The sequence below is a fragment of the Paramisgurnus dabryanus genome, chromosome 15 (genome assembly GCF_030506205.2).
Source record: "Paramisgurnus dabryanus chromosome 15, PD_genome_1.1, whole genome shotgun sequence".
Taxonomy (NCBI): Eukaryota; Metazoa; Chordata; class Actinopteri; order Cypriniformes; family Cobitidae; genus Paramisgurnus; species Paramisgurnus dabryanus.
Window position 1 is genome coordinate 26,109,096 of NC_133351.1, and position 72,089 is coordinate 26,181,184.

Below are 72,089 nucleotides of genomic sequence, written 5' to 3' on the forward strand. Positions count from 1 at the left end.
AGATTGGTCTAATTTAAAGGTAAAAAGTAATACTGTTTAGTCCCAACCAATTGTTGTCAGATTAGTTCCTAAGACACAGTCAACTTAGTGGCTATGTTTATGCAACTGGCCACATATCATAAGTTTGCATTTAATCATTTGTAAACAGTAAAGATTGTCAACATCAGCATGAAGTGATTGCAAAATATGCAACACATTTATTTGCATTACAATAGTTTTACAACAAATATCATGGTTAAGCTATGGTACTTCCTGCACTGAGACAATGGTGAATTTGTGGATAAGCCTACTATGGTATTAATACAAATAGTAGGCTACAGACAGTATACAACCCCAATTCAGTTGGGACACTGTAGAAATTGTGAGTAAAAAAGGAATGGAATAATTTACAAATCTCATAAAATTATATTTTATTCACAACAGAATAAAGATAACATATCAAATGTAGAAAGTGAGACATATTGAAATGTCACGCCAAATATTGGCTCATTTTGGATTTCATGAGAGCTACACATTCCAAAAAAAGTTGGGACAGGTAGCAATAAGAGGCCGGAAAAGTTAAATGTACATAAAAGGAACAGCTGGAGGAGGACCAATATTTAGGAATAGGAATGTTGTCCCAATCTTGTCTAAAACAGGCTTCTAGTTGCTCAACTGTCTTAGGTCTTCTTTGTCGCATCTTCCTCTTTATTATGCGCCAAATGTTTTCTGCGGATGAAAGATCTGGACTGCAGGCTGGCCATTTCAGTACTCAGATCCGTCTTCTACGCAGTCTTAATGTTTTAATTGATGCAGTATGTGGTCTGGCATTGTCATGTTGGAAAATGCAAGGTCTTCCCCGAAAGAAACGACGGCGGAATGGGAGCATATGTTGCTCTAAAACTTGGATAAACCTTTCAGCATTGATGGTGCCTTTCCAGATGTGTAAGCTGGCCATGCCACACGCACTCATGCAACCCCCAAACCATCAGAGATGCAGGTTTCTGAAATGAGCGCTAATAACAACTTGGATGTCCTTGTCCTCTTTAGGCTGGATGAAATGGTGTCCCAGTTTTCCAAAAAGAACTTCAAATTTTACAAATTTTCCACTTTGCCAAAGTCCATTTTAAATGAGCCATGGCCCAGAGAAAACGCCTGCACTTCTGGGTCATGTTTAGATATGGCTTCTTGTTTGACCTATAAAGTTTTATCCGGCAACGGAGCATGGCACGTGGATTGTGTTCACGGCAATGTTTTCTGGAAGTATTCCTGAGCCCATGTGGTGATTTCCATTACAGTAGCATTCCTGTATGTGATGCAGTGCCGTCTAAGGGCCCGAAGATCACGGGCATCCAGTATGGTTTTCCAGCCTTGACCCTTACGCACAGAGGTTGTTCCAGATTCTCTGAATCTTTGAATGATATTATGAACTGTAGATGATGATAACTTCAAACTCTTTGCAATTTTCCTCTGAGAAACTCAGAAAACTATTTTTCGCTGCAGCATTGGGGGAATTGGTGATTCTCTGCCCATTGTGACTTCTGACAGACACTGCCACTCTGACAGGCTTTTTTTATACCCAATCATGTTGCCAATTGACCTAATCAGTTGCAAATTAGTCCTTAAGCTGTTCCTTATATGTACATTTAAATTTTCCGGCCTCTTATTGCTACCTGTCCCAACCTTTTTTGGAATGTGTAGCTCTCATGAAATCCAAAATGAGCCAATATTTAGCATGACATTTCAAAATGTCTCACTTTCAACATTTGATATGTTATTTATATTCTATTGTTAATAAAATATAAGTTTATTATGAGATTAGTAAATTATTCTATTCCTTTATTACTCACAATTTCTACAGTCTCCCAACTTTTACTGATTTGGGGTTGTATTACAGAATAAGTTTTTACAATATTTAAACAATACATTTTAAAATCATTTTGTGGCCTACATAATTTCAGAGTTTTCTTGTCATATAAAAAACTGTCTGAAGCTCTGATTGCATAATACATTTTGTACAATGTTATGACGATCAATACAATTCATGTAAAAATAGTCCATGATCTCATTGTGTTTCTTAAAAAACATTCTGAAGGAAGTGAAACTATCATATTTCAATAACAACTTTACAAAGAAAATCAAGTGCGACATCGCTCCACCCCCCACCCCCCCTCCATCTGACATACACCTGCTGCAGGTACAGAGTGGAGCCAAACTCTGACAGTGGATCTACATAACCAGTGGGTTTAAAGTGTGTGTTACTATACTATTTGTACAAAAGTCATGATATGAATGGAGTTAATAGCAACTGTAAAGTAAGAAGTATTTATTCTGGTTAGATTTTTTTATTTCTACGATTATTTTTTTCAGCTATATTGTGCTTTTACATGTCAACACCTTTTGGCATATTTATTCTCATAAAACAGTAACCAGTTTCAATGGGCTATATTTTATATTTGGCGATTTTTAAAGTTTTAATATTGTGTGATATTATGTTCACACCTGGATATGGAGACAACCTGGAAATTTCTCTTAAACCTCCTGGTACTTCATCGGATCTTTCTACTTGGATCCCGAAGGAACATGATGCTGACCCGGACAAATCCAGACTACCTATTTTTTCCGTGAACTACCCTCGCATTCAAATACCCTTTGAAATTACTTTATGGGTGCTGCTTGCTTCCTTTGCCAAGATAGGTAAGCAAAAACTATTATTTCTAACAGCTGAATAGCAAGGTGTTCTCTATATAATACATGGGTTTACCTTACCATCTATTTGGGTGGATTCACATTTTACAGCTTTGGTTATAACGGAGCAAAATAAAAAAATTGATAAATATACATTTTTTAAACATGTCTCAATAGGTTTTCATGTCTACCATAAGATCACAGTCTGGGTACCAGAGTCCTGTTTGCTGATCTCCATTGGTTTAATTGTGGGGGGCATCATGCACTCAGTGCACGAGGAGCCACCGGCTGTGCTCACCTCCAACGTGTTTTTCCTCTACATGTTGCCATCCATTGTGTTTGATTCAGGCTACTTTATGCCCACTCGTCCCTTCTTTGAGAATTGTGGCACAGTGCTTTGGTTCGCTGTTGTTGGCACCTTATGGAACTCTATTGGCATTGGCATCTCTCTGTTTGCCATATGCCAGATTGAAGTGTTTGGTGTGCAGGACATTAACCTGCAGGAGAACCTCCTCTACGCCTCCATCATCTCAGCCGTGGAACCGGTGGCGGTGCTCACTGTGTTTGAGGACATCAGCATCCACGAGCAGCTCTATATTGTGGTCTTCGGAGAGTGCCTGTTTAATGATGCTGTTACTGTGGTGAGTGACTTTGATAAAGTGTTTGAATTTCCAATTTTTGTATATTTCTTAGTCTAATTCTCAATCTTAAATGCATTGTGTATGTAGTGGTTTATCAAACTATGGGCAGGGATCCAAAAATTTTTCCAACAAATAGTAATTTGTATACTTCAATAGAAATCTACTCCCACACCTGCGGTGGCAGTGTGGCAGATCTTTAAATTCATGTCCTGGTAACAAATTAGTTTGAAATCCAAAACTAAACACATACTTAACTGCTGGTTATTTGATACAGGCTTAAACACTATGTCAGATACAAAATGTTTTACTATATTTGAACTACAAAAGTAATAGAAAAAATAGAAGTAAAAGACTAAACTCTGGCAAAAGTGTAAGTTTTGTACAAAATGTCAGTGGAGCTTTGCTCTTTATTACACATTGTTTAAATAATAGGTTTGTACATGGCAAATAATCTTAGTGTTCATGTTTGTCTGTATGTGAATGTGATTTAACTATCACCAAAAATGCTGACTTTGTACTTTGTGTGTTGTACTGTATTTGTGTTTCTGTTGCTCAACTGGGAGAGCATTGCGTTAGTAGCGTAAAGGTTGTGGATTTATTCTCAGGCAACACACAAAGAAAAAAATGCATAGCTTGAATGCAGTAAATTTGAAGAAAAGCAAGAATGCATAAGTATTTGTGCATCAATTTGTGTAATACTTGTGTAGTGGTTTTGCAATTGATTAATGTCTCACTGTCTTTTGTTTCAGGTATTGTATAATCTCTTTAACCATGTAGCAGAGCTGCGTGTAGTTGAAGCTGGAGATGTTTTTCTGGGCATAGCTAGTTTTTTTGTGGTGGGTTTAGGTGGTTTGCTTTTCGGTTTGCTGTTTGGTTTTGTGGCGTCCTTCACCACACGCTTTACTGGAAAGGTGAAAGAGATTGAGCCGCTAATCATCTTCCTGTACAGCTTCCTGTCCTACCTCATAGCTGAACTCTTTGCCATATCGAGCATCATGGCGTAAGTATAGGGTGCCAGCAGTGGCGGCCAATGACTTCTGTTTTCGAGGGTGCACGATGCGAAGTTCATCACAACATGTAGGCCGTCATGTGTGTGGTTTGTCATTTCAAAATATGTGTTCGGCGCGTCGAGTGAACCTATGTGCATTATGTGTTTTGTAAAAATAAGTGCCTGCTGCAGAGGCGTCTAAAGGGTTTATGATAAAAGAGACCCTTGCGTTTTTGCCGCATAATCTCATTTACTGTTAAGGCAGTGTCTTGCGTGTATTTTGTGAACGTGAATGTCTCTTTTATCATAAACGGTTTTGACGGGTGTGCAGCAGACACTTATTTTGACAAAACAAGTAAAGCACATTGTTCACATGACGCAACAAACACTTGTTTTGAAAACACGAGCAACACACATGACGCTCATATTTTGAATTTGCGCCCCTCAGAAGAGCATTCACCAGCCGCCACTGGGTGCTAGCACACACAAATACTTTAAAATATTGCTGTCAAGATATTAAAGAAGCACTATTTTGCTCACTATTTCTGAAATATATTATTCTGTTTCTTTAGTATTGTAACCTGTGCTCTGACCATGAAGTATTACGTTGAGGAGAATGTATCACAGCGATCCTGCACCACTATTCGCCATGTCATTAAAATGGTCGGAAGTGTGTCGGAAACTCTAATCTTCTTCTTTTTGGGCGTTGTTACCATAACAACAGAACATGAGTGGAACTGGGCCTACATCCTCTTTTCAATATTGTTTGCGTTGCTTTGGAGAGGACTAGGTATGGGATTGGAAATGAGTTTGGGAATTTTAAATTAATGTGCTATTATTGGGTCAAAAAGGGACGAGAGCAGCCCGTTGGGTTGTAATTTAACACATGCAGGGTTGTTTTAACCCATTGTTGGGTCAAATTCAAACATTTTGTCTAATTTTAACCCACCTGCTGGCCTCATCCCTTTTTGACCCAATGCTGGAATGAAAATAACCCAGAGTGTACAGTAAAGCAGAGGATCTGAACTGATGGGTCATGGCCCAAAATCTGGTTACAGATCTGATTTAAAGGTGACATAGAATGATTGAACGGGGTATTTATCCTTGTTCTGTGATGTGACATGTAGAAAAAAATTTTTTTTTGGGTCTGTTATGCCTTAGAAGCTTCCTAAAAACCTCTCTCAGATAGCTCTATTAGGGTGGGGGATTTTAAACAAGTGGTTTTGCACCTATTTGGCTCCCCCTACTGGCTTAACTTGCAATCTCATTGCTGATTGGCTGACTTTGCTGCCACTCAAAAAATGTAGCCAATTATTTTAAAGTGGAGGGGCAGTGAGATGCCTGTGATATCATAAGCATCAGTTTTTCAGATTGGGCCGTTTTCTGGCTGACATTTCTAAAAGAGGAATTTCTATGAGACTGAGATGTTTAGCATGTTTAGCACTTTTTGTATGTTCGTGAATGCGGGTAGACTACCATTATTCAACAAAGACAAGGTAAAAATGGTTTTTCATTCTCTGTCCCCTAGGGTCTAGGGTAACAGGAAAATAAAATACTAAATTCATATATAATTCATATAAATTCAATGCAACTGACTTATGGCTTAATTCGCAGTATAACAGACCGTTTGTACAAACCACAAGGATTAATTAATTTAAGAAAACCAAACAATATTTTTGGATTCTTTTACTGTATAATTATCCATAATGCTAGCCTCATGCAATTTATAGTAAAAGTACAGCATTGATTTTAAAGAAATTTTTGTTTCCAAAACAATTGTGTTTTGTTTTAGATATAATAACATAACTGCTCTAAATTCGTGTAATTAGCATTTAAATACTTTTTTAAATTAATATTATTGGTTACTATTGCTCCCACTAATATTTATATGCATATAATTTTATTTTAGGAATTCTGGTCCTGACACAGATTATTAACCCCTTCCGCACCATTCCCTTCAACTATAAAGATCAGTTTTGTCTGGCCTATGGTGGGTTAAGAGGAGCTGTGTCCTTTGCTTTGGCCTTCACACTACCAGACAGCATCGGCCCTAAGAATTTATTCATCACAGGCACGATTGTAATCATCATCTTTACTGTGTTTATTCAGGTAGCTTATAACACACTTTTATGCTTGTTTATGCTTATGCTGTAAATGCATGAACTTAGTACCAACATCTTTTGTCAAGATATTTGCACAGATACTGTATATACTGTATGAGAAAAGAGAGTCAGTGGGTTGAAATTGGGGTCTGAACTGTATAGTACTTTATATTGTGGTAAAAAAGTGACAATTAAAGTGATTTCCATGTATATAACTATGGTTTCTCTTTGCAGGGAATAACTATAAGGCCCCTTCTTAAATTAATGAATGTCCGTAAGACAAATCGAAACTTAGAGACCATTAATGTTGAGATTCACAAAAGGGTAGGTTTTTATTTGATGTTATATATGTACGCATACTTAATTACGGCTTGATTCTTACCTTTTTGTCCCAACACTGGGTTGAAAATTATAATACTGAACTATAATAATTGTCGCTTGTTTCAGTTAATGGAACATACTGTTGCAGGCATAGAAGACTTATGTGGACAATGGAGTCACTACTATTGGAAAGACAAGTAGGAAATAAACCTTCTACTAAACACATTTTAAAATAATAAAGTTTGTTATTTTTTACTATTAAACAGATTTTATGAATGGTAAAGTTTAATTCTCTGTTGATAGCCGTAGAAGTTTATTAATCCTCAGCTCTTATGAGTTAAATAGAGAATTGAAATTTTAACTTACTGCCAAGGCGTATCTATAACAGGTTAGACTGGTCTGAGGACATTTTTATGCCTTGTCATTCATCACCGCAACTATCCTCAGGCATCTGTAAATGTATTTATATTATTATTTATTGTTTCCTGTTAGCTGCTATACTGCAGCTATTGTGGTTCTCCTCTTAATCTTCTTTTTAACACAGAAAAATATTTACTAAAATATTTGAATATGGCTAGAGTTAAGTTTCTATACTGTAAAATGCTCTGTTTACATTTTTATGTGTCAGTGAAACATCAAAGTATAAATTCTCTATCTATAAGATAAGGAAAGTGTTAACATTTCTTCATCTGTAACAGAGAGAAGAGGCACAGATTTTGTGACATGTGCCTTAAACTTTAACATTATAATGTTCTTGATACAAATGTAACTTTAATTTAGATTAACTGATATATAACACTCCAGTGCAATATTTTTAGATTATTTATTTTGAACATATTTAATAATTTCTATCTATGGTTAACAGGTTCATGAAGTTTAATAACCAGATCATCCGCAAGATTTTAATCCGTGATAATCGTCCCGAGTCGAGCATTGTGGCTCTTTATAAGAAGCTGGAGCTTCAGAATGCCATGGAGATACTGGACTCAATGTCTGGTGACATCAGTGCTGCTCCCTCTCCAAATACATTACAGTATGTTTCAATCCCTGTCAGTTTCACAGCCAGACAATTTATTCCTGCTATGATGCAGGTTGAACTAAAGATGTATTTCCATTTACACAGAACCAATGCAGCATCAGAACAACCTTAAACTTAATTTTTTGTAGCCTATATAGACCCCAGACCAAAACTCCAGTCATAAGGTTACATTTTTTAAACAAAAGCTGAATACATTAGCTATACATTGATGTATAGTTTGTTAGGATAGGAGATACAACACTCTAAAAATGTCTGGGTTATTTTTGACCCATAATGGGTAAAAATTGGACAGAACACGTGTTGGGTTAAAAATTGACCCAACTGCTGGGTTATTATTGCATAACAACAACCCAACACTGGGTCATTTTTAACCCAGCATGTGTTCTGTCCAGTATTTACCCAATATTGGGCAAAAATAATCCAGACATTTTTAGAGTGAACTATTTGAAAGTCTGGGTTGCAAAAATATAAAATAAGAATATTGAGATGATTACATTTTAAGTTGTCCAAATGAAGTCATTAGAAAAACACATTACTAATGATAAATGCATTTTTTAATATGAAAAAAATCGCTAATTTTGACCCATATAGTGTATTGTTGTTTTGTGGTCTATGGTCACAGTTTTATAATTTCACACTATAAAGCACAAAAATATAAATTAAGGGGGCCCGGTTTTTAATTAAAATACCACATGAATTTAAATTATTGTGCTGCGCTGCCACTTTGCAATACTTTCCATTATTTATCCCTATTTTGCAATAAAATGATCCAAAAGATTTCTGTCACGACCGGGAACATGAAATCAGGACACATACGCAGGGTTTACATAAAAGGATAACATTTAATATAAATAACATAGAAAACAAACACGGGAACTAAACAACGGGCAGAATAAATAAACAGGAACAGACAGGATGGAGACAAATGCCGACAATCAGAACAGAAACAAGACATGACACGGATCAACCATGACATTACCCCCCCCCCCCAAAAAAAAGCAGGGCAGGGAGCCAGATGTAGCCAGCAGGGCAGGAAGCCGGGGTGAACCCGGCAGCGCAGGGAGCCGGAGTGAAACCAGCAGGGCAGAAATCCGGTACAAAGCCGAAAAGACCGGAGCAGCCATCTCGGGAACCGAGGCAGACGACTCGACCCTCCTGGGAACCGACGGGGATCCGATCCCCCAAGAAGTCGACTACCACCATCTTGGGGAAATGGGCTCACACACGGTGGCTACCACCCTGGGGAAATAATCGAGCATGGCGATGGACCTCCCAGGAACCAGACCAGACAACTCGACCAGCAGGGGAACCAACTGCACTGATTCGACACTCGCAGGAACAGGCCTGTGTGTCGTGGCAACCACCCCGGGGAATGAATCGGGGGTGGCGACCGCACGCTTGAGCCCGTCCTGAAGTTCTGAGCGTTCCCTCACGGTCAGCTCTAAGGGGCATCGGGACCTCGAAGAACGCAGATCCTGATGTCCACTACTCCCCCTCGAAAAACATTCAGGGGAAGCTCTCCTCCTCGAACTCGTTGCGTCCTTGAATGGCCGGATCATTCTGTCATGACTGGGAACATGAAATCAGGACACATACGCAGGGTTCACATAAAAGGATAACATTTAATATAAATAACATAGAAAACAAACACGGGAACCAAACAACGAGCAGAATAAATAAACAGGAACAGACAGGATGGAGACAAATGGCGACAATCAGAACAGAAACAAGACATGACATGGATCAACCGTGACACTTTCTGTCTGAAATTTTTTTAAACTCTTAAGTACGCCTCATGCTGTTTTCTGGAGGAACTGACAGTTTGTTAGATTTAGGATTGGGTTAGGGCTTTTCAAAGTTCTTCTCAAACTATGATTTCACACCAATTTGAGGGGGTAAAATGGTTAGGTTTTGAGGTAAGGGTAATATGGGTTTCTTTGATTGAAATGTTGATCTAGGATCAAAAAAAGAAAGTTTATTCATGACCACATCGCACTTTGTGAAATTACAGCGACCCTATAATTATTAGCTAGGAGACCCCACATAATATTTGACATAATTTGAACACTGGTCTTTAGTACTTCTTCATAAAAAGAACAACTGTGGTATTTTAAGACATCATTCCAATACACTAAAAATGTAAAGTATTACTGCTATTTAGTATACTTTTCAAGTGCACTTAAATGAGTATATTTGAAGTGTATAATTTTTACACTATTATTTAGCACTGGTATTTAAGTCTTTTTTTAATACATTCAAGTAAACTTTTTTTACTGTGGATCATAATAATTATTGTTCTCTGATTTTTACCATAAGTGCCTCTAAGTCCAAGAAGATTTTGGCATCTGATGTGAAAAATATGCATGAACTCCTATCAAAGAACATGTACAAGAGCAGACAGAGGGTGAGTTATGACGGGAACACACATTACAAATTACACATTTTTTTCCCCCTATTTTCTAACTATTTTCAAATTACACTAATCTGCTCTATTTCAGATCTTGTAATGCTTTCAATTGAAATTTCACATTTTGTAATTTTTATTATGCCTTACAGACAATGTCTCACACCAGTAAGCATTCATTACCCAATGATGCGACAGCAAAAGAAATCCTAATAAGACGGCACGCAAGCCTACGACGCAGCCTCAGGGCAGGAGGCTTTCACGGCCCTGTAGGTATCACCACACCGAGACCATTTACTTAAAAAGCAGTTAAACCAGTTAGTATCAGGCTGATTAATGATAAGATGCACAACAAACACACTACTTTATTGTTCTAGATAATAACATAGTGTTTCCTGTACAAGGCTAAAATACAAACAGATACTATATTAACCCTATCACTGCTTCTATTCTGCATTTTACCAGAAAACATCCCAGAAGTTTTTCTCTCTACCCACTGGCCATAGCTTGAACTCCAGACTCCCTCCAGTGAGATTTGCTCCTGCTGGTAAGAGTATACGAGTATCTGATTGTTTTAGTACAGTACACTGTAAAAAATTATGTTAAATTAACTTACTTTTTTATGTTACTTGAACTTAATAAATTAAGTTAAACAGTTTCAAGTTATGTCAAAAGTCAAAAATAATAGGTTGAATATAGGCTTTATGCCCAGCTGCACTACTTCCTGAACTTTAGCCAGCTCCTTGTTTCCTGTCTGCCATTATTGTACAAACTGATTAATCCAGGTGTGCCTGACCCCAGTAGTCACAACAACAATAATCAGACACACCTGAATTAATCAGTTTGTCCAATAATGGAAGACAGGAAACAAGGAGCTGGCTGAAGTTCAGGAAGTAGTGCTGCTGGGCATAATGCCTCACAAAACTCATTTCATTTTCTTTTAGGGAATGATGATGCTGAATCAGAAATGGATTATGCATCAATCAGGCCTACGTTTAGGCACCCACAGAGATCAATGATACCTCTGAGACGACTGGGTAATCTGAAGGAAGTTCATTCCTCTGTGAACGTAGTTGATGAAGAGAATGAGAAGCAGAGGATCTACAGGTCTTCACGTTCTGGGTCCAGCTTCCCTAGTTCTGCACATCAGATCACACATCAACCTTATAGTTTTTCAAGAAACACCAACAAAGGTCATGGCTCTGACTGTAAAGAGCAGAAATCACTGTCTCTGCCCTTTGCATTGAAACATGAGCCACAAAACAACAGTGATGTTCAATATCCTTTGCTTAGGAGACCCCAGTGACTGCCAGAAAACCACAGGGAAACACCCATATGCACCAGCAGTGTACATTTAACACTAGTGATTTTGCTGTGCAATGAGATGTGCAGGGTGGACACTGTAAATGGAGCTGGACTGCTGTTACTCAGTAAATACACGGATACGAGGGAAGACTTGTTATAATATTAAACACACTTATGAATCATTTAAAACTACATACCGATACACCGGAATTCTATGAAGAAAGGTACATTGGAATGTATCTGCATAGTCACTTGATATTAATAAGATGTTATTCATCACAATTTTTATTTCTTTTTTTGGTAATTTACAGTTATGAGTTAACTTTAGAAACCTTGAATTGATACAAAAATGTGAAAAAGGTAACTATTGGTGGTGTAATATATAAAAGTAAAATTTCTACACAAAACAGTTGCACTTTATTTTACAGTACGTGCACCATTGTATTCACCCAACAAAATACTGGTAAATTCATGCAATTAATATGGGTTAGGATTAGTTTCAGGGCTGGCAACTAGTAATTTCACAGGTAGACAATGAGTATGGTATGTATATGTGGAACTGAAGTTTAAAATAAAGTGCTACTAAAATGTTTAGCCCCAAACATGTTTATATCTTACGGTATATATTCCTTTTAAAATACAGTAGTCATCTCATTTATGATATAACAGGATACAGCACATGTAATGACAGAGAGCACAATGACTTGGTGTAGGCTTAGATTTTTATTTTTACCCGTGTATCAGTAAAGTGTATGTTTTTACACAAAATTTGACAACACATGTTGATAACATAGAGATGCACATTGTATTTTGTGTCCTAGCATTCAAAGGTTCTTGTTCAGTTTTATCAACAACATTATTGTTAGCATTCGGGGCAATGTAAATAAATAATAAAGGGAATGAGTTTTCTGTAGTGCAATTTAAATAGTGGTTAAATGAGTCTCATTGACACAGCGAGATGTTAAGTATCATTCTGTTAATATCAGAAAATTAATTTCTTGGGAGCTGCTGTGAGAATTTAATAAAAACAATATAAAGTTATCATTTTATTTAGTGGAGAACCAGTGGCGGTTCTAGACAAATTTCACTAGGGGGGCCAAGGAGGGGCCAGTGTTTTACCAGAGGGGCACATAAAAAAATGACAAGAAATTATATTTAAAGATTATGGGGCGGTTTCCCGGACAGGGATTAGACTGGTCCTAGACTTAAACACTTTTAAGAGCTCTCCAAACTGAAAACAACTTGCACTGACATATCTTAAAATACATCAGTGCCCTTTGTTTCTCAAAATGCACATGCATGTAATGCTTTTAGTAAGGCATATTTGTTAAAACTAGTTATATTTCCTAATTAAACTAAGGCCTAGTCCTGGATTAAGCTAATCCTGGTCCGGGAAACCACCCCTATAGGGCTGGTTACACGAATTAGTTTAAGACAGGACTAGGCCTTAGTTTAATTAGGAAATATAACTAGTTTTAACAAACATGCCTTACTAAAAACATTACTTGTGTGCATTTTGAAGCAAAACAAAGGGCACTGGTGTAAGATATGTCAGTGCAAGTTGTTTTCAGTTTGGACAGCTCTTACATTAATTTTAGTCTAGGACTAGTCTAACCCCTTTCCGGGAAACTGCCCCGTAAACTTTATTTTACTTTGCAATTATATAAATATTTATTTAATACAAGAGTGAGTACAGGTGCAAAAGGGAAGCTTGGCTCTTTTCTAAAGCCCCTCAACCGAAAATCATGCAAGCCTACTCAATAAACTTTATAAAATGCAAACTTTTATAAAGACAAACATTTGTTTTAGTTTACATATAAATATACATTGCTAGACATTTAGGGACCACAATCTAATCAGTATTTAAAATAATATTAATAATATTAATATTAAATAATATTTAATAATATTAAATTGTAAACATTTTTATATGTAACATTTAATTATATTCCTACAATTTTATGCACGTATAAGTAAGAGCATAATTACAGCGCTTTTTACAATGTGTAAACTTTAAAAAGTTTAGCGAGATGTTGGTTTTGCCGGTTGTTGATGAATAACAGCTGTGAATGATCACAACGCGCTTAAGCAGCTACGTCACAGGAGAACAAGTGAACAGTGTCCCAATGTCAAGTGAGCTAGAGTCCCTACCAGTGCCCAGACCTGCATACACATTCTCAACATCAGGAGATTGGGAATGAATTGAGACACTCGCCGAGCAGCACTCGCAGCAAACGCAGGCGGCTACAGTGACTGGGTGCGCCGCTCTAATTTGCCCGTGTAGAACGTTGCGTCGCATTAGTTCCGCTTTTGGCGCTCGCGTGTAAAATCAAAATACATTTATACTTTTTTATTTGGTCAGCACGGGGTGGCCACAGGGGTGGCCAGGGACATGTCTACAGAGGCACGGGCCACCCTTGGCCTCCGTGTAGAACCGCCACTGTGGAGAACACTTTAGCTTAATACGTCAGCAATTTCAAGCCATTTCTTTCAATTTTATTTACATGACTTTAACTCTGTGCTCGCTTGGGAGCATGTACTTTACTACACTGTAAAAGGTTGGATCAACTTAAAAAGTAACTTCAATTAGTAACGCCAACTTTAAGTAAAAAATTCAAGATATTTTAGGTATTGAACATCTGTCGGGGCAAGTTATTTTCAGTTGAGACAGCTAAAACATGTGTTTTAGTCTAGGACTAGCCTTAAGCCTTGTCTGTGAAATCAGGGATACAGTATATCTTTCATATTGGTAGCTGAAATTTAGACAGAAAGTTTTGAGTTTGCCAAGGAAACACATAAGTATTTAAATGAATAAAGGTCCCATTTATGGTTATTTGTAAATTTTTGCTGCCTTAAATTTTTGGTAGAATGAAACTGGCTTTACAGTCTGTTTTACTTAGGGGTGGTTTCCTGGACAGGGCTTTTCCTAGTCCCAGACTAAAATGCATTGTTTTGTCTCAAGATGCACACTAGTAGTGTTATTTGTAAGGTTTATTTGTAAAAACTACTTAAATGTCCTAATATAACAAAGGCCTGGTTCTGGATTAATCTAAACCTTGTCCGAGAAACTGACCCTTAGTGGTTAAAATATTAAAAAGTGGTAAGTTGCTGTAACATTTAAAAATGTTGTAACTTACTGTAAAATAATTTACTGTATACTGTAACTTATTTAATGAGAATATAAAGACATTCAAAAATGTAAAATAGTACGTTAAAATGACTTTTGATGTGCAAAAATGTATTTCTGACACTATCAAAATAATTTGGTGTTTCATCTATCAGCTCTGCATTCACTCTTGCTTTCTGTCATCATGGCAGCTCCGGAAGCATCCTTACAGAAAATGTCCCACATTAATGCCATGACTCCAAGACATCCCGGAAGTCCTACAACACTGATCACATGACCTGAGAGGAAAAAAGACAGCTGCCATTACAGTCCTTTATCTTTTCTTCACTTTAAACGCGTTTCACCAACAGTAGATTTCTTCTTTCTCTTATAGTTAATGTCCCTTCACTTTTGTCTTGTTATCCCATTTAGGAGTCCTTACAAGCAGCAAACCCACAGCTGCCAGTGCAAGCACAACCCCCAAACTTGGAGGTCCACAGGGGCTGAATTCTTGAGCCAGACCGGACAGCAGCGGTGCTAGTACCCTTCCCACAGCTGTGACCGACTGCCCCGCCCCTATTAACGTCCCACTGGCGTGTGCCGCACCGCGCTGCAGCTCCAAATCAGTGATGCAAGTGCGTCCAATGTTGGTCGAGATGGCAAAGAACGTGGAGGTGAGCAAGACCTGCCAGATATTGGGTGCTGTGGCGTACAGGAAGATCAATGTACAGGTGAGCATGGTAGAGTGAAGCAATAAAGCGGAAATGTTGTTGTCATAGAGGTGGGTGACGGGCCCCACCAAACAGCCAGCAAGGGCCCCAAGTGTACTGCTGTAACTTATCAGGTACCCGGTCACCTTTGGCTTGAGCTGAAAGCGTTCCTCCATGGCTAAGGAGAAGTTACTGTAGTACAGCATGATAGCTAGAGCCATTAAAAGACGGAGCAGGAATACATCCCACATGTCGGACGACGCCACCATGCAGATCTGTATCCATACTGAGGTCAGCTGTCTCCAGACCTGCTGGAACAGAGACGTGGCCCAGCAGCTCCAGTCTTGATTTGATTGACGGCAGTCTGCAGATGCACTAAGGTGCTGAATGTGGTTTTTATCAGAGGAGTTCTGCTGGGCTAATTTGTTTAACCCATTATTGGATTTGTTAGTTTTTGAATTGCTATTAGCATTAGCATCTATACAGTGATTTAGTGTCTCATTCCATGGTAACAACCAGACCAAACCTGAGAAGACAACATATGGATAAGCAGACTGTATTTTAGGTGTACCTGTAGCATTTACTTCATATTTACATATGCAAAAAGATAAACTGGAAAAAGCAAACAAATAAAAACCAGACGTGTGTATAACAGTGTTAAAATAGTTTTTGCTATACCACCTTAAAAGGATAGTTTACTCAAAAATGAACTAGAACTTAGAGACCCCAGTTTTATGACATTTTTGTTTGATTTATTTAATTATATTTTTATTGAAAGGGATGCAGCCTACACCAGAGGGGTCACACGCCAAAAAGTTTGGAAAACAATTATTATTTTTTCATGATGCAAAAGGCACAGAAATGCGACATCAGTATGTGTGCTCTCTGGATTTAAACCTTTTGCTCACCTGCATTTAAAATAAAAATGGATGCACAGACGAACGAGGACAGGTAGAAACCTCCTTCATATTCGGTGAGGTAGCCGCCCACCACTGGACCCAGGATGAATCCCACACTTGAAGCAGCATTAAAGTGGCCCATCACTAGAGGGCGCTCTTTCTCTGACACGAGATCAGACAACAACGCTCGACAGATCGACAAGGAGTGTTTAAAAAGCCCTTTAGACAAAAGGATAATCACATTAGGGTTTGACTCTCCATAGTCTTAATACCAAGCAATATAAACTTAAGTACTCACCCACTGGGATCCTGGCCAGCACAAAAAGTGCAATACTCGTAGACAGACCCAGCAGGCCATAACCAAAGGCACTGAGCAAAAGGCAAGTCAGTAGTGAATAGCGCCTTCCTACCACATCACTCCAACCTCCCTGAAAACCAGAGATTATGTAACAACACAAAAGACAGGTAGGCACATAAATACGATCACCAAAAATATTTACACTTATGCTTTTATCCAAAGGAACTTACAGTGCATTCAAGGTAGAGCCCGACCACAATGTTAGTTGGTTTTAAAATCAGATATTCCGATATATCGGCCGATATTTTTTCTCAGAAACGCACAACAAAACATTAACAGATTTCCCTAATATTAGTTATTTGTAGTTATTTATGAGTTTTAACTAAAATAATATGATAATGCACTTTAAAAAGATACTTGTTTCTTTTATTGTCTCATGACCAACTCACCATGAACTCACTTAACCGTTGTTCTCTCTGCCCGTTTCTGGCTGGGAGACAGAGGGAGGTTGTAGAGTGCCCTCTGGTGGACAAACTATACAACGGCAACACTCATGACATGGTTGAAGGCTGTTTCATCTGTTTTTTTAAATATTCATTTATCGGCCATTATGAATGCCGATACCGATAGTTTGGAAAATGCCTAATATCGGCCTGCCGGTATATCGGTTGGGCTCTAATTCAAGGTATATATTTTATCAGTATGTGTACCATGGGAATCAAACCCATGACCTTTTAGGTCTCGACCCATATGGAAAGGCAAATGGCCCATGCCCAGCGAGAACAATCGGGCCAGTGCACCATCACGAAAGTTTATCATTTGCGTGTGTTTTAAGGCCTTGCCAGTTTTAATATTCAATCAGAAAAGACACAAAACAGATGTTAATAAGCTACTGTTTTGTGTATGTGCACATCCGAAGTGCGTGCCTGGAAAGCCCGCATCTCAAGGCTTCAGACAGCGCACAAATACTGAATTCACGTCATTTTACACAAAATTATCTCAAAGTGCCATGATTATCCTCGTAGCTCCATACAGCCACTGAGATTGACTCAGAGTCCTCTGATTGGCTAAACAATTATAGCATCATGTGGTCAGATTCACAGTTTAATCTGTCAATTAGAAATGTCAGGGTTCCCAGAGCCCTATTTCTGTGATATGTATAAGGTAAATTAGACATTTTCTTTATGGTTTTCCAAAAAAAAAATCCCTTCCACATCTTTAAGTCAGAGTTTTATAGTCTCAATCTTTTATTATAGGAAACATAGGTAACATCTCGGCTCCTGATGAGTCTCCATACCAGTACTCAATGAGAACAACACACACAAACACAGACACTGCATAATACAATAAAAGCCTAAATTGAATTGATTATGTTCTTCCTGTTTCTGGCATACAAGCATGTCATAGAGACTCAGTGTTCCTGCCAGCAGAAGACAAACATCTCCTTCTTAACAACCCGCATGACCCTCAAATCTGTAACCAATTGAAATATGTGTGCGTGTGTCAGTTGGTGATCTGCTAGCTTGATGGCTCATTTTATAGTAACCCACCCCTAACGTAATCTGGAGTTTAAGACACCCCGGAAACGCAGATCAGCTGAAGTAAACATGGAGCATTTAATTGAAAGCACACATTGATGTTCACATTACAACATTGCTACTTACAACCACAGTGCTGGAGAAGAGTTGCAACACTCCATAAGTAGATCCTGCAAGGATGACAATAAAACAGGGGCTTTAGGTAACCAATAAGATGTGAGAGGCTGAGCTATATCGTGGAATAAGTCATGGCTGAAGGGCACGACGCAAAGCACGAGTCAATGCAACACCTTAAGCCCATCAGACTTGATCATGAAACAGCACTAGCACTGAATATAATTATAACACAGGTAAACATAGCTAAACAAATTAAACAAATATTTTAGTTGAATCACCAGAGACCTTCTGATTCAAGTCAATCTAAGTCACCAGACTTTCTTTGAGATTATATAACGAGGGTTTGCTTGTCTAATGTGAATAGGGACTGGAGCTGCCAAGCTCTGAAATGACTGAAGCATCTTTAAAGTAATAAAGAATATTTTTATTTCTATTTTTTGTCATTTTACAGCTTGGCACCCCTATTTACATTCATTCTTTCACAAAGAGTAAAGAGTAAACCAAAAAATGAAAATTCTGTCATCATTTTCTCATCCTCATGTTGTTCTAAACTTGTATGAATTTATTTTTTTCTGATGAACACAAAATAATATGTTTTGATAAAGCACACAGCTACTTATAACCATTGACATAGTAGTAGGAATAGTAGGAAAACAAATATTATGGAAAGATTGTGATAAATGATAATTGATGGTAAGCACACAATTGATGGTAAGCACACAGTTGATGGTACCCATTAAACCCATTATATTTATTTTTCCTACTATGGAAGTTAAAATTTTTCCTACTATGGAAGCTTATTATAAAAAAGTTATAATAAGCTGTGCGTTTACCATCACTTACCAAAATATCTTCTTTTGTGATGATCAGAAAAAAACAAATCCATACGGGTTTAGAACCAGTGTTTGGCAATTTACTGAAAATAGTTACAATTACTGCTTTTAAAAGTCATTGAATTACTCTACCAGTTACTGTGTATCAAAAGTAATTAGTTACTAGTGAAAGTAACTTTTAAGTTACTTTTATGTCTGCTTTTTAAATATAAATTAAATATGAACAGTACTGAACAGTCAAACAATTAAATGATGGGCTGTAGGCTACTGTGGGCGTCACTTAGATTGGTTATGTACTGCATTATTTTAGTGAAGTTTCTTATATGGATGGGCTATTTTACATGTAAGACTTTCATATATATCACATACTTTAGGAGCCTATTTTGCTTTAGATTCAGCCTTTGAATATTTTTGTTAGAAATTATCTTAATATGTAAGCTCAGTTTATTTATGTATATCATTTAGACAAATATTCTGTATGTTTACATTGAAAATATATAATGTGTTAAAATTGTGTACTGTCTCTTTAAGAATTTGATGAAGCATGCGGCTGGTAGTGCGCAGGACTACAGTGGAATACAGTGGAGTTGCACAGTTCTCTTTACCGCATCCGTGATACTTAAAGGGGACAGAGAATGAAAAACCATTTTTACCTTGTCTTTGTTGAATAATGGTAGTCTACCCGCATTCAGGAACATACAAAAAGTTCTAGACATGCTAAACATCTCAGTCTCATAGAAATTCCTCTTTTAGAAATGTCAGCCAGAAAACGGCCCAATCTGAAAAACTGATGCTTATGACATCACAGGCATCTCACTTTAAAATAATTGGCTACATTTTTTGAGTGGCAGCAAAGTCAGCCAATCAGTAATGAGATTGCAAGTTAAGCCAGTAGGGGGAGCCAAATAGGTGCAAAACCACTTGTTTAAAATTAGAGCCCGACCGATTTATCGTTTTGCCGATTTTATCGGCCGATATGAGCCTGTCGCAGATATATCTGTATCGGCGTATAAGCCGCAGATATGAAGCCGATATGAACGTTCCTTACAGAAGACATTAAATGCTTTTGAAAGATGTAAGTTCTTGTTTGTCCAGCAGAGTGCGCCCTACTGGTTGCTAATGGTGACCCAGGTCACTCACTGTAGTGACACCAGCCAACCCCCCTTCACTTCAGTCAGTCCCTCAGTTCAGGTGGTGGCAGTTACGCGGTTTCTTCACAACATTTTACACCTGGTATTAAGACGCGCTTTGGTCGATTGGATTATAACTGGGCGAGAAAGACACATTCCGGTTTACATTTGGGGTCTCTTTTGTCCACTTGCGAGTTGTTTAAAACGCAAGCGGAAGAAATGACGCGAGGCAGAGAAAGGACGCGCTTTAACTGCCGCGCAGTCTGTGGGAGTACAGCTGCTTGTGCTGTTACTGAACATGCTCATTTCAAAGCAATTGATTAAATAAGTTCGCGCAACTTTACACCCTCGCTAAATAAAAGAGGCGGAGAGAAGACGCTTTAGTTTTATAAAAGTTTAAAGTCCCGGCAGAACACTGTGGGTTCGCGTCATAAAAACGTTGTGCAGTACATTAAACATAAGCCTACATCAGTATGTTGCCAGTAAAGCATTGTCGTCTTAACAGTAAGTTTCTAATTAATTTGTGAAGTACATAACGTATTGTAAAGCAAATAAACAATGACTTTATAAGTTTCCATTTTCAAAATAAGCCCAATATAACATTATTCTCGTCAAAACTGACAATGAGTTAAGTTATATGTATTTTGTTTCCTTTGTGTTTTAAAGTTATTTATAATTAGTCAAGTTTACTGTTTTGTGCACTTATATCAGAATCATTTTGGATAATAAAGTTTATTGTTAACTTGTAAAACACACCTGCCTATATTACATATCTTTGTCACGTCATTTTAAGTGTTTGATCACCACATTTGTGAGTGATCATTGCAAAAAAAGTATTTATATATAGTATATTCTGTTAATGTATATAGTGTATTATATGTACAGTAGCCTGCTGTAGTATAATATACTGTAGTATATGTGTACTGTACTATAATATACACATAAAGAATATCGGCCGATATATCGTTATCAGTGTTTTTTTTACTCCCTAATATCTGCATCGGCCCCAAAAAATGCATATCGGTCGGGCTCTATTTAAAACCCCCACCCTAAAAGAGCTATCTGAGAGAGGTTTTTAGGAAGCTTCTAAGGCATTACAGACCCAAACAATTTTTTTTTGTCTACATGTCACATCACAGAACAAGAATAAATACCCCGTTCAATCATTCTATGTCAGCTTTAAGATTTAAGATCATATATTGTTTGTATATTTTTTATGTTTGATTTAAATTATAATCAAGATTAAAGGAAGATATTTAATCAGAAAACGGAGTACGTGGATTGTTTTGTCGGACGGACACAGAGTGAGTGGATTGTTTTGTCGGATACGGAGCGACTGAAACCAAAACTGAAACTAAATGCGCACTCACACATACTATGGAGTTTTACATCTAAGGCCAATACATCTAAGAATATATTAAAGCAAAACCTAAAAGTTTTTTTTTTTACCTTAAAATAACGTTTCCAAAAAAGTTTCAGTGGTTCATCCACTCAAAACAGGGTGAATGGCACTTTTAGATTTGCTTTGCAGCCCTCTATCGGCCAAAACGGCACTAGAAGTTTCCAACCGTCGGGTAGTGGTCCTGTAGTTCGAGTGAAAAGTACAAAAACTTGCTTTACGGCAGACCTACAATCCAATCAGAGCCAGCTATGCTGCAGTATTTACGACAGTGCTAATGAACAATTACGCTTCTAACCTGTAGGGGGAGCAAAGAGCAATAACTCTTTAGTGTTGCTTTAACATTTCTCAGATTTATTACTTTTGTGGACTACAAATGCAAGTTGAGGTCATACTGGGATTGCTTGGCAAAGATAATTTGCAAACATGAGACCGGATGGATTATGACTTGCGCACAATTTTTATGTTGTCCCATTTAGATTTATGTTCATTCTTTAAGCACTGTCGGCCATGATGAAGTTTATTAATTCATTGCGCCGCCCACCACGGCCCTGCGACGTTAGATCAGAAATGTTTTGACTGCAACTTTTATTTTTTACAAAATAGATTAACGCGAGTTACGAACTCATTTCAATTTCAGTAATTGGAATTGCGTTACTTGATTTAAAAAAACATACTTTGTTACATGCTTGTTACTGCTAAAAGTAGTGGAATAACAGTAACATGTTACTTTGTAACGCGTTACATCACTGTTTAGAACAACATAAGGATGAGAAAATGATTACAGAATTTTCATTTTTTGGGGTGAACTATCCCTTTAACATCAGCATCAGAGAGACTTACCTACAATCCCAGCCACTGTTGGGCTGGCTCCTAGAGACTTGACATGATGACTCAACAAAGGAATGATCATACTGACCCCAAAAAGGTCCTGATAAAAAAAATCACACAAATTTGTTACCTGTCACAAAAAAAATATCACAAAGTATTTGTGGATGCAAATACAAAAGAAATGAATTTGAAGAATTTCTATAGTAAGAAAAGAAACTCTGATTGGCTCATATAGGCTAAAGTCCATATTGAAATATGATTATAATGTCTGAATTCAAAACTCAATAGCTCACTGGTTATAGAAGGCACAATACACACAACTTTATACTGGGATGTTCAGTTGCTGTAACAGCTCACGTGTGATCAATAAGATATTCTTTGCTTAACATCTAATAATACATATAGTACTGTACTGTGCCAAAACCTTACACAACTGAGCCTGTTTACAGTTTTAAACGAACTGCTAAGGACTTGATTGAAGTCATACTGTATCCAATCCCAGTGTCACGGAACTTTCTATTAAACTAAAAATCTAAACTGGGTAAAGTGTGTGTGTTTCTCTAGGGAGTTGTCTCCAGACAACCATGGCAGCATACTGCTTATATACAAAATATCTAATTTGTCATGACATCTCTTTGTATATGAGAAGATAGCAGGACATATCAAATGTGGAAAATAAAAACTGTGTGAAAGCATGCTTTATATATTGTGAATAATATTCTATCAATGAATCCAGCAAACTCAACTAGGCATTAAGACAAAATAACATCGCGATCTCTTTAACTTAATGAGTTATTAAGAATATAAAAGTCAGACAATATTATAATATTAACTATTATACTATTAAAAACCAGGTAATATTAGCGTTACATAGGTTCACCGATGTAAACTTGACAGATTGACAGCAGCTACATATGATGTGTCTATTGAGAAGACCCCATCACAAATACAAATCACTCACCATGAATCCGACCACGTATATGCATCGTATAATGCGTGTTGGGCTCCTTCGTTTGTAACTAATATCACATTTGGAGTTATTCATTCTCCCGCATTGACATTCAGCAGCGCAGTCAATGCGGAAGCAGGATCTGCCGCATCGCTATGCCGCTGTGTAGTGTGTACAAATTACCTGCGTGGCGTGTTCGACTGCATGCGAGGCTGCGAAGACGGATGGCGTCATAGTACCGCGAGGGCAATTAGAAATGGCAGCTTTCGAATTGCTCTCGCGGTACTCTGATGTCATTTGATTTCGCAGCGCCTCGTGAAGTCGAACACACCTATTGGACGAGAGAGGGTTAGACCATCCGTCTTTTAAAAGCGGTGTGCGAGTTGTTGTTACAGTCATATCCTTCCCGAAAATAATATTTATTAAGATTACTTTGTTTGAGGATAAGTATGATTTGTTTGTCATTTCATGTGTGCGAATATGCAGGGTGTCACATTGTGACATGTTAACTAGTCGTTAACTTAATTTAATATAGACCCTTTTATGGTACAGTCCGGTAAACTTGTAGAGGAGCGATAGCGCTGTATTTGAATTTAATTGCGAGATGCGAATAGCAACTATCATAACAAGCCAAGAACGTGATTTACCATGTTTTGGTGATTGCAAAATGTTGGTCAAGTAATGTTATTCATACTTTTATCACACAAGCGTTAAAGCGATAAAAGCGTGAAAAGTGGACGTCGTCCAATTTAAGATTATCGTCTTCTGTTAAGGTAATGTATTTTATTGAACTTATTTATATTTTTAATAATATTTTTAAATTTTTATCTTTTCTTTATATTACATATAGCCTATTTGTTTAGTTTATTAGCACCTTTAGCTACAGTTGTAGACAATGGGAAAATATAACTAGGCTACAATACATTTAATTATGTAGTACAATATGACATAATTTTTATTGTGTATAAATGTATGTATAAATTAAATTATAATTATCCATATAGAGTCATGGGTTGGATATATAATTAAGATGATAATTATCCGTACTTTATCTATTATGTTAAAGTGAGAAGAATAAAAATTTGTATTAGTTCATTTATACATTTAGTTAATTTACTTGTATTATATATTAAACTTCTTATTTTAACTGTAAAGTCCCCCCCAAATGAAACTTCGTCTTATTATTAACTTTTGCAATATTCTACATTGTAACAAAAATTGTTTTCATAATAATAGAAAATTATGTTGAAATGCTAAATACAGTAAAAACGTTCACTGTTTTAAACTGTAAAGTTGTTTACCTGCTTACTATATTTTTTACTCGAGTTTTTGCAACCACAGCTGCCTTTTTGTTGTATTGAATATTGTAACTCGAGCTCCATCTAGTGGTAAAAATGGTTCTTATCGTCACGAGCCTTTAGTAATTTATGCTGGGTCACGAGCTGCAGCTGATACAGAGATGTTTAGTTTACATAAACACTTTCACATGGACTCACAAAAATAGACCAAAGTGTGCTAAATTGATATTTCTTTTGATAGTCCTTACCAAGCCCGGATTATAAAAGTGATGCGGTTTCCTTGTATTATAACATGATGGGGTAAGTTTACTTGCACAAGGAACTCTGTATAAAGTTCATGCTGTTCATCTGCTTCTGTTCTGCTATGCAGACATGCCACTGACAGTCATTATAGACAGTGACTAAGGTGCCTAAATTTACTACTCTCAACAACTTTTAATGCCTGCCATCATGAACGCACATCTGCTGTAATTGTAGCTTGCATAATGTTCCGTACTGTACCCCTAATGCTAAAAAAATCCCTTCAGTGTACCCACCACCCACTTGTAAAATCTCTTCATCTAAAAGAAAATATCTACATATTTATCTTAATATATTTTTATCTTAAAATCTATACTCTTAAAAGAAGAAAAAAAATGCTTTTAAGGTTCTTCACAGTCTTGCACTGACAGTGTGCCCCCTGTACAATAGTTATAGCACCCCTGTTCAAACGTTCTGGGACTGGGGCTATCACAGTGATGCCATAAAAGAACCATTTTAAGTTTTTCAAAGAACCCTTTATTTATTTATTTTATTTAAATTTGTTTAACCAGGATAGTCACATTGAGATATAAAATCTCTTCTTTCAGGAAGTACCTTTTTGTAATCTAAAGAAACTTTTTTCACTGAAACAGTTTTTTACGTTAAAGTTTCTTCATAGAAACCTTTAGCCACAAATGGTTCTTCTATGTTATTACAAATATATGCATCCTTATTTTTTTATGAGTGTAACATATTTCTTGCAGACAACAATAAGATTAAATTGGGAGCAATTGAAACTATTGCCTAACTTACCTGTTTTTCTATAAAAAAGGATCCTATTAATTTTGAATATGTGTCCTCTATGGCAGGGTTTTTTAAATTGTGGGTCAGGACCCAGTTGTGGATTGCACAGTGGGATAGGGTGGGTCGTGCAAAGTCATTTGGCTGTAGCAGCTTAGTCCAACTAATGACAAGCAATGAATATTATTTCGATATGATACACCACAGAGTGTTATAAAGTATATATAGTTTTATAAACTTAGATTTCATTAATAAAATGGCAAGGAAAGTAAAAAGAAATACTCTTCAGGGCTCAACACAAAGATTTTTTTATACTGGCCCGGTTTTGCACAGCAAATGTGCAAAATATTTAATAATTTCTTTCGTCGTGTTTTACCCAGTGGCGGATCTAGACCATTTCAACTGGGGGGGCCAATCTGGGGCCAGTTGTACTGTTAGAGGGGCCAGTTGCATTAAGACCTTATTCTTGTCATATTATTTTCCGCATTGCACTGCAAAAAATGATTTTCAAGAAAAAAAAACATAGTATTTTTGTCTTGTTTTCAGTAAGAATATCAAAAAAATTAAGTATAATTATTTATATAATATTAATTATGATTATAAAATATTAATATGTCTAGTTTTTAGACGAAATGTATCAAATGTAAGTTATGTTGTGCATAAAACAAGCAAAAAATCTGCCAATGGGGTAAGAAAAAAATCTTAAATTTTTTTCTTAAACCCTAAATACATGTTTTATGCATAAAATCACTTAAATTTGATTTTTTTGGTCTAAAAACTAGACTTATTTTCTTGGGTCGTTTTGCTCATCAAGAAAAAGCTATTTAATTTAAGAATTTTTTGATATTTTTACTGAAAACAAGACAAAAATACTAAGATTTTTTTTTCTTGAAAATCATTTTTTGCAGTGTGCACTAAAGACATTAACAGGCCAAATACCATGTTTATGCTACTGTCTAATTACGGATGTAAAAAACAACGATCGCAAAAAATAATTTCACACCCCGCATTTAGGGGGGCCAAAAGGGGGTCCAAGCTTGTTGTCACAGGGGCACTGACCCTCCCTAGAACCGCAACTTTTACCCAAGTAAATGTCTGCTTCCAAGATGTTAAATATATTGGTAAAAATATATTTTAGTGACTGAGGTTAAAGCACTGGCCCCATCGGGCAAATAACAATACTTTTTACTGGCCCGAACATCTCTTACGCTTGCCCCGGGCCACCGTGCAGTCCTTTTTGTTGAGCCCTGCTCTTATAAAAGAGAAAAAAATGTGCATTTCTTCAAATAGGTTCCAGGACCTATTTAAGTATGTGAAGTGGGGTTTCCAAAAAAAAAAATAAAATAAAAAATTTCCAACTCAACAGAGCAACATGTTTGGATTTTAATTCTTCTATATATTGTGAACATATTGAGACAATTGTCTGAAGTGTTAAGTGATGAGCTGTGTCTTCTTGATGCATTTATTTTTCACACATCAAAAGCAGAAAATCAGTTTCATCCATTGCAGTCATGCTTTTGTTGACAGCATAAGTTCGGATAAAAAGCTTGGTTGGATATTTACTCGCATTATTCAGGCTCATGCAAAGAATGTTGTGAACGGTAAATTCTTTAAGCAGTATTGCTTTAATACAACACAAATCATTCAAATCATGTCGTCCCAACTTGAATGAGTCAAGTTCAAATAGGTTGATTTAAAACATATGTGATACACCTAGTTACCACTTAATATGTTTTATTAAAACCAAAAAAGATATTGTAATGGATTAAATGAGCGGGCAAATTTTAATTATGTTAAATTTTATTATAGGGTCAGAATATTTTTTGTATGTGTGTGTCACATTTTCTGCCAAGACAAATTATTTTTAGCTCTTTACTTTGTATATCAATAACTGGCTCATGTTGTTATGAATTTAGAAAAAAGTAATAAAAAACAAATCTACAGTATGAAAGATCAACATGACTGAACATACGCAGCTGGATATAGACAGCACTGTGCTTTCTTCAGTGGAGCAGCGTTCAGTCACAGCACAGTGATAATTGGTCACTGATTTATGTGCTCATGTGCAAAATGTCCCACTCAACATATAATGAAACTTTTCCCATGTTAGTGTATTGACAATTACAATTCACTTTATTTCATTCTTTTAGGAATCAAAATGTAAGTCAATAACACCCATTCAGAATAGTTGATGCAGAGATATATTGTCGATGAATATTTGTAGAGTGTATATATGAACACTGATTCATCTTCATGTTTATAAAGTCCTTTAGTAAGTATGTTGAGCTCCAGTGTCTTCCTTCATTTTCCCTCAGCTGATTGTCCTGCAGGGATATTTTGGTCCACACGTCTCCCGAAATCCTCTCCCATTCTCAAGCCACTCCTCTGTGAGAGGCAGCAGGCACCTTCACTCAACAGACCAAAATAGCCCAATTGGCAGCTCTACAGAAGAGTCTGTATACATGAAACCCACTCCCCATCAAATGTCAGATCCAGCCCTGACACCAATCCTCTGGATGGGGGGAAGACAGGTTTTTGACACACACGCACAAAGACTCTGTGGCAAGGAAGAGTCCTGGAACAGCCAACTGTGTTCATATAATTTATAAACATAGCGCAGCTGGACCAGAAGGAAGAATTGACATTTTCACACAGACTGTGAGGAGTTACATCATTTCTGAATCTGTTTCATGCAGGAAAGAGGAGAGGCTATTTGAAACAAACACGAGACAGTCAAAAAAAGTTGCACTCTTGGTATTGTCATCATGAAGTTACATGTGGCACTATTTTTCGCCGGGCTCTTCGGTGCCTTGGCAACACTATTTATTCTCTTGTCATTTGGCACGGACTATTGGCTTCTGGCAACAGAGACGTGCAATCCACACGGAGTGTATAAGGTGGGTGCTGCCGTTTTTTATTCCTTAACAGTAAAGAGAGATTGATATTAGACATTATCAGAAGACTATATAGCAAGACAGTCTCTATGTAAAAATAAAAACTGATTTTTTCCAGAATAATCTATTTAATTACATTTCTTTTTTTAGTGTAAAGTAAACTATGTTAGCACAATCCTTTTGCTTTTCGATTTAAACTATTCAAGCACTCATGGTCCTATTTGGGTCTCAGCAATCATATGACAGTCCCTGTACATCACTATTTACACACTTTGTGTAGCTATAAAAAAGATTATCACATGCTGCCGTGTGATACTACACTTCATATTGAGCAATGAAACTGGAATCTCAATGCAATGTCTATTCATAGGAGTCACACATAAATTTGGTTTGGAAGGGACATGCTCGCTTGCATGTTCATTCTAAAACATATCTTTGGCATGGCGAGATGGATCTGATTGATAAAAAGTTATGAATTAATGCTGGATAATTCAAAGTGGTTACACTGTAGTTGTTTTAATACTTGGATAAGTTGCAGAAAGGATCGGAAAAACATGATTTCCAATGAACTGTGAATGGATAATTTTTAGAAAAAAACTCTACTGTATAATCTTCATGCTTTTCTATCAACCACAAGTCAAAATATGTACCGCAGCTGTCACTGGGGCAGTACCCTTTAAAAAGGTCCTAATATGTACCTTGAGGTACAGACATGTATACATTTGTAACCAAAACCTACTGTACTATGTGCCTATTATGAACTCCTTAGGTGCAAATCTTTACTTTTTGAAATGGTACAGGCCTGGTTACAGCTGGGGTACATATTTTGACCTTTCTTTCTGACAGCGTATACTCTGGAAAATCCTGCCTAAACTTCATAGCTGTGTTTTGAAATAGGATAGCTGAGATGGGCTCCGATGTTCATTAGATTCCAAGCTGCATTTGGACAATCTGGTCAAGCTTTAACATTGTGAAAATATGGCCTATATAGACAGTGTTGGGCTTGTTACTCAAAACATTAAATTTACAGTTACTTCTTTCAAAAGTAATCATTTCTTTTTACTCCCAGCCAACAGTAATTAGTATACATTAACATTACTTTTTCATTAAACCCAAAAAAAATTGGTAATTGCATATTTTTTGCGGTCTGTGAATCCATGAAAGCTATATAAATGAAGAGTACTAGCTCAAGCATTTTTTAAACAACATATGTAATTTAATAAAGCAGTATTATACAGTAAAATCTGCAAGGCGGTGGAACCAACCAAACATTTTTTGACAATGGTGGCCAGTAGTCGATTTTTCGATTAATCGTTTTTAATATCGTGGTCAATTAAAAATCGATTCACAAAGGCCACGAATCGATTTTTTTTATGTAATAACCTGATCCTTTTTATTTATTTATGTAAATAAAATGATCCTGTTTGATCAAGGAATGCGACTGTTTTGACTTTTTCAGCATGCATTTTTCATCTTGCACCAAAATTTTATTGTATTTAACATAATTGTATGCATTTGAAAAATAGAGATGGGTTCTGTTTTAATGTACCCAAGTGTACCTAAAATAAAAAAAGTGCAATATACAGGTTGGTGGCTCTTAATTTCTTTTGATTAATTACCCACTTGTAAACTTATGTTCACTGTTTTTTTAATAAATAAAGTATTTTATTAAATCTATATTCATTGAGTTGAATCGAGAATCGAGTATAAAATCGGCCCGAGAATCGTAATCAAATCGAGAATCGTAATCGAATCGATCCGACAGCTTATGAATCGAAATTGAATCGATCCGGAACATCTGAATCTATACCCAGACTTTTTTTTCAAGGACTCACGATGCAAAGCTCGTCACAACATGTATTTAGCCCATTGTGTGGCTCGTCATGTCAAAATATGTGTTTGGTGTGTCGTGAACCTATGTGCATCACGCGTGATGTCAAAATACGTGCCTGCTGCAGATAAAAAAGACACTCTATGTTTGCCAGATACTCGCTTGATCTCATGTGGAATCAGAGTTTAGTGTTAAGTTAGTGTCTTACGAGTATTTTGTGAACTTGAACGCATCTTTTTTCATAAACCGTTTCAACGCATGTGCAGCAGGCTCGTATTTTGACATGACGCATAATGCAAATGGTTCACATGACGCACCAACCATATAGTTTGACATGATGAGCACATATTTTAAATTTGCGCCCCTCGGAAGAGAAGTCACCGGCCGTCACTGCTCTTTGACTTACATTTCTTTGAAACATGAATTACAAGATCCCACCCAAAGACCAAGACAGTCAAGCAGTGTTTATAAATGTAATAATTTTACTGGCTCCAGAACAGGTGTCCATTGATCCATGACCTCTTCTCTGCTCCCTCACAGAAAGATGATCCAGTGGATAGTAATCAAGACCATCAGAACATCACCTTTCACCATGAGGGTTTTTTTTGGCGTTGTTCCTTTGAAGACAAAATGAGCAGGGATGACAACTTGTGGAATTTCTGGTTTGGTGAGGAATTAGATTTTATAATATAGCATTATGTACATCAGTGAAACTGTCCTCCAGAAATAACGACCTGATAGTTTGTTTGTACAAGCACCATATTTTGACCTCAAGGTACGTGTAAGGAATTAATGCCCTCTAGCGGCCAGCAGCTAATACAACCTGTAGTTACGTTTTAAGGTTTTTGCCTAGTTTCATAAACATTTATGGTTTTAAAGATATTTTGGAGCATCTAACCCCACCCTTACGCTAAACCAGGGCTATTCAATTCCAGTCCTGGAGGGTCGGTGTACCACAGAGTTTATTACCAACCCTAATCAATCACTGTGGGAAACTGGCCCTCCAAGACCGGAATTAAGTATCCCTGCACTAAACCCAACCACTTAACCAGTCAACCACATAAAACACAACAAACAAGTAAAATTACAGTCACAGGTATTTATTATTGCATAAATTGACAAAAAAAACCTACAGCTTCACATTCTTAGCTGACGTAATGATGCAATCAGTCACGATTTTCATCGTTTTTATTGATTTTAAGTCGATCTGTTGACCTCGGTAAACTTGAAATATTTTAAGTACTTTTTGAAAAAGCTGTGACTGTTATATGTATGCTATTATAAATACAACTAATCCTGGTGGTTTACATTGAAAATCATATCCCAGTGCATGTCATCATAGCAAAAATACACCCCAATATATCATTTCATACCCTAATTTATTAAGTTTCACCTGCTGCCGGTAGAGGCGCTAACATGTGTTGGTCGTATTTGGGGAATGGACAAAATTACCAAAACAATCTTATGGGGATATGTTAGTCTCGCATAGCCAAACCTTCAATACTGAAGGTCTGGTGTTTTTCGCTGCTTTTTCTGGACAAAGCCCGCCCACGAGCTGTTTGACCGACATGTCAAACAACCAATCACAATTTGTTTTGTCTAGCGTCACATTTCGGACTACCCACAATAACGAGCCGGTTTGCATCAAGTCAGCTATTGAAATAACAAGCCAACCGAATAGCATCTAAATAAACAACATTACTCACCACAATGTTGTGCACTTCATCAACAGCCACACCAATGAGACGCTCCCATTAAACGTCTGTTTGAAGCATATCTCTTCGCTTTGTAACACCTACAAGCAATTCAGGAGAACCAAACTTTTTGACTCCACTAACTGCCTCAGGCAAAACTCTTGGACGTCTTTTAGACAGTCTTTGCCGCGAACTTTGCATATTTTTGAGAATCCGATGTTTAGCTGATCATGATAACTGGTCATTATTATTCACGTGAACACGACTGATTCTCTTCCTCAATGGAACGTAAGGGCTTTGTTTTCCAGGGACCGAAAATAATCGCGACACTCCCATCTCCTGAAAATCCGGTATATTTCAACCAATCAAAGACGACTTTGACATTCTCACAGGGTTTCCAGAAAAGTTTACGAAAAACATCAGACGTTTAGCCAACAGTCTGTGGCTGAGACTAGGGATAGGTTGACATCAGTTGTGGTTTTTCAAGAACAAAAACTATTACGGTGGAGGATTTCAAAAAACATAACGCTGTGCGTGTGATGCTATTTTGGAAAGTATAAAGTGCTCATAGTATTTGAAAAGATATTATTTTGCCCGCATGCTGAATGACCTCGAAACTCCGGGTGAGACACAAATATACATGTACACCAAAGGTCTGTGAGCTGTTGCCCTGCAGAACGTCACAACAGGTTTAAAAGGCTATCAAGAAGTTTAAGATGCTTTTAAGTCCTTTTGAGAAATTTTAGGTAACGCTTTAGATTACAGCCCGGAAAGTACTGCGTAAGTACAGCGAATTTACAGCATATGTTTCTGTAATTATAGTTTACTTATAAAGTACGTACGTGTAATTATAAGGGAACAATTTATAATATTTGGGGAATAAAGGGGTAACAACCAGGAAAAATACAAATAATATATGCAGTAAAGTACTGCATAAGTACAGCGAATTTACAGCATACATTTCTGTAATTATAGTGTACTTATAAAGTACGTACGTGTAATTATAAGGGAACAATTTATAATATTTGGGGAACAAAGGGGTAACAACAAGGAAAAATACAAATAATATATGCAGTAAGTATTTTAGATTACTAAACAACAAAACTTGAAATTCAGTTAATGTGTTTATGCTATACAATACAATTTATTTAGAATTTTCAATAAAGGTTACTTACCTTAAGAAAGAAAAAGAGTACAGGAATTTGTTGGGTCATCAAGCAAAATTAAAAATAGGCAAGACAACTATGGTGAAAACAAAGCAAGCAAAACTAGAACTACACTCTTAGAACGAATGTGTTAAAAACAACACATTAGTGTTGATTCTGGGACGACACACTAAATGCGTTGTCCCAGAATCCACCCATCTCTGTGTTATTATGAAAACAACACATTTTGTGTTACTTTTAACACAACTTCTGTCATTTTAACACAAAATCAACACAAAATGACACATAATGTGATAAAATTACACATAATGTTTTAAAAACTTAACACACAAAGATGTGTAAAAAATTAACACATCCTTTCTAATAGTGTATTTTCTGTAGTTACTGTGTAAATATACCATTGTTTTGTGTTGTTACAGTCTAAAAAATTCAAAGTCAAAAAATTTTACCCCCTTGTTTCACGTAGTAGGAGTAAGTACAGAATCTGCGGGCTGTAAATCAAAGTGGCACTTGTTACCCCCCTTGTTTCACGTAGTTACAGAGTAAATACAACATCTGCGGGCTGTAAATTAAAGTGGAACTTGTTACCCCCTTGTTTCACGTAGTTACAGAGTAAATACAACATATGCGGGCTGTAAATTAAAGTGGCACTTGGTACTCCTTTGTTCCGAAAATATTATAAATTGTTCCCTTAAAATTACACGTATGTACTTTATAAGTACACTATAATTACAGAAATGTATGCTGTAAATTCGCTGTACTTATGCAGTACTTTACTGCATATATTATTTGTATTTTACCTGGTTGTTACCCTTTTATTCCCCAAATATTATAAATTGTTCCCTTATAATTACACGTACGTACTTCATAAGTAAACTATAATTACAGAAACATACGCTGTAAATTCCCTGTACTTATCCAGTACTTTCCGGGCTGTAATCTAAAGCGTTACCAAATTTTACATTACAATAAACAAAACATTTAAAAACTTGTATTAATGCACCACTTTTTATTCTTCCTTCAGAAAATCTGGCACATGCAAAGGTATGCAATATTGCATTTCTGCTCCCGTTTCCTATTCCTGACCAGACCTACAACTCCACCAGTTATCAGTCTGCCATAAGTAAGACTTTTTACATTTAAGCTTTTTTCTTATTGTTTACTGCACTTTTGAACTATTCAGTCTATTCAGTTTGTCTAGTTTGATACTTCAGTTAGTACCATTTAATAAGGTCCAAATATGTACCATTCAGGTACCGATATGTAATAATTTAGAACATTTGAAGTACTAATTTTCACTTTTTAGGTACAAAAGTATACTTTGTAAAATAATACCACCCCCAGTGACAGCTTATGGATAAAATCAAGTCATTAATTAATGTTAAATATCCTGCTTCACTTCTACACTGACTGTGAAGGTCTATAGTGACATTATTGTTTACAAAAGTCTTTGTGCGAATCACTGTACAACTTTACTATACTAGGGTATAAGCTACTGTAACTGTAAAACGTACTGGCCTGTGTTAATTTTTATTATTATTTAGTCTACAGAGGCTTCTGGAGTGTCTCCATGTTGGTGGGTGTGGTCGCAGTGGTGGCTGGTGGTTTCATTATCATATGTGCAGCCCCGTTTACCAGTCATTGTCTTTATAAAGCAGGGGGTGGACTCTACCTCATTTCCGGTAAGTTTTTGTGAAGTAATACTAAGTGAATTACTTTTTTAGGAAGCCCCAAAACTGATGTCTATGAAAGCAAGCATTTCAGTAGACATTAGGATTCCTGTGGTTAGTGGTAGCATTGCATGTGCAACTAGCCTAATGCACTGTGAACCATGATTTAATTTAGGATTTTTTGTTTTTGTTTTTTAAAAGAATTTTAATTCAGAAATATTATTACCATCAAAATAAACACATGATCAAACAGAGCATCAGTAATGCATGTTGATCAATGCAATTCACTTATATGTTTCTATCACTATCCACTCCTTCAACTCTCTATGCTGTCTCTTTTCTCCAGGTTTCTTCTTTCTTGTTGTGACTGTGATGTATGTTATCTGGCTAAATGCTCTGGATGTGATGGGCTTGTATTATGATTATCAGACAAATCATAAGTGCCAATATTTTGCACTTGATATGAGTTACGGTCTCTCCTTCATGTTTGCTCCTGTGGGTGTGTTCTTCTGTTTACTGGCTGGTATTCTTTTCTTAGCCATTGGTCGTGCAATCCAGAAAAGTTACACCTAAACCCCATAAAACAGAGGAATGGTATTGTATGTTCAAGATATTGTACATTAAGATATCCACTATTAAAAGAGAACATATCTGGCCAATTAATAATTACTGATCTAAAACCTCTGAGGATGCTTTGGCTTATATGGTTAACTGTTACATGCCTTTGAATTTTGCAAATGTTGTTTTAATATCATTGCTAACCCGTGGGCTGTAAGCAGTACTGTAAACATAAATCATGGATGGTTTGGGATCACATGTTTGTGTGAGTGTTCATGTATAATTGCATTGCACAAAGCATTACATGATGGTAAATGTCATTTATGAACTGCTGCATTTTTTATTATGCCTGGAACAACAGTAGACTTATTTATGTCTGCTTGAACTTTAAGTATGCATTGTTTTATTTGCTTCGCTTTTTAAATGTTGATTTTCTGGCTTTTTTAAAGGATTTTTTGTCCACTGGCTTTGAATGAACTACACAGTTGTATTAGAGAGCATTGTAGTTTGATATACTCAGCTAACCTGAAACTTTGTTTAATGTATGCAGCTTGTTTAAACAGCAAAACACATATATTGGATATTTTGGGTGAATGTCACTCAAAATAATCCAGTCAAAACAGGTCATAAATCCTTTAGGCTGAGATATGCTGGGATAAGACAGTGGGACAGTGGTTTTCAAACTGGGGGCTCTGAGATGGTGCCAGGGGGGGCCCCGGTTTAATAAAATTTAATAAAATTAATTAATTTATCATAAATTCTGTGTAATTAAATGTCAGAAAAATAAGGCTACTAACCAACAGTACATTGAATAATTAAATATGTTTTTTTTATTCCAATTTAAAGTTTTGGAATGTTTTATGTCATACATTTTCTGTGGGGGGCCTCGAAGGGATGCATCGTATACAAGGGGGGCCGCATGCTGAAAAAGTTTGAGAACCACTGCTCTAGGATAAATCCTTTTAAATATGTTTGAATGGACATTTCACTTCAAAATCAAAGTAAGGGAATAAGAAAGTTTAGTTTACACCATCAGAAAAACAGTCAAAAAAATGATCCCTAGCTGTCGGGCAGTACTCCTTAAAAAGGCCCTAATATGTACCATTTAATAAGATATATATTTGGTATGTATATGTACCCCTGAGGTACTATTATGAACTATTTAGGTGTACGTTTTGAAAGAGAACCGCTCCAGTGACAGCTATAAGGCCTGTTTTTTTCTGACAGTGTACAGAAATTAAAGCATGTTACAGAACCATTAAGATTTTTTGCATTGGTAAATTAATAAGTGTAATAAAATTAATTCCCTGTATATAAACATTTTTGGAATATTTCTTTATTCTTTCTTTATATTGATGTAGTATTCAATGTTGCTTTTTTACTTCCAGAATAAGATCAATTGTATATTAAAAAGCTGCATAACATGATTCTAATGATAATCACTTTTGAGAAAAAGGAAATCCAAGTAAAATGTTTGGAAGCCTATATAGTATTTATTCTATTCTACTAAGAAAACATGAATATGGTAACTGAAAACTGATGTCACAAAGTAATACATCTTAATGGTTCTAAAAATCTTTAATTTTACTTATCCAAAAAAAATTGTGGGGAAAATAAATGTTTTGTGCCATATTACCTTTGTAAATAACTGTAATGGTGCTAAGAATTACAATTGGCATGTGATATTTCAAGATTCATTAAAGGATTAATTTAAAAAGAAAAATGTCTCCGTAATTGTTTATACTATAAAACCAGCCCGACCTCACAAGAATTCTACATATTTTACGAGTTGGCTAATTTGTATGAATTCATACGAAGTTAATCGTGCAAAAACGTATGATTATCATAAAATAAAATGATAACGACACCCCACCCACAAAACAAATGCATCCTAACCCATACCAAAAGTCAGTCAGTGATTATTTAATAGATATGTAATCCAAAAATAAATGAAACAGCCCCCCCAAATAGAAATAAAATTAAGTAAATAAAGTAGTTAAAAACAACATAAATTCAAGGTTATTTTGCCTCTACAAATGGGTTTTTCTGGACTATATCGGGTCTTCATGGCAATTCTTACGGATTTTATGTGGCTAATTTGTATTAATTCGTATGGCAACATTTGTACATTTTTGCACAATTTGCTTTTGTCCCAGTGATGTTGGGGTTAGCGGTGGGGTTTCGTTATTGTTTTTTTACTATAACAACTAGTAAAATGAGATGAGGCTGATTGGGTCTAAAGTTAACATAGACGTTGAAATGATGGCAATTGCTTGCTGTGTATTTACAGTAGGATTCCATGCAAATCAGACAAAGCACTCGCTCCTACAGTACACTCTCAGAAATAAGGTATAAAAGTTGTCACTGGGATGGTACTTTTTAAAAAGTCCTAATATGTACCATTGACATACCAGTATATATCTCTGTACCAGTGTGTAACTTTGAGGCATCTTTACTTTTTGAAAAGGTATTTTCCCAGTGACAACTTTTGTACCTTCTTGTACCTTATTTTCTGAGAGTGTATGCTACAGTTTATAGATATCAACACAGTATGAGATTCAGAGTTAGTCTGAATACAAGAAACTAACAGGTGTTATAACAGCCGAAATGCTTAGAGATACTGTAGTGTACAGTATGACCCATCTATATGGCATGATCTATATGACAGCTGTTTGTACAATATTTGCTGTATGCTCTCACGCTCTATGACCACACGTGAAACACGTATGCATATCACCAACAAATGTTTTCAAAAATGTCTGCGGGCACAGCATGATCTCATGATCAGTGTTTTTCCAAATCGTCCGCATGAGAATTCACTCAGAGTCTGTGTATCTATTTCTGCGTGTTTGTATATGTTTGACTGTCACTCTTCAGTATGTCTGTGTATGTATTAAGTTTCACTAGAGCCAGCTGTACACCTCCTGCAATGCTGGATGGTGTGCTATTTAAAGATTTAGGATCATATTACACATGAGAACCAAACTAAGTGTTCATCTATGAGTGCTGTAGATCAGAACACTGCTAATGTGTATAAGCTGCAGATGGTAAGGATTTTGGTCATGAGTTTTGCCATGCATGAGTTTGACCCTTTTTTATTTTTTTAAAGGAGGGCTGCAGTTAACACATGACCTGCAAGATGGGCCCTAAATAACCTTACCAAAACATATCATAATTATGATTTGACTTTGTAAAACAGATGACCGTCATTTGCATGTTCATAATAGCACCTTATTAATTATTTATTTTATAAATCCATACTTGTTTCCTTTAGAAATTGTAGTGTCACCTTACATTTTGCCACTAGAGGTCACTGTTACATGAGAAATCAAGGTACAGCCAAAACTACTTCACAACAGTACAAAAGTAGACCTATATGTAATATCAGTGTTTAAGTGAAGCATCAGACATCAGTTAATATACAACTATGAATAAATATTTATTTTTTCCATTTATGCAAATATGTATGCAAATACAGTACACATATACACATGCTATGCTTGCAAGCGAACAAACATTTCTGCCTTTTCTGTTCATGTGAACTTGGGCTCACAGGCATATATGTTTACAGTACACAAACCCCTTGGTACCAGATGTTTGGATCCAAATGCACCGCTTCAGGATCTTCAAATCACTGCAGATACACAAAATGTGCATTTTAACAAATCTGTCTTTCTAAAGGTTTTTTCTAGGAGGGAAGTATGAATCAGTCAGTCAGTGAATTCATTACGTGAAATTAAATATGGACCTCGTCCTAAAGAAGCAATGTCAATACATGCATGTATGTGTGCACGGCTGGATGTACAAGTCTGGGTAAAATGTCATTAGTTTGTCACAGTCCCTGGTGATTGTTGTATAGTTCCACATGATTAGGTTATATAATGTAATACATGATAATGAGCATAAGTTCACAACAGTAAACTGAATACTGTGAAAGACTGCAACAGAACGGTACCTGACCTCAAGACCTCATACACAGCTTCATGCTTCAAAATTTGTATCATTGTTTCAAACACAACATTAGAAAACACACACAACTTTGTACTTATATGATTACAAAAATCAATGTACTCATACGTAACACAGACTAAGCCTAGAATTTTAGCTACAGTATAAACATTAACTTTACTAGTCATTTTGAGTATCAACACCCCATAGGAAAAGTCACAAATACGATTTAATATCTGTGATTTATCTCTTAAACATCAATGTAATATCAGTGCAATAAAGATTAAATAGGAAATGTTGCTTAAGTTTTTCTGCTTTTTAGGTATTTCTGTGATTTTGTAAGTGACCTTGAAAAATCAAAGGAAAAGATTTAAATATGAATTCAGACATTTTACATTTGTGTCCCGGTCTGTGAAAACCAAGTTAAAATTTTTGTAATTTCCTGTTTTCTACATAAAGTCATCATAATATAAAGAACATTCTGTGAGAATATAACCTTGATATATTTATTGACTGACTGAGTAAGGTCATGTCAAAGACTTAAAATGAAATCAATAATTTAAATCAAACTTTGATGCTCCAAAAAAGGAATAAGATTATGAGACTTTAGCCTGGATTTCACAGACAGGGTCACATTTGTCACATCTTGTCCATTTCTTCAAAGTTTTATAAGCTATTTATCATAAGCTAAAGACAAAGTTGATTTTCCCTGAAATTGCTTTGATTTTATATTGTCACACACATCTCAAATGACAGCATTCACTCATGATAAAGGAAGGGAGGAAAAATTTAATACTTACTGAATAGAATAGAATAGCACACAACACAAGCACATACAGTAATAAAAGTTTATAAAATAAGACTCAAAGCAGATTCATGCAAATCATCTTTCACTTGCATGCAGATATTTACTATTGATTCACAACTTCACAAGCTATAATCCTTTACTGAAGGTGAAATGTAAGTTTAAATGATTTATGTCACTCCTGAACACTGTCACAATTGAACTCTTTCATGTACTCCCAACATTGCTAAGCTTACACAAGAATATATTTTGCGCTGTGTTTGCGCTCTACCCCTTTTCAAGTTTTCCTGAAGCCCTATTTATATAAAGCTTTGTAATCTCTTTTGACGTTTAGTTAGATTTAGTTCATTTTGCCCCTCAGAATCTTGCAAGAATTTGACTTGCATGAAACAAAATGGCAAGTCTTATTAAAGACTGCTCTTTGTTTAGAACTGATTTAACATAATTTCAGAAACGGCTTGGAAATAATGAATAAACAATAGGCTATGCTAATGCACGTATTAATGCGGAGCACGGGCAAATAATTAAGACTTATAATTCAAAATGAACTGTGGCATGGGCATGAAGCTGCTTAGGTAAGAATAAAAGCCCCAAATTTGTTTGACTGGGTTGAAAGCATTCATGGATTGGAAGAGAATAATCTGGTACTATTTTATGATTTCGGCTCAGTGTTACTCTAATACAATGTTTTATTATTTGTAATGCACACATCAAAATGTGAGCCAGTCTGTGAAAACCCAGCTAAAGTAATTTGTGTAATTTTTTGTTTTTTTACATAAAATCATCCTACATAATGTTAAGAACAATCTGTGAAAAATAACCTTGATATCTTAAATCTTGAGTAAGGTCATGTCAAAGATTGAAATCAAAGTGAAATCAACCTTTGGTTCTCCTCATCTCATCATTAGATTATGAGACTTTAGCCTGGATTTCACAGACAGGGGCATAAATGGTCAAAAATATAAAATTTCAAGCTTTGTGAAAAATGGTCGCTGTTTCCATAATGAAAGTATGTCACTCAGTTTTTCTCAGTACTGCGATATATTTCTCAGATCAGAATTGAAATTCTCAAAACTACCTGTTTAATTTTCACATCATTGTGTCCCAAAAAGCAGTTTCTCATTTCTTTGAAGAAGTTGCAAATGCTTTGTTTCATCCATGCAAATGACTATGTACAATTTTCTGCTGTTTACATTAACAGTTGCTTATGTCATGTTGATCAAGATGTATTATAATGGGACTCTGTTGAATATTCTCACACCCCACAACATCTCGGCATTAGTTCATTGTCTTTACATGCAAAATTGATGAACAAGTTGTCATAATACGTCAAGCATATTTCTATACATTTCGATACTTTTTTCTAAATCTATCCTGAATTTGCCTTCTCATGAACTGGCAAGTATATATAAATCTGGAGCACAACACAATGTTATAATGTCTGACAATGGAAGGACAAAATTGTATTCAGATGATTGCGTCATACAGTAGAGATCACCTTTTGACCTTTTAAGACACTCTCTACAGGGATCTCATCCTTGAACACGAGAGGGGTCCTATTGGAGATGAGCTGCTGATAGTACCAACATCATCAGGCAATGGTTTGCGGCCCACAACAGGATGCTGATGGAGTTCCTCTCTCCCTCTCTCAATTTCTTAACCCCATTGAGGAATTTTTCTCAGCATGGAGATGGAAAGTATATGATCACCAGCCAGATACACAGATGACCCTTCTGGCTGGCATGGATGCAGTGTGTGATGACATCTAAAAGATTCTTTCCACACGTCAAAAGGTGTAAGACTGCACTGCAATTCCTACAGCACTGCATGTACAGTTTTCCCTAAGGAAGATTGTCATATGTTCACATTCCTACTATTTTTTTTCTTTGTGTTATGCAGTGCTGTCTTTTCCTTTCTGTATGGCAATGACATGGTCTGTCAACGAATTATAGTACAAACAGTAAAAGCGTAAATGTAAATCTTGTCCAGTCTCTTGCAATCAAACTCCCACATACACTAAAATGTAACCTACAATTGACAATAATTGTCATCAAAACTTTAGCCATAGTTTCAAGAACATCCCTCCAGAGAACTAAGAATTTTGAGCGAGAGACTGGCTTTTGCAGGTAATCCATGATGTTTTGCTATTTATAAAAATTGTTTTGAGAAATGTACCAAAGGGACTGAGAAAAACTGTAAGATCCAAAGTTACAAAAAAAAAAAACACACACACTAAAAGTAATCCTTAATTTAATTTTGCCAGCCATACATACTCAGAAAAAGGCATACATTTGTTGTTCTTTTTTCACATTTTCTAGGTTGATAGAAGTTCTGGGGACCTAATTATAGCATCTAAACATGAAAAAAGTCAGATTTTCATGATATGTCCCCTAAAAGTTACTAATAGGGACCATGTATATACATCTGTACGTATTGGGTACCAGTGACAACCTTTGTACCTTTATAAGGTTGGGAACAAAAAGTGCTGTACCCAAAAGTTGCTTTCCTACTGCAGTGGCTACCAACCTGAAGTCCAGACCCTTCTTATGGGAGCGCCAAAGTTCACGGGTGATCCGATGTCATCTGAGCTCAAATAAAGATGCATAAAATGTTACACTAATAGTTTTATACACATTTAACAAAATCTTATGTTTGCAATGCCAAGATATGGTAGTTAAATATACACAATTCAATTTTGCTCGCTCCATGCCAACATGCTTGTCTGAGGGGAAACATGAGGAAATAAATTGGGAACCACTACCCTACTGTACATTACTGTACAAGAGCATCCAGTACATTAAAGCTCCCGTTCTTTCTGTGTTTTTGAAGCTTTGATTGTGTTTACAGTGCGCAATATAACATGTGTTCATGTTTCACGTGTACATTTTATTCTACTTATCTACTTATCTGTATATCGCTGTTTTCACTGTCCTCAAAACGGGCTGATGTCTTCCTTGTTCTATGAAGTCCCTCCTTCAGAAATACGTATCGAGTTCTGATTGTGTAGTTTGTTTAGTGTGTTATGATTCGATAGCAGCTTAGCTTGCCGTTAGCTTAGCTGGCGACTGACGTGGGTTCAGAAATGGGATCAGAAAGAACGTGACCTTAAACATAAAGTCTCACAGGCATAAGAATTAGAAAGTGAGGACAGAAGTTTCATTTCTGGCTGAACTTTTGAAATTTCTGTATTTGTAGTTAAGCAAACGCCTCAGATGAGCAAAGTGGCCCTCATGCCACTTATATTTAACATCTGAGGTGAAAATAAAAGGGCATGTATATATCTCACCATGTGACCCATTTCCAGTTGCCCACATCTTCCCATTGGTTCACCAGCACACAAAGGGTTATCGAGGGCTGTTGCTCCGCCGCGCGAGGCTTTTGATTTTAATTGCAGTTGCACTCATCTGCTCCTCTTCACTCAAAGGCTCAAATGCCCCATTTGAGATCTAGTGCATGAGAGATGCTGTTTTCTTTTTTCTCCTTTTTTTAATACCCCCTCCCCTCCTCCCCCTTTCCTCTTCTTAAAGCTTGCGATACATTAAAAGGTGTAATCCAACTGAAATGGAAATTGCGCTTCTTGAAAACAAATGATGAGAGGACCACAGAGGGGCCTGCGTTGTGCTCCATCGCTGAGACCGCGATGGGGGTCTCTGTTTTAGACACAGATTATACTGGGCTTCTCATAGTGTCTAATGGTGGAGCTGCTAGGCAGGTTGATTACAAGGTTACGGTAAACAATCCTTTTCAGCACCACCAGGCAAAATTACATGTTGTGTTTATATGTGTGCACATAGTTTTTCTCCCATCATTTTGCCATGGAGTGTCAGGTGGTTGGTGGTGAAGTAGGGCCATAGGCTTTCGGATAATTATGTGCAATCAAGTGGTACGGGAATGATGTGGAAACCTTGTTTATTGGCACATTGTGCTTCCTGCAATAAGTTGCTTGTCAGACGTGTAACATGCTTTAGACCAAAGGCCGGTGTTTGTTGACGAGTCATGGAGTTTGTTGCGCTCCATAATTTTTATTTTTTGCCCTTCATAAGCTGCGCTTATAAAAATAGTGATTGAAAAATTGCCATATTTATGTACTACGGTATTTACATGGCACCAAGGTACCATGGTGTGCATCATTATTAATATCATGATTATAAGGTAGGCTACTGTATTAAGTGTTTTTCAGCCATTAAGCGTTTTTTTACCCGCTTAGATGTCTTAAAACACATAGCTTATTTTTGCGCTGATGTAATTTTCTCCGAAAAAGGAAGTTTGGCTGAGAAATATTTAATATTCAAAAAATAATAAAAACCTACACAGAAATTATATGGGTTTCCATTAAAACACCATTAGGAAACATTAGCGTTTAACATTATAAAACCTTTTTGTAGTTTATTTTGGGACATAGAAAATAATTTAATGATCCCACAGTGTCATTTTATTTTTTCGTTTAATCATCTTAGATTTACAAGTTGTTTCAGCTTTCTATTTATCTTGAGTACAGATAGTCTCAGCATCTCATCTTTTGTCAAGATGAATAATAGTTGAAAAAAGTTGAAACGACTTGTACATTTGAGTTGATTAAGCAAAAAAATGTAAGGCAGCAAAGATTTTTTTTCAGTGCACCATAATACCCAACACCTTCCAGTAAAGAGACCCACAAAGACTGTTATAGTTTCCATTTCAATCAATTAAATGCCCATTAAAACCATTAAATTGGCCACATTGGTGTTTTAGTTTATATCACTGTCTGCAATCTGATAAAAAATTATTTGTTTGTTCGACTTAAAAAAGAAAGTTACCTGGTTGCCATAAAATTGAATGTGTGTGGCTCGTCATGTCAAAATATGTGTTTGGTGCACACGCGTCTAAAGTGTGAGACATGCATTGTTTAAACTCGGGTACAACAGGCATGTAGACTGTACGATGATGACACGGAAGCGGCAGCGTCACACGTTGCGCAACGTCACAAGCATGCGCTCGTGGTAAACAAATACCAGTACGCAGGTCGTAGCAGCAAACACACTGTGCGGTGATCATGCTGAATTTCTGACACTGTCAGAAAACTATCGTAGGTTATCTTTGGACGCAAGACCGGAAAAATGGCCGTCTTTGAACCTCTCTCACTGTACGACATAGGATCACCGATGAAGAGCCACGATAACAGAAATCGCGGCGATTGTTTCACGATGAAAATCTTTCATCTGGGACAGCCAATAATCGTGCAGTGTATCGCGGGCTTAAAGGGTTTATGATTAAAGAGACGCTCAGAGACTCTCCTCAAAAAAAAAAAAAAAAAAAAAACGACCCCATAAGTCGTTTGTGCAAGCACCTTATTACGACGTAAAGTGATGTATTAAGGCATTAGTGTATTCTAGCAGTAGTAGCTTATAAATACTACCTGTTGTTATGTTTGGGGGCCCTAAGCAACTTTGTGAGGGGGCCCTGCATCGTGTTCATAAAAAACATTCACTGTCTCTGCTTAAATGTAGCCATAAATGAAATGTTAACTAAAACACGTATTATCTTATAGCTGTACATTTTTTGCCACATGTACTTAGAAAACAAGGTCTACTGCCAAATATATTATTTTGCAAGAGATGTAGTATATTAGGGAAACAAATAAAATAAAACCATAATAGCTGTCGAATAAACTATAACAAACAACTCAATAGATTTTCCAATTTGTTTAAAAACTAAGGCATGATCAGACTCCACAGGTAAACATACCAAAATACATCAATAATTCTCTAAATATGCAGACATTAGACCTAATGTGCATTGTTTTAAAGGGGACATATTATGAGATTTTTTTTAAGATGTAAACTAAGTCTTAATCTAGGTCTGAGCAAAAGTGTGCCATTTTGGGTGTGTCATTTAAAATGCAAATGAGCAGCTGAAGTGCAAACACTGATCACAATGATGGTGGTTTGTTGTAATTGAAACGCAATTGTGCTGTCAAGTCCTTCTTTTCTCTCTCTTCTCTTTGAACTAAATGGCAGTGCTGTGGTTGGATAGTGCAGATAAAGGGGGCGGTATTACCTTATTATGACATCACAATAAGAGCCAAATTACAATGACCTATTTTTTCACATGCTTGCAGAGAATGGTTTACCAAAACTAAGTAACTGGGTTGATCTTTTTCACATTTTCTAGGTTGATAGAAGCACTGGGGACACAATTATCGCAGTTAAACATGGAAAAAGTCAGATTTTCATAATATGTCCCCTTTAAAATGCTAACAAGAGTCACACAACATCTTGCATTTTTTTTAACATGTATGAAAAATTTTGATTATCAATTTCTAACAAAACACACTGGATCTAGGGCTTTGTACTACAGTTTTTGTTATAAATTCATTGCATGGTTAGTCAAGACTAAACAGGAATTTACAACATTAATGTGTTCTTTTTACTTTTTATCTTTTTACTTTACCTTTAAGGCGCTTGCGTTTCCTGCTCCGAGCTTTAAACCAAATCTATAAGAAGATTTAATGGATTATAATGGATCAGACTGCTTGGTATAATTTCTAACGGCTCTCGAGGCACAATGATGTCACTCGCCAGCTGGTCTGTGCAGCGCTGCCTGAAGTTAAAAACAAGGGGGCCCCATAGTGGTGCGGGGCCCTACGCAGCTCGCGTAGCCTGCGTATAGTGGGGATCGGCTCTGGTTTTAAGTTTTTTGCCTTATACATCATATTAGACATTTAATTTTATGAATTTCTAAATGTAGAAACGTTTCATAACATTTATCACATTCTAAGCTGATAGATGATGTTGACCTCGGTACTGTACACTTGTTATATTTTAAGTACATTTTTAAAAAGTTGTGACTGTTTTGTATGCTGTGTTTATATTATATAATAAATAAATGGGTGCGCTTTTTGCCCTAAATGCCAGAATAGTGTAATGTGTATGTTACGCCCCGTCTAGGGGAAAAGGGTGCAACATGAAAGACTCGAGAAAAATTGTGCATCTTCTTGTAGTAGGACAGCCCCGGCACCCGTACCACTGGCATCCACCTCAAGCTTAAAGGGTTTAGAGAAGTCAGGGGCAGTTAAAACAGGAGCATTGCACAACAAATTTTTCAAAGACTCAAAGGCAAGTTCACATTTAGAGTTCCAGTTAAAGGCGACAGCTTTACGAAGGTTATCTGTGAGAGGCTTTACAACATCCGAAAAATTCTTACAGAAACTTCTGTAGTAACCAGCCATTCCAAGAAAACGTCTAAGTTCTCTCTTAGACTTGGGCACAGGAAACTCAGCAATAGTCTGAACTTTAGCTTCTAAAGGGCGGATGGTACCATGACCAACCTCCTTACCCAGATATTTGACAGTGGCATGACAGAATTCACATTTTGCTAAGTTAAGGGTAAGATTAGCAGTTTGAAACCTTGAGAACACTTCTTCCAGGGTGTGCAAGTGACTACTCCAAGTATCTGAGTAACACACTACATCATCAAGATAAGCCTCACAATTTTTAACACTGGATAAAACTTGATTCATTAAACGTTGGAAGGTGGCTGGGGCATTTTTGAGGCCAAAAGCTAGGACTTTATATTGCAGAAAGGCATCCGATGTGGCAAAGGCAGAGATCTCAGAAGCACGCTCTGTAAGCGGCACCTGCCAATACCCTTTAAGCAAGTCCAACTTAGTCACAAACCTGGCACTTCCAATACGATCAATACAATCTTCCATTCTGGGAAGAGGGTAGGAATCTGATTTAGTTATTTGATTGACCTTTCGGTAATCAGTGCAAAAACGTGATGTTCCATCAGGTTTTGGAACCAACAAACATGGGGAACACCATGGACTAGAGCTTGGCACTGCCAAACCATTTTCAATTAGATATTGGGTTTCTTGTTTCATGATTTCACGCTTTACAGGATTAACACGATAAGCGTTTTGCTTAACAGGAAAATGATCACCAACATCAATATCATGTTTTAACACATTAGTCACAGTAGGTACATCTGAGAAGAGGGTGGAATATTTGTCAATTAACTGTACAAGTTCATTTTGAGATGACTTAGACAAATGTGAAAGCTTAGAACTAAGAGTTGCAAGAGCTTCAGAGTTCTGTAAACGAGCACCAGAAAGACAAGCACTTCCTAAATGAAGACCATCCATACAGGGAGAATATTCAGAAGGAGCCACATCCACAGACGTTACAACAGCAGGAGCAGACACTGGAGAATTGGCAGAACCTTTAGAGTTAGGACGAGAGACATACAACTTAAGCATGTTTATGTGGCATACACGAGTCTTTCTTCTTTCAGGAGTTTGCACTACATAGTCAGTATCACTTAACCTCTCTTCAATCACATACGGCCCTGCAAACCTTGCTTGGAGAGCTGATCCAGGCAAAGGCATCAAAACAAGAACTTGATCACCAACCTTGAAAGAGCGTTGAACAGACTTTTTGTCAAATCTGCCTTTCATGCGGGACTGGGAAGCTGCTAGGGACTGTTGTGCTAATTGCCACACTGAATGTAAACGTTCACGAAATGAACTCACATGATCTAGTACATTCTTAGAAGGGGTAACAGACTGATTTACAGAAAGTAATTGTTCTTGTAACACCTTTAATGGTCCACGCAGGGAATGGCCAAAAACTAATTCGGCTGGGCTGAATCCAAGTGATTCTTGAACTGCATTGCGAACAGCAAATAACAACAGAGGAACTTCTTCATCCCAATGTTTCTTATGATGGAGGCAGTATGTTCTGATCATGGTCTTAAGGGTTTGGTGGAATCTTTCAAGCACCCCCTGCGATTGTGGATGATAGGCACTCGAGACGCAATGTTGAATGTTGAGTTCCTTCATTACTTTACGGAATAATCTAGACATGAAATTTGAACCTTGATCAGACTGAATAAACTTGGGCAAACCAAATGTGGTACAAAATTTCACAATTGCTTTAACAATTGCAGGAGTTTTCAATGAACGTAGCGGGATGGCTTCGGGAAACCTAGTAGCAGAGCACATCAAAGTTAACAAGTAAGAGTGACCAGACTTGGACCTTGGTAAAGGACCGACACAATCAATCACAAGCTTCTCAAATGGTTCTTTCATCACTGGGATAGGCTTTAGGGTGCTGGTGAAATAACCTGGTTTGGTTTCCCAGCAACTTGACAAGCATGGCACGAACGACAATATTGGGACACAGTAGACTTCATTCCAGGCCAAAAAAAATGTTTCAGAAGATTATTGTAGGTTTTCTTAACACCTAGATGACCAGAAAGTTCATGGTCATGTGCCACACTCAGTACATAATCTCTGTAGGACTTTGGAAGAACTACCTGAAATACAGCACTCCAAACATGCCTCAAGTTCTCAGGACTCCATTTACGCATGAGCACTCCGTCATCTAAAAAATAAGCAACGGCATGATCTGATATTTCAGACTTATCAATCACAGCAGAAATACTCGAGGTCAAAGTTTCATCAGCATTTTGTGCCACAATTAATTGTTTCCTATCAAAAGGAAAGTCAAATCTAGGTCCCAAGTTTAAATTCTCTGAACAAACCTCCACAGTTGTATTCTCAGCATCAGGGAAATCAGAACTCATAAACGAATTAGAGAGATCAACTTCACATTCAGACTTACGAGCTTGCGCTCGGGTCACAACACAGGAATGGAATACATTTGGGAATTCCTGTGTCAACACATCATTTTCTGATACACAGGGTACATCTGTAACCTCAGGAAGACAAGAAACTTTGCTTCCAGCCAAATCATTTCCAAGAATAAGAGAGATTCCCTTCAGTGGCAACTGAGTACGTACAGCCACTTTAACTAAACCAGTCACCATATCAGAACGTAAGTATACAGTATGCAAGGGAACTCTGACTACACCAAGTTCAATTCCCTGAACTAAAACATCTGAATTACAACTGGACTGTGAAGAGAATGGGAGCACATCTGCAAGAATAAACGACTGTGCTGCACCTGTATCACGTAAAATACGTACTTGTTTGGATGCAGAGTCAAATTCAGTAAGTGACACTGCTCCTTTACACACAAAAGGTTCAAATGAGGGATCAATAGATATCAAAGATTCAAAAGAGTGAGTACGCACGAAGACTACAACTTTAGCACTTTGAGCTTTTCTCCGATTTTTCCGCTGCAACACCGGACAAGCAGCAATCAAATGTCCCTTCTCATGACAATAAAAACATTCACGCAACATCAATGGAGAATCAGAAGTCTGATCATCCTTTTGAGGAGCCATTTCTGTTTTAGAACTCTGTCTGCGATCTACAACAGTGTGATGTGAAGAACGTGGGGACGAGAAAGAAGCTTTATGCGTAAGCACAAACTCATCAGCAAAGACAGCGGCCTCTGACAGTGACGAAACTTTTTGCTCATTCAAATAAACTACTACCTTTTCCGAAATGCAGTTTTTGAATTCCTCCACTAAAATTAGTTCTTTCAACTGCTCAAATGTTGTAATTTTAGTAGCAGCACACCATTTTTCAAACAACGTGGTTTTCTCCCTTGCAAATTCAACAAATGTTTGACTGGGGATTTTCACATGTTTCCTAAACTTCTGTCTATAAGCCTCCGGGACGAGTTCATAAGCTCTTAACACAGCCGTTTTAACTGCATCGTAATCTAGGCTTTGCTCAAGGGTTAAAGCCGAACACACTTCTTGCGCTTTACCTACAAGTTTGCACTGTAACAATAAAGGCCAAATATTTCTAGGCCACTGTAATGTGGCTGCAATGCGCTCAAAAACTGTGAAATATGTATCAACTTCACTCTCGCGAAATGTAGGAACTAACGAAATTTGCCTACTAACATCAAAATCAGGACTTACTGGTAATGCAGGCGATGGCGTAGGGAGAGAAGAGGAGGCACTCACTGGACTCGGCACAGGAATATTTCCCCGTATCACAGGAGAAGATGGACGCCGAGGCTGCTCAGACTTTAGTTGAAGTTCAAGCTCTTTCAGCCGGATATCTCGGTTTGTCTCAAGCTCAACCGCTCGGATGTGTAACAGTTGGCTTTGGTATTTTTGTCGGCCTATTTCCAGTTCCAGTTCTTTCAACCGGATTTCCAACAGCTGATCTTTCGGTGAAGGATTAACGGGATCTATGCAAGCCCCATCGTCGGACTTGAACTCTGCCTCCACAGTGTCCAAATCCTCAGATAGTGCTGGAGACGCAACACCCGTAACCACATTCTCCCCAGGCAAGATCTGTTGTTTTACTAGCTCTGTGTGCAGTGCCTCTTTAATCACCCTTTTAAGCGCATTTCGAGGTACAACGATATCAAAGAAATCAGCGATTAACAGCAGATCATCTTTACGACATTTTTCAAATTGCTCTTCAGTGGGCGCAACCGTAAATATTTCAAGTTCAAACTTTGATGTCATGCCAATCTCTATATTTCCTCCCTCACAAAAGGAAAAACCCCAGGCAAACACAAACAAAAATAAACCAACAAAATAGCTTTGGCTAATAAAATATTTAGCCAGCGGACGAGCCCCCAATTTCATGTTACGCCCCGTCTAGGGGAAAAGGGTGCAACATGAAAGACTCGAGAAAAATTGTGAAGTTGAACAATGAAGAAAATATTTATTGAATTAAATTTGGGACTTATGATTCAGGAGCCGACTAAGCCAAAATAACAAACAAAAATTCCTTCTCTTAAAACCTCTTTCCTAAGCCCTAACCCAAAGTAAAGAAAAGAAAATACAATATACAAACCTTACTCCCTAATCAAATAAACAAAGATTAAACAAGTACAATAAAGAAAAATGGCGTCAGACTCCCTACTTTCCCAAATAAATAGTTTTTACAATATATATGGGCAGGCAATCAATATTAAAAGGGTATTCCAAAACTCAGCATCTTAAAACAGGCAAATAGGTCGGATTCTACAGAGTTATCTTAAGCTACGTTAGTTCTACAACAAACAGCACAATTCCTAGCACAAACAAACAGTCTCTTCCTAGAGGAAGTGATGACATGCTTTTTAAAGGAGTGTGCACCAATCAGGACATGGCACCAATCAGCATGCAGGAACCAATCAGGATGTTTCTTCCTAGAGAGGGACACACAAACACTCACAGAAAACAGGAATAATGCAGATACACCTATAGGTTCATAACAGTGTAATAAAATACAAATAATTCTGGTGGTTTAAATTAAAATTTTTTATCCCTGTACATGTCATCATAGCAAAATTATACCCCAAAATATCATAATATATAAAGTTTCACCTGCCACCGGTAGAGGCGCTAATTTAGTTAATCCATCTATTGGTCTTATTTGGTGAAATGGACAAACAACAAAAGCAATCGTATGGGTTGGAGGATATGTTGCTCTTTTATCATAAACCCTTTCAAAGCAGGCAGACATATATTTTGACATAATGCGTGATGCACATAGGTTCACATAATGCGCCAAACACATATTTTGACATGACGAGCTACACACTCGATGGGCTAGAAAGAAGTCACGACCGCCACTGGATGCTTCTGATCTCAATTAGATTATGACACTTTTGCTTGGATTTTAAAGACAGTGGGCTCTATTTTAACGATCTGAAACGCAAGTGCGAAGCGCAACGCGCAAGTGAGTTTGTGGGCGGATCTTGGGCGCTGTTGCTATTTTCCCGGCGTGAGAAATAACTCTTGCGCCGGGCGCAAATCAATAAGGGGTTGGTTTGAAGTAGGTTCATTATTCATAGTTCAGTCAGGACCACTTGAGTCAAAAATAAAACAAATCTTTGCCATTTAAAATGTTTATTTGCAAGATGTTAAAATTACATTTGGCGGTATGGCTCTGTTCTGAATTCCCCAACCTTTTCATGAGCTCCATGAAAGCTAGTCAGGGAACAGCAGCAGCTTCTGGGGACAATCTCCCATATAAACTGGGATAGCAGCAAAATTCCCCCCCAATTAGAACAGAGCGTGCATCAGTGACAATGAAATGAAACTGATTAAGTTAAACAGAGTTTAAAGGAGGAGCTAGGGGAGGAGGTGGGTTGCAGCAAAGCAGTGAAAGCAGCCAAGCAGACAGACTGAAAATCCATTTAAATAGGGCGCCCTGTTTGAAAGGGACCAATTGATGCATAGGAATCGGATCAGCTGATAGGCTGGGTTTAGGTTTGACAATCAGCTGATAGCATCGCTTGACTACGTGGCCTGCCTGAACTGACGCTGTACGCTATATTTCAGTCAGGACCACTTGAGTCAAAAATAAAACAAATCTTTGCCATTTAAAATGTTTATTTGCAAGATGTTAAAATTACATTTGGCGGTATGGCTCTGTTCTGAATTCCCCAACCTTTTCATGAGCTCCATGAAAGCTAGTCAGGGAACAGCAGCAGCTTCTGGGGACAATCTCCCATATAAACTGGGATAGCAGCAAAATTCCCCCCCAAACAGACCATACCAGGCAATCATCCCTGGCCCTTCCTGCTATCGAAGAGCCAGCAGAGGATTAAAAAAAAAAAAAAAAAATTTTTTTCAAAAAGCCAATAAAAATAAAAATACCTATAGAACTACATGAGCTAGCAGAGAAATAGATATATGAAGCAAAAAAAAATAAATAAAAAGTAAGCAATAAATTACTGAAGCGATATTTATTTTAACTACATATCACAATCATTACTCATAGCTTTCTGAGCCTCAAGGATGGCTCGAGTATCTGGCCGGAGGTACCGTTCATAAGCTGCCGAAGACCATCTTCCCATAGCTTTTAGGGTAGAAACGGGAGTAGAGGAAGCTGCAGTTGTAGCAGCCCCTATGCGCAGCGAATGGGCCGAATAACACTCTGGGGGTAGCCCGCAGAATTGACAAAGCAGGCGGAAACGGGATGCAAACCAGGCTCTGGACATGGGCTTTCCCTCCTCTGTTGTAAATAATGGGTCCTCCAGACAAGCTTGTGGACGACACCTCAGATAAGCCAACATAGACGACAGGGGACAAAAAGCAGAGTTAGTTTCAGACACAAAAACAAAAGATCCTTCCCCATCCCGATCAGTTTTTGAGTGCTTTAGAAATATGGTGAAGTGGTGAGAAAATATTGAAACATCAGATATTGTGAGATCATGTGACGGATTAAAAGAATCTGTGCGTGTTGAAAACTCGCCACCTCTGAGAAAACCATAGAAAGCCGTAAGCAAAACAGATTCCAACATAATATCAGAATAGATCCCAAAGCATCCCTCTCTCAGACGTGATATTAATTTTTTTAAAAGTGGAAGTGTGAGAGGGAGACGATGATCATTGCCTTTAGGTTTCTCTTTTTTAAGTCCATTGAGCAGGAGACGAATTGAAGGATTTTTTAACAAGCTGATGGTGGATGGATCCAAGCAGCGCAGATGGAACTGAATGCCGGCTATCATACTCTTGATGGATGAAGGCTGCATTTTACGAGACTCAAAACAGTGGACTATAAAAGCACTAACATATGAAACATTGACAGGAAGTACATCTACAGTGAAAGTTGCACAGAAAGAACTAAAATGAGACCAAGCAGAGTCATACATTTTTAATGTTGATTTTGCTAAACCACTACGCATGTACTTGGCTGCTGAATGCAAATAAGATTGAAGGGTCATGTCTAATCTAGAACCGTTTGGCTGAAAAGAGGGCAAACCAAGCTGGCTGGCGCTGAATCCGAACACAGGAGGTGGAATTTCTGAAATTCAAATCGAGAAAGGGAATCAGCAATTTGATTGTTTAAACCTGGAATATGAGCAGCTCGAAAAATGAAATTATCCATGACAGATAACCAAGTAAGGCGCCTGACGAATCTGTTGATAAACGGAACTGATGAGCGACCTTTGTTAATAATATTAACAGTTGCCTCATTGTCACAAAAAAACAGAATTTGTTTTCTAGACCATTGTTTCCCCCACAGAATACAAGCTATCACTATGGGATATAATTCCAACAGAGCAGTGGACATGTTATTATCCGGCATGGAAAGCAGCTCCTTTGGCCATTTGCTAGCAAACCACTGACCATTGAAAACCCCCCCAAAACCGACAGAAGGCGCAGCATCTGTATACAATTCAAGGGCTGAAGAAGACTCCAGATCATCATGATAAAAAAAAGAAATGCCATTCCAATTTTCAAGGAGCAAAGACCAGAAACTGAGATCTGATCTGGAGCCTGCGTCTAAGGTAACTATGTCCTTAAGATCTTTGACAGATTTGGAAAGATCGAGGAGTCTGGCAATGAAAGACCTGCCTTGGGGAATAATACGCATCGCAAAATTAAGATGGCCTAGTAAAGAAAGCAAATCTCTTTTTGAAAAAGAAACGGAACTCTGAGCATTTCTCATGATTTCACGAATGCGTTTTAATTTCTCAAGGGGCAACGAGGCTTGCATTAGATTCGAATCTAATGTAATGCCTAAAAACTCGATAACTTTGAGTGGGCCTAAAGTTTTTTCCTCAGAAAGGGGAACACCTAAATCGGCGAAAGTGTATTTTAACGCCGAAATGCATCTTTCTGGCTTTGAGTTTTTATAATCCACTAGCAGAAAATCGTCTAAAAGATGGAGCACATGCGGTAATTTGCAGTTATTTAGGAGAATCCAACATAGCGCCTCTGATAGTGTATCAAAAATTTTTGGACTACTGCGACAGCCAAAAGTGAGCCTGACCGAAAAATAAAATTTTTCCCTCCATTTAATGCCAAATAAATGCCACTGCGATGGATGCAAAGGCATAACTTTAAAGGCGTCTGAAATATCTGCCTTTGCGAGCCATGCACCCCTACCTGCTTTTTTAATGATTTTAATTGCGTCATCAATGGTTGCGTAAAACAGAGAAAATGGAGCTAGAGGAATAAGACTATTAATACTTTGAGCAGCATCATTATGAGGGGCGGACAAATCAAAAATTAAGCGCTTCTTTCCTGAATATTTCCGAGTAGCTATCCCTATAGGATTAATCCGACAAATTGAGAAAGGGGATTTATCAAAAGGCCCAATAAGAAATCCTTTCTTAACTTCCTTTTCCAACAAGGAATCGACAATTTCAGGTTCTTTAACAGCAGAAAGCAAATTATTACAGAAAAAAGACTGATTAGGCAACCAAGACAATCCTGCAAAAAACCCTTGGATAAGTCCGGTTATTAAATAATTGACAAAGCAGCGGTTAGGATGATTTCTCAGTGCCTGTCCCAGCTTTGGAACATTGACTGGGGTTGATGGCTTTATTTCTTTTTGTCCTTTCTCATAAAGCGGGTTCGTCTTGGGCACACAGATTTTGGGTGGCCGTCCCCGCAGTAACTACAAGCATGAACATATTTACAATTATAGAATTTGCAAACATTTTCATTAAAATTATAACATAAGGGAGTAGCAAATGGTGTCACCTTAGAGTCAACAGTTTGAAAACCAGACTTAGATGGAGGAGACGCAGATTTGGGGCATAGATTGAGGGTGTGAGAATGAGAGCCACAGATCGAGCAGGAAAGAGCTTGATGACCAGTGAAATGTCTGCTTATGAGGGTTAAGTCAACTACAGACCAGTCCAACCTTTGATTGAACCGTTGAATGAACATTGCAGCTTTTGCAGAGAATGATTTATGATATTCATAGAAGAGAGTTCCTCCATAGGTCAAAGCCAAGTCAGAAATGATTGCTAAATAAGTGTCAAGCTCGGCTCTACGAGACGGATACATTTCGCAGATGACGTCTCTGTAAACCCCAAATGCCACATTAAACTCAGCTAACGTTAACATTTTTGAAAGTCGGGGGTCGCTATCTTTAAGCATAACAGACACATCGCCGCAATCAACAACACGCTTCTCACTCATTTCGGAGCACAATAATATTTTGACAAGGTTGACATCATTACCTGCGATGATTTGGCTTCTCAACTGATGAGAAATCGCAGCAGCCGGCGGAAAGAATGGAGAGCCTGTAGTCACGGGAACTGCACTTCCCATAGTTCTTCGTGGTATAGTCACTGAATTGATGACGTCATCATTCTGCTGCGGAGTAAACACGGGCAGCCGCGCCGTGGTCGATGAGGAGTTATCGCAAGACGGACCAGAAATGGAAAAGTTTGCCGAGGCCTTAGATCTTGAACCGGACTCAAGAGCTTGAATTCTGGAATTCATGTTGGAGAGCGAAGACTGAATGCTGGACAAAGCTGACAACACTGGGTCGTTGTTTTGGACTGAAGAAGAGTAGATTGCTCGGGTTGAGACGTCGGATCCGCCTGCCCGCTTGGGTGCAACATCAGCCGAAGTGGAAGCCGGTTCTAGATTCTTTCTCTTCTGCGTCTGTTTCTTGCCGGAGAATGGAGGAGGAGGAGGAATATCTGCTGCTGGAACGTCAATTTTTTCACAAAGCAAAGCAAAAAGTTCCTTATGCGAAGCTCCAGTTGGTGCCGGGATGTCGTGTCTGTATAAGGTTTCCAGTAATTTCGGCAGCGGCCAGTCAATGATGCTGGGAGGACTACAAGATGATTTACTTGCCAGGCGAGAGCTCCGGCGGACAGAAGCATTGCTTTCGTCATTAATGGCTTCCTCCGCTTGACTTATTTGATGCTGGGATTCTTCGATGAATTCAATTTGCCACGGATCTGTAACGTTATCATTTGCGGCGGCAGACATGGTCAGCAGTTGGGTGAGTAACGTTACAGCAAAATAAAAGCGTATAATCATGTTGCAAGAAACTGCGCTTTTGCAAGCAAAGCAGTGAAAGCAGCCAAGCAGACAGACTGAAAATCCATTTAAATAGGGCGCCCTGTTTGAAAGGGACCAATTGATGCATAGGAATCGGATCAGCTGATAGGCTGGGTTTAGGTTTGACAATCAGCTGATAGCATCGCTTGACTACGTGGCCTGCCTGAACTGACGCTGTACGCTATATGTGTGGTTTGGGCGTAACGTCAAATAAACCAATCAGAACGCTAGCCAACATTCCCTTTAAACGCAAGGGCGCAAGTTTCCGTGGCGGGTTGGTATTATTATGACGGATTTACCAGGCGCACGCCAGGAGCGGTTCACAGCCGAGGAGACCGACGTCCTTGTACGGGGGAATCCCACGCTTGCCAGCATAAATCGGGCACGCCGTGTAACGGGAGGTGGATCTGCCTCAGGACCTGACGCCAGCAGAGGACATCGCTGCGTCCACCCTCACCGCTGAAAGGGTTTGGGGGCTTTGAAATCGGACCCAAGAAACGCAAGCAAGGTCCAACCCCAAAGTACTCTTACAAATCAAGTTCATATACATTAAGGTTTCTTATGAAAACATTGTAACTATTATTTACATAAAATAAACGTAATACAGCCACACAACAAAGTTATGAAAATATTTTAATCGTTATTTGCATGAGAATAAATAAAAACTATCACCACAATGCTCACCACTATGATTCCCCTTATCTCGTGTATTAATATTTTTAAGTGTAACAATTTATGATTTGCAAAAATAACTGTTGCATCTGTGTAGATTAGATAAGCAAAGTGTATGCGCGTTGTGCACGCTATACATTATGGTCAAGCATGCGCCCTTAAAATAGCATAATGAACCACGCGCAACGCGCCACTGACTTTAGACTAGTTTTTTTTGGTTAGTAGCGCAATTGTTTTTTGAAACTGCAAAATAGCATAAGAGATGGTTTGCGCCGCAACACGCCTCCTTTTTGCGCTGAACCGCCCAGGGAGCGCAAGTTCATTCCCTAGTTTGCTGACGTGCATCTGTGGAGGGAAAAACCCCGCTGTGCGCCGGCGCAAAATACGAATGATACATGCGTCACTGACAAAGTCAATTGCGCTGGGTGCAAGATAGAGCCCTATGTGTCATTTTGTGTTGGTAGGGCCCATTGTCACAAGCATTCCTCATGTTCAAAATCCGTTTTAACATGTATCTTTGAAGATGTTTGTTTTAGAAAATAACAACACTGGTGACTTCTTGGTTGAAGATAATATTTCATTGGAATAGACACAGAATAAACCCTGCACTCTGCTTTTATTAAGTATTTGAAAAGACTGCTCTTTGGGCACTACCCTGGTTTTGAGAGAAAAGCAGACTGTTGGGTGTTGGAATAATTAGTTTAATTTGAAGCTGTTCCCCTCACAGCAGGTAGGGGCAGGCACTGTGGACCGCTGGAGGCTGTTGGGTTGCTGTGGTGTGAGAGCTCAGATCACGGTTTTGGGTCTTATAGGTGTGGTGAGGCCTGAAAAGGGTAACGGGTTCTCAGACTAGGAGGAGGAGATGTGCTGTCTTCTCTCGCAGCTGCAAATCCTCTGCGTTCACCCTTGTATAAAGACCTATTCAACTGGATGTTTTAATGTTTTGGAATGGATGTTTAATTCACTTTCTCTAAGTTGGGCACAGGTTTTAGGAATGAATACTAGTTGGACCATTTTATACGTTTCAGGAAATGAATAAAACGATTGCTGTCAATTGAAATTAATTAAGGTTCTGTCTTGATTTGCACTTTATCAGTCATGTGTTTTTTTCAATTGTTTTGAAAGCTGAAGATTTGTACTGTAAGTAAAACAGCTGGTTGTGCTGTTTGATCTCGGCTTTATGTATACTATTATACTGTACTAATTGTGTAAACTATACTCATTTTTCTTCTTTTGAGGGAGATCAACAGATATTGCCAAAAATGACATAGAGTTTTCACAATAAGTAGAATAAGATTTATACATCATCAGCTATAAAAGTAAACTACTACAGTATATATAACTGCAATGTAAAAAAAATCAGCATAAATTTAGAACAACTTGGTTATGCAAGTCAATTTAACATACGATATAAAGTTTTGACATAAAGTAAAAATATATGTTGATTTGATATCATTTTTACAGTGTAAACTAAATCAAACAGTTTTTACTTTTTTGTCAAATTCATACAGGTACTGTGAAAAAAGATTAGAAAAACAATAAAAGATTTTCATTGAGTTTAGTCCAGCATTTTGTTCCTGTTTCTCAAATAAACTATTGGTGTGAGTTGAGTATTGTGACCTCGGTTAAACCCGAAACACCGGATTAGGATTCATCAGGTCAATTTCAATATTCCCTAGCTTACAGATATGCCTCTGTAGAAATATCATTTATTTTGCTCATGTATTTCAGATCCTCTTCTAAGACCAGACTTTGAGCCCGCAAAGCTTTGGCCAAATGGGACAAATAGATTTAATGAAAATAAAACGTGGCGAGAAAATAAATAGTGCTTTGTGTTACTGAAAGCCCAAGAGAGAATACACAAACATTAACTTGTGTTTATACTGCGTGCCGTCCAAAACCTCACACTCATTGCTTCATTTTTCATCTATTATTATTATTATTAATATTACAAAAGGCATGCATATCAATGTTCCTTAAAGCAGATTATATTAACAAAAATCAAATGACCTCCTTGTTTACACAAGTTATGGTAATTCAGTTCATCCACTTGTGGAGAAGTTGTCAGCGTGACAGTAACATTAAAACATTATGATGTTCCTGTGTTTTTGAACAAACGAGTTTGCTTGTTAGACGTGTTAAACACAATGACATGCACATAATTTTATTTATACCTTAAGCATATGGTAATGAGCAAAATAAACCAAATGATATGGAAATGATATTCTAGACAATGAAGACAGCTCAGTAATATCTGTATTTACGTATAAGAATTAAATAAAAAGTGATTGAATTCATAAATGTTACCAAATGATTGTTTCACAACAACACAGATAATTTAGATATAATACTTAAAACAAAACCTATCAGAAGCCCCATTGACTTCCATAGTATTCTATACAGTAGAATACAAGGATCGGTTTGGTTACAAACATTCCTCAAAATCTCTTCCTTCGCGTTCACAAGAACGAAGAAATGCAGACAGGTTTGTAACAACATGAAAGTGAGAAAATGATGACAGATTTTTTTTTTTTAAGTAAATGTGGAAATTAAGATGGATATAAAATCCCAATACCAAAAACATATCACTGAGAGGCTACCCAAATCGAAAGCGAATAAAGATGAGAACAATATATTCACAATCCTCTTTTATCCCAAACCACAATTGGAGAAAATAAGCTCTCTTTAATCTCGCTCCACATCTGGACAACACCTGTACATAACCTGAACATTTCATCAACACCAACGGAGAGGAACATCGGTAGAGCACCAAAATGAGTCGCTCATGACCAAATTAAACTTATATCGGCTTTATTTGCGTGTCTGCACCATCCCTGCGTATTTCAGCTGGTTGTATATGTGCTTGTGGGAATCAGTCTGTGGGATCGGTTCTCCCATACCTTGTTCAAGCCTAACCAGCCATTAGTGGCATTGGAGGCCTCCAGCATTTCAAACACCTTAATTAGTTATTCAGCTCCTTATTTGTGTTTGCTTCCCCCTCCGGCACCTAATTAATGCTTAATGGAAACTGCTGAACTGAGCCTGTGGAGAACTCATGAATATTGAAATTAGCCTCAACAATTTAAAAAAAAAGAGTTGCAGGGAAAAGAGGTAAAAACTGGTTGCAGAGGTACTCATTACTTTTGTGGGATATAAGCTTGTGACATATATCTGTAGTAAGTGATTTTTAATTATATAAAATGTAACTTGAAATTAAATCGAATCAGTGATTCTATGTGTTGTACACGTGTTTACGCAAATACAGTGGCAATGTATAGACGCAAAGCTAAAATTACGTCCTAATTGTATAATGTATGTTGTTGTGATAAGTATTGTACTGTCGAGGATTTGCTTAACCTCAGCACAGCCCACTTGATGTTACACTGGCGATATCAGGAGTATTGCAATAGTTATGCACACTGCAATAATGTAAAGTTTTTTTAAGTTTTAATTGGCTGGTGCAAGTTATTTCAACTTGCTTTTTTAAATTATAGCTAGTGAAGAGGTAACTTATCAAATTATGTTAAGCAATTTCAACTTTATAATTTCAGATCACATATTTTTTTATAATTCACCTTTGTGTAATTTTTGACAATATTTTTTCCAACATTGAAACATAAAAAATCCAAATATTTTGTTTACCATATATTTACTTATGTAGTCGCCTAAGTATGTTTACCCATTAATAGTTTACTCTGTTATAATATCAATATACTATACTAAATATACTATAATATATAATAAAGTCAAAAACAGTTGCAAAAGACGTTTCCTTGTTTTATCATATCTAACAAATGTCAAGATAAATATATGCACAGATATTTTTTTATTTTTACATTGTTTTTCTGAATATCAGCATCAAAACATGAGTTTGTCAACAGATTTTCATCAACTTTTCATTTGGTCATAAATTATTATTACATATACAGCTATACATTCCTTTTTGCACTTACATTTTTAAGTTTAATCAACTTTATTTTTGTAAATGTAAATTAATTGTAATTTCAAGTTGGTAAAACTTTAAAATTTAAGTGCAACAAGGAATTTTAACAATGTACAGACAGAAGAGATCTGACCATCTTAATCTTGCCAGGGTCAACTTTTGCACACATTGGTGCTTACAGACAAAGATATTAAGGCAATATTTTGAAGTTTCAATTAGAACTGCTTAATAATGACATATACATTTAAAACAGTGCAATTTTTATCCAGTAAAACTGCTTTGAATTGAATCTATTGAGTTTTTAATATTTGTTATCAAAAATGTATATTTATGATTTACCCCAATTTTATTGGTCTAAATTCTCCACATTTACTTCCCTAGTTTAACCAAGACTTCACAGTTGACATATACTGACATTATATCAGCATGTTTATTAATGTTACCTTGCAGTAATGATCTGTCATATCACTGTGTGCTGATGATGTGGAAAATCATTTAAAAATATACACTAAATAACACTGTTTTCCATATATTATGAACAAATGTCCAATTCAAATGGCTTTTATTTAAATTTGTAGCATTTCCATTGTCGCGATTATTCACGTTGAACTCACATTACCTTAGAGTTGAATATGTAACACAAGTTCATTTGAATAATATTTATGAAAATTACACCACTTAATTTATACAAACAGAAAAACAAGGCCTGTTTTGAGACCAGTGGCAAAATCAAGACCGGCGCGGAAGTCACATTTCTGTAAAAAACATTTCAAAGGTTATTCAAATGTAATTTGACTTGTGACAAGGCGGGTAATTCGTGAAGCCCATCAGTGTGTCCTGAATTTACATAACGAGGACTCTTCTGTTTCCACAAGCTCAGTTTGTTGACGTCTCCACCTCAAGTCAGTAAAGTGTGTATGCGCATCATCCGAGCAGAGCTAAGACCGAAGATAGCCGGATAATATGAGTCTTAAACCTAAATCACCCAGATGACAATAAAACTTTTGGTGATGGGGAATATTGCCTCAAGTCTGTATATGTAGGCTATATGTGTGTCTATGTGACATCCTAGAAGTAATTATAAAATAATTAAGATTTAATATTTATTTATTTTATAATATTTATAATGACATTCATAAAACTAGATTTCACTTTGTGTTTGCATGAGGCTCTTTTGTGTATTATTAAAAACTTAGTACATTGATTTTTGATTAGATTCTTGATTAGATTTTAAAGAGTTAAACATATATATTTATATGTTATGTTAACTTAACAAATTAGGTTAAAAAATTCTAACTTGTTTTTATAGGTTATGTCAACGTATAACAAGTCAAAACTTAAAATAGTAGGTTGAATTGAGAACTTGCTGCTGCATTTTTTTTTTAAATGAACAAATTTACATTTGCACTATTCATTTATTAGACCCTCTTATCCAAAACAACTTACAAATGAGATCAATTTAAAATATAAAACATCCACACTGTAAAAAAATGCAGCATGAAGGTAAAACAACTTGGTTTTGCAAGTCAATTCAACCACTATTTTAAGTTATTAAGTTATTTTTACTTATTTAGGTTAAGTTACAGTTGATTTGACAAAAAAGCAGAATTTTTTTTACAGTAAAAGCCCTAATATAAGTTCAACTCAACACATTTCAGCGCTGTTTACAACATGTGTTTTAGTTTGCTATTGATGTTGACAGGTTAAAATAACCTCTGTGTCCCATACACACAATGCAGTGAAAGAAATCTGAATATAAATATAAACTTACAATTTTTAGAAAAAAGTTGCTTTGTCTTCAGGTTTGTTTGAAACCTCCAGTGGTTTTCCAGCTTTCATCAAAACTTCACTTACTGAGTTAAATTTGAGCTCCACAGCTGCAGTAAACGCAGTGAATGAAGTCCTTTGTCGACCGGTCGCATTCTCTTAACCTTAAAGCGTGTAGCAAACCAGTTCACTTTATATATATTCAGGCTGGTTGTGTTTTTAACATATCACTGGAATTGCAAATTTCAGACCTGTGTTGATCTCTAAAAGAATAGACATTGAAAGATTTAAATGCATTCAAACAAACTGAATGTACTAATGTTGGAGAGGTGGGCAATGGTAAAACTGAGCTATAATTAAAGTATAATGATATCTCCAGCTAAAATATACTGAGGTCAGTGCATAATGTGTTATAAAGTAGACTTGTTCATGTATTCATTTATTAATTTATACAGTTAGATAGGTTTAGTTACACTGCAGACATGTATGCATTTTTAAATGTTACTTACTTACATCCTATTTCCATTATTTTTCATTCAAAAATGCTTTTAAAAAACTTTTCATCCTAAAGAAAACTACTGTATTCAAAAGATTAAAGACAGCCTTCATTTAAACTTTACACCCTGTCAAAGTTAAAGCTTTTAAAATGCTTAATGAATCCAGTAGTTCTTATATAAAAGACACGGGTCACAGAGCAGCACTGAGCCTTGTTTAGGCAGGAAAATATTAGTGGAGATAAATAAACATTATTTAAAGGATCCGTCAAGCCCTGTTAGATATCCTCGGTATGGTTCACTTGTTCTTCGTTCCCAGGGCAAAGACTATTTAATTATCGCACTAAATGAATAATCAAAAAGTCAATTTCCAAAGAGCCCCTCGCTTGCCCGTGCGAAGAAGACAATTGCTATTAAAATATCTGCATGCAAAATCTGTCTCTCACACCCCGCCACCCCATTCTACAACACCCCATATGCCTGGAAGCAGTGCAAAGCAAATGCAGAGGATCCCTCCTCCTCCTTACTTGATTTAAAGTTGTCCTTTACAGCTAATGAGGTGTTATAGTAGTGGATGCTAATGGTACATCATGTCCTACACCAGCACTTTAGTGATCTTTATTGATCTGATTACGGAAGCCGAGGTTAATTTTCCAATAAGATGTTGATCCATGCAGGCCTTTGTGTATGTGTGTGTTTACTGTATGAGAGAGTTCAACGTTTGTTAGTATAGTGCTTAGTTTAGTTATCTTCATCCCAGTGTGTTGATGATGTAAATGTAGACATATATACTGTATATAACATCAGAGTATTTAGAGCATCCTTTGGCATGAATATGTTTGTCATATATAAAAAATTGCATGTAGACTTTGCACGTACATTGTTTTGATAATAAATGCTACATTTTCATTTGATTTATCATTTGTTGTTGTTTGTTGTGAAAGCCAACCCTCTTCTGAACCACTAGATGGCGTTACAGTTTGGCAGGTCATTTATATCTGCGTTATAGCATTGGGGTTATTATGGCAGATTATTTATTTGTCTCTTTCACAGAAAGTACAATGTCGCATGTGCAGTAATAATGAAGTGCAACTTTTATTTTAAAAGTTTAAGTGTTTTGTTTTTTATGGACATTAGTGATTTTTTAGGAAAGACTTCTTTGTAGAACAGTCCTGTCTTGTGTTTCCCTGTCTGTGACTTTTAGTTTGAAGTTTTGTATCGTCATCCATGTCTGTAGTTCTTTGTAGTTCTTTTGTTTATTGGTCATTGTATTGATTTGTTCCCAGGTGTGTCTAGTTTCCTTGTTACCCTCATGTAGGCTATATATTGCCCTTGTTTCAGTGTTCCTTTGTGAGAGCGTTAACATTGTTTCATGTTAAGTGTATTTGATCCTGTTTCCAGTTCTTGTTACCTGTTCAAGTCTGATTGGGTTTTGTTATTTGTAAAATAAATAATCTGTTAAAACTTGCACCTGCATCCATTATCTGTTTCGTGACAGAAATAGGAAACATGATTTCTTATGTAAACTTAACTATGGAGAAATTCAGAAGTTTTGTTAAATATTCAGATTCACTTTACTATAAATGATGATTTAAAAAAAAATAATAATCTTAAACAAGCAAGTTGATTTCAAATGAAAGCATACATCTATTATTTTCCATGAACATGCCTACATTATAAATTATTCATCTCAAAATTTCAAACATTCTTGAAATGTGCACTTTCAATGTATTTATGCCTAAGTAATGTTGTATTGCATAGTCTCCTGTTATTTTCAGATGGGCACATTTTTTGAGAGGAAAGACTTTAACTTTCTTTTTTTATCGCACTACTATACGGTTTTCATTTGTTGTTTCTGATTGCCATCCGCTTTAAAAAGCACTGACTCAATGATTTTATTTATTTTGAAATCAGTTGTTGGCAGTACACCTGTGGATACATGTCTGTGTGCAATTATATTATAATTATATTAGATGGTATTTTTCTTTCCCAGAAAATGGTCAGAAATGGTCCATAGCTGTCACTGGGTCAGTACCTATGGTCGGTACCCTTTCAAAAAATACACATTTGCACCTAAAGAGTTAATATGAGTACCTCAAGAGGTACGTTGCCTATTGGTAACAAATGTATACATACCTGTACCTAAGTGGTAAATATTCTTTTTAAATGGTACTGCCTTAGTAGCAGCTCGGCCATTTTTACCTTTGTTTAAATTAACTTGATTGCTCACAAAGAACTGATCTCTGGAAGTTTGTATGTTTTTTACGAGTTGTCTTATTTGTGTGAATTCATAATTTGAATGAAGTTATTTGTACGATTATTTAAATAAAAAACTATAATAATACCCCACCCCTAACCACGACGTCACAGGTGCAAAGCAAAAACATTGTACAAATAAATACAAATCTGCCACCTCATAAAATACGTACAAATTGCCATGAGATTACGTTAAAAGTACATATTTTTGTTACTAAAACAATGCTTAAATTCCCTGAATTTTACTTATGATTATGGCATATTTATTGAGATAAATAAGAGTATTTTTTATATAATCCAAATTCTTTAAGTTAATTTCTTTAATATTTTAATTTATTAGAATTTGAATATACTTTAAAGTTTTTCCCACTTAGTAGTTCCCAAAGTTTTGGATTGGGAACATATACTGTTCTTCATGAGTTTTTAATGCAGTCTTCTACTCTACACACCGAACTGAAGTCCACTCTTGAGCAGCACATTCTGCTGTGGAGCTTACTTCACTAATTCAGTCATTCTGAAATGAACCTCTGCTCTTCAGATTCACACATTCTCACATCCAAACAGCGTGGTGTGACGTGTCGTCTGTTCAGTTCAAAATGATTAGCATAAACACAGCTGCTATTCCAACAAATATACAAGATTTCTCATCAAAGATGAACCGAGTTCAGTTTCATTTCATTTACGTACTGCCACACAGCAGACACAAGTCTTCTCATCACTTCAGGTGTTATTCTTTGAAATAATTGTATTTCTTAAAACCTTTTGTTAAATCAACACTGAGCCAGCACTCAAGCAGGGTTTGTTGGTCCTGGAAGGGGTTTAGCTGCGTGTTAAGCAGAATGTCCTGTACGACACATGAATAACACACCATCAATATGGCATTTCAGGTTCAGTGGTAGCCACATCACCACCAGTAGTGTCTCACTTCCAAATTATCTCAGGTGATAGACTCTTTATTTGGAGACTGCTCTTTAATAGGTATAGGATTATTCATCAAAAGGCATCAGTGTAGAAGAAGACCATGCCTAGTGAGATTTTTTATGTGTAGGAGAGAGCGGGGCACAACCTAATGCTTTGTGGTTTTGGCTTAAACATTCAAAAAATATTTGAGTTTGATTAATTATATTTTTACACAAGCAACACACACACATCTCTGCTATAAATAAACATTTGAAGTTTGTTTCTAAGACTTACCATTCTTGGACAATTACACCAAACGTGACAGAAGTGCAAACGTTACAACTTACCCCATAGGTGGGGTTCATTGTAACAGGCAGGGGGTTAGTTGTGACACTTGCTGAAAATTAAGTTTGCAGGCAAATATTTCAATACCATTTTGTCTATAAACTTGAAGTGGATATTGTTTATATATCTGTCCATAATAGACAGGTATCCACACTGTATTCATTCATCCAGCCCTTTTCTAACAATAGGTAGATTATAAATGGATACAAATGTCTAAATATGTGAGAAAAAGCAGCACAATTTGGCCAAATTTTTTTTTTGTTACACAGTCTGTAATAACCATGCAGCTTCAAAAATCTAATTCTGAGATAATGAGCATCAAAGTATAATTTTAGCCATTCATTTCATTATGATTTCAATCTGTGACGTGACCTTATTCAATCAATATAGATATGAACAAAAATCAATTTGACACTTTTGAAACATTTATTTAGTTGGCAGGCAGCAATCGTTCGTGTGTAGCCTATTTAAAACAACGACAAGAATTACGCTAACGTTAACGGTTTTCATATCGTAAGGGCTGAGGGGTTAGTTGAAACAATTAACAATTAACCCCGCTGGGTCAAAATATTTTCTAGCCCACCAAAAAAGTTGCTAAGAGCTGCAGACATGTTTCAAAACGATGTTATGTTTTAGTCAACAAGACACTGATTAATATGACGCAACATTGGATTTGGTATCTTACACACCCATCTTAAAAAAAAAAACAAAAAAAACAATGATGATGATGAAAAAATTCACTTACACTCCACCAAAACACTTGTTCATCAATAACTCTCTGGAAAAACATACATTTCCAATAATTTGTGGGAGATTGTCTTTTGGCAGCATTAAAAAATACCGGAAAACCAAAACGCTCAACCTTGTGCAACAATGTAAACAGTCCGTGTTACAACTAACCCTGTGTTAGTTTTTGCCCCGCACACCCCTACTCTTAAATGATGCCATTTTTGGTTTCTCATTAAAAACTATTTCTTACACTTTTGTATACCCTAACTTCACTTAAAAACTTTTTGTGATTGTAAGATTCATAAAGTCATTATTCAAGTTAGGCCTGGTAAATAGGATCATTCTCTTTGTAAAATAGATGTCCCGTCAGCTGTTTTTAGTGTTTTATGACCAGATACTAGATAACTTGTTACCTGTCCAAACCAAACACAGAAGTGTACTAATGAGGCTCCCTGGACTCCGCTGTTAACCGTCTGTAATTGAATCTCAGGCGTTCTATTGTTCATAGATGAACATCAGGTACCTCCGAGGCACCATTACTCTGTAGGTTGCCTCATGTTTGGAGATAAAGGTGGAAAGAGAAAGGTGGAAAAAGAAAAGTGAGTTATGTTATACCAATTTGATGCGCATCTGTGCCCCTCTGCACCCTGTCATGGCCTGCAGACCTATCATCACACATTCTGTCTGTTGGCACTGTCACACCTGCATGTTGAGGTGGGGGAGTGAATGGCATCTGTTCTGTGGAATAAAAGTAAAGAAGCCCAAAACTTATTACCTTACAGGATTTAGTGTCCAAATATTGATGATAAAGAACATTTTGTAGCACCTTATAAATATAATATATTAAAGTGGATGATGAAACAATAATTAAAGGGGACATATCATGAAAATCTGACTTTTTCCATGTTTAAGTGCTATAATTGTGAAAATGATCAACCCAGTAACTTACTTTTGGTAAACCATTCTTTGTAAGCATGTGAAAATATAGTTAATTGAAATATGGCTCCCCTTGTGATGTCAGAAGGGGATAATACCAACCCTTAATCTGCACTTAATCAATCAAACCACGGCACTGCCATTTAGTGCATAGATCAGGGGTGCGTTCTCCGATAACGTTGTCTCTTAGCGCGCTACGAAGACTCAAAAGGTACACCTTAACTACAGGTATACCTTTCCTACGTGTGTTATCCGAACTATACCTTAGGATGTTGCTTAAGGTAAACCTTCTTAAGTTCGACCTTAGCGGGTGCTGTCCATGGTGGAGGTTCTGAATAGGTTGATATCGATTGCTCGACAATCAATTATTCACTTTATGTAATAGGTTTCGCTGCGTTATGAGATAGCGGTGTTCTTTATTAAAGAAACATTTTAGAAATAGTTCAAGTTAAATTTATTAGGAATATCTGTTAAAAATATTTCAAATTGAAAAACAACTAAATTCAACCTTCTATAATTTATATCAAACCCGTGCAAAACCCGCAACTTTATTTCCAAAAGTATCATGTTTAAACTGCTCTAATTCATCCGCTATGCCTTTACTTGAAAGGATAAATTATATAAGGGGTTCCCAATAAGTGCGTTGCCCAGGGGAATAAAGTGGGTCGTGCAAGTAATTGGTTGTGCATTACACTTAAAATATATAAAAACAAACTGTTGTTGTTCATTAGTTCACGCGTTTATTGTGCTTGGACAGTGGATGCGCAAGCAGCGTGGTTACAATGCGGATAAAGATTAATGACGCATTTCTGGAGCCTGTCTGTCTACCTCAAATATAACATATAATATATATATATATATATATATATATATATATATATATATATATATATATATATATATATATATATATATATATATATATATATATATATAATAAATATATATATTATGATTACTTTAGATTTTAGCTTTGATTAGTTTTAATGTGGAAATTGTGTTGACCTTAGGAGACTAAGTTTTGAATGTTTATAAAGAATATGGCATGCAGTTGCCTCAAAGTTATAAAACATAAAAAATAACATGAACAATCCTAATTAGTTTCTTATTTTTTATTTTACCCGATTTATTTATGCAGCTAAAATACTTGCCGGTAGACTAAGATTTAACGGATATGAAATGCACAAATGAAATAGTAGGATTCGCTGTATAGCTGCCAGTTTCACCAACTCCATCACCCAAAATATATTTTTTAAATAGTTTCTTAATCCTGTAGCATTTAATAGTTCACAGTTGATGTCCCTTTGGAAAACATAATTAAAAATCTAACAACCATCAATGTAATGATGTCTAATTATGTGAATGGTTTATTCTTTAAATATAAAAATATTTGCCTAATTAAACACGGAGTGTTTTTTTTAACAAATATTTAGTTATATAGACTGCAATGTAAGCTTTTATGAAGCCCCTAGTGGAGTCATGTGGGATAAGGTATAGCTAAGAGCGCTCCAGACCAACCTTCCGAACGAATGACTTACAGAAGTGATACGTAACTAAGAACGTTTCGGAAAACACGTATTAGCGATAAGGTACAGCTTAAGGTACAACTTAAGAACGACGTAGCGTTAAGGTAGTTTCGGAGAACGCAGCCCTGCTCATTTGCATTTAAAAGGACACACCCCAAAATGGCGCAAGTGTCAAATTTAACATTCTATAATAAATTATCTCTCTGGTATTTTGAGCTTAAACTTCACATATGTACTCTGGGGACACCAAAGATTTATTTTAGATCTTAAAAAAGTCTTGTGAAATGTCCCCTTTAAATAAATATTCAGTTTTTCTGACTAATGCAGATGGAGTAAAATAAAGGTGCTTAAAAGTTCTTCACAATATTTTTTAAAAAAGTGTAATGAGTGTTCAGGAAACCTTTTTGAAAACAAACACTGTTGAAGCAATTCCTTTTGGTGACACTAAAACGACACCCTTCATCTTTAATATGCAAATATTCCAGATGACCCTTTGGTGTGCCAAAATCCGAAAAGAGTGTGGTCCTTTTAATAAGTAATAGTTATTGATATAAAAACTGCAAAGTGGTGTCCTTGGTGTTCTGATGACTCAGCTGTACCCTTGCATTCCCCCCATACTCCTGCATGCTCCCTCAATCCTCATTCATCCTCTCTTTTATCTTTCCTTTTTATCATATTTCT

At 36.8% G+C, this 72,089-nt stretch overlaps 4 protein-coding genes across 4 annotated transcripts; 2 read left to right on the top strand and 2 right to left on the bottom strand.

The window, feature by feature from the left end:
* The first annotated feature begins 2,215 nt into the window (after positions 1 to 2,215).
* On the top strand, positions 2,216 to 12,796 carry slc9a2 (solute carrier family 9 member 2). The gene is made up of 12 exons (XM_065292907.2): positions 2,216 to 2,676; positions 2,845 to 3,308; positions 4,058 to 4,308; positions 4,869 to 5,086; positions 6,206 to 6,405; positions 6,633 to 6,722; positions 6,846 to 6,916; positions 7,585 to 7,752; positions 10,075 to 10,162; positions 10,315 to 10,431; positions 10,628 to 10,709; positions 11,107 to 12,796. Exons 1-12 carry the CDS (start codon positions 2,418 to 2,420, stop codon positions 11,466 to 11,468), a joined length of 2,370 nt encoding a protein of 789 aa, XP_065148979.1. The 5' UTR covers positions 2,216 to 2,417; the 3' UTR covers positions 11,469 to 12,796.
* A 262-nt stretch (positions 12,797 to 13,058) lies between these two features.
* mfsd9 (major facilitator superfamily domain containing 9) lies at positions 13,059 to 23,425 on the bottom strand. The gene is made up of 6 exons (XM_065292908.2): positions 23,290 to 23,425; positions 22,341 to 22,428; positions 18,145 to 18,188; positions 16,481 to 16,610; positions 16,192 to 16,401; positions 13,059 to 15,809 (listed from the first exon to the last, which is right to left on the bottom strand). Exons 1-6 carry the CDS (start codon positions 23,371 to 23,373, stop codon positions 14,968 to 14,970), a joined length of 1,398 nt encoding a protein of 465 aa, XP_065148980.1. The 5' UTR covers positions 23,374 to 23,425; the 3' UTR covers positions 13,059 to 14,967.
* A 4,659-nt stretch (positions 23,426 to 28,084) lies between these two features.
* On the top strand, positions 28,085 to 37,152 carry tmem182a (transmembrane protein 182a). Its single transcript, XM_065292911.2, has 5 exons — positions 28,085 to 28,513; positions 30,882 to 31,008; positions 34,226 to 34,324; positions 34,746 to 34,883; positions 35,218 to 37,152. Exons 1-5 carry the CDS (start codon positions 28,382 to 28,384, stop codon positions 35,442 to 35,444), a joined length of 723 nt encoding a protein of 240 aa, XP_065148983.1. The 5' UTR covers positions 28,085 to 28,381; the 3' UTR covers positions 35,445 to 37,152.
* A 15,739-nt stretch (positions 37,153 to 52,891) lies between these two features.
* LOC135782551 (uncharacterized) lies at positions 52,892 to 58,025 on the bottom strand. The gene is made up of 2 exons (XM_065292912.2): positions 57,006 to 58,025; positions 52,892 to 54,084 (listed from the first exon to the last, which is right to left on the bottom strand). The coding sequence occupies exons 1-2, from the start codon at positions 57,817 to 57,819 to the stop codon at positions 53,933 to 53,935; spliced, it is 966 nt and encodes a 321-aa protein (XP_065148984.1). The 5' UTR covers positions 57,820 to 58,025; the 3' UTR covers positions 52,892 to 53,932.
* Between the last annotated feature and the right edge of the window lie 14,064 nt (positions 58,026 to 72,089).

What these genes read in the sequence shown, in the direction of transcription:
- mfsd9 (XM_065292908.2), bottom strand. Translation starts at nt 23,373, where the DNA reads ATGAATAACTCCAAATGTGATATTAGTTACAAACGAAGGAGCCCAACA. An exon ending in AACAGTGGCTGGGATTGTAG is followed by an intron (nt 18,189 to 22,340) that starts GTAAGTCTCTCT and finishes TCATCCTTGCAG; the next exon opens with GATCTACTTATGGAGTGTTG. An exon ending in TCTTCTCCAGCACTGTGGTT is followed by an intron (nt 16,611 to 18,144) that starts GTAAGTAGCAAT and finishes TCTGGTTTTCAG; the next exon opens with GGAGGTTGGAGTGATGTGGT.
- slc9a2 (XM_065292907.2), top strand. Translation starts at nt 2,418, where the DNA reads ATGGGCTATATTTTATATTTGGCGATTTTTAAAGTTTTAATATTGTGT. An exon ending in CACTACTATTGGAAAGACAA is followed by an intron (nt 6,917 to 7,584) that starts GTAGGAAATAAA and finishes TATGGTTAACAG; the next exon opens with GTTCATGAAGTTTAATAACC. An exon ending in CCCTCTCCAAATACATTACA is followed by an intron (nt 7,753 to 10,074) that starts GTATGTTTCAAT and finishes TTTTACCATAAG; the next exon opens with TGCCTCTAAGTCCAAGAAGA.
- LOC135782551 (XM_065292912.2), bottom strand. Translation starts at nt 57,819, where the DNA reads ATGATTATACGCTTTTATTTTGCTGTAACGTTACTCACCCAACTGCTG. An exon ending in GAGAAGCCAAATCATCGCAG is followed by an intron (nt 54,085 to 57,005) that starts GTAATGATGTCA and finishes GGCTTATCTGAG; the next exon opens with GTGTCGTCCACAAGCTTGTC.
- tmem182a (XM_065292911.2), top strand. Translation starts at nt 28,382, where the DNA reads ATGAAGTTACATGTGGCACTATTTTTCGCCGGGCTCTTCGGTGCCTTG. An exon ending in CTTGTGGAATTTCTGGTTTG is followed by an intron (nt 31,009 to 34,225) that starts GTGAGGAATTAG and finishes TTCTTCCTTCAG; the next exon opens with AAAATCTGGCACATGCAAAG. An exon ending in CAGTTATCAGTCTGCCATAA is followed by an intron (nt 34,325 to 34,745) that starts GTAAGACTTTTT and finishes ATTATTATTTAG; the next exon opens with TCTACAGAGGCTTCTGGAGT.